Raw genomic sequence first — 72,089 nt, forward strand, 5'->3', positions numbered from 1 at the left:
CTTGAGGGATAATGCTATGAAATATATGTTCGTTTTTAGCATTATCAAATATTCCCACACTTGAGCGTTGCTTGTCCTCAAGCAATATAGTCTTGAAATAAAAATACAAGAATCACTTCTTTATTCTTCACACTTTGTACATCGGTGATTTCGATTTAGCGGTATGAACAATGATAGTAACGTTGTGGTTTACAGTCCCACATGACTATGAAAATTTAGATCCTTTAGGAAATTGGATCTTTATGAAAACATTTGATCTTTTGAAAATTCAATCTAGCTTTTACCCTAGATAAGTTTTTCGGAATAACCCTTCACCGGTGTTTGCGAAATTGTTTTTGTGGGTTTTGTGGGTTTCAGATTTGAAAATTTTAGTTTAAAACTTGCGGTTTTGTGTCACCCACTTGCTAACCTTGTATTGGGAAAGCAACACGTCCAGTATACTTGCTCCGCATATTATCTTTTGGTAAACTACCGTCCGGTTGTAAAGGAAAGCGTTGAACAAGCAACTGTTGAGGCAATGTCCCGTGACATGCTTTTGATTATGGTCTATATCGTGTCGGATGCAATTACTATCCTTTGTAGGAGCAATAGTAAAGATCACCCTATAGTTTTTCGGTCTGGCACAAGGTCCTGTCTTCGACCATGCTATGCAACCACCGTTCTTACGGTTGACACCCGATTTGGTTCAGGTGACCTAATGAATTCCAGTGAATTCTTAGGATTTTACGTTCAATGGTAACGAACGCATTGAAAATGGGTTTTCAGAAAATAAATCGGTTTGTAATTTGATCAAAATATTTTCTCGTTCAAGCTCGAGTTTAGATATCATCGAATTCCATGAGTTTGTAATTCTCAATCTTTAAGGTCAATCTCAAGGATTGAGTAATATCAGTCTTAAAAGCTGATTTTTGATCTTTAAAGAGATTATCCTTTCTGGGGATCTGATTCATTAGTCTTATAAGCTAATTTGCATGGTGCCCCCCATTGTACGTGACAGATCCTCTCATGGTTAGGATAAGTCTGACACTTGGCGACCCTGTTTGATGCTGAGGTCCGTGGATTTCTAGCTGATCTGTTTTTTGCCATGCGAACGTTTTGGCTTTTGAACTCTCTTTCGCGGCCTTTCCCTTATCTTTCTTTGGCGGCTTGAGATGATCTAATTTTCCTGCGCGTAGCGCTTCCAGCACTCGCTCCATTAAATTTTTACACTGATTGGTGTCATAGCCGTAATCGTCATGGAACTCGCAGTATTTTGTTTTATCTCGCTTGCCAAATTCTTTCAGCGGAGTTGGAACCGCAAAGGTTGCACATACTGGTTCGGTTGCCAAAATTTCTTTTGGTGTTTTAGACAAGCTTTTGAGCAGCGCATAATTCTGATTATTAATACCGCGCTGATTATTGTTTCGAAAACCATCGCTTGCTCGCCCTTTATCATTTCTTATAGGACCACCACTAGGGTATTTTCCGCGAGAGCTGTTACCACGATTTTGATCGCGCGAACGATCATCATCGTCTTTCCTTTCGTTGCGTGAGCTAGCTGTTGGAATATCATTATCTTCGCCACTCCACATATAATCATGGCATTCATTAAGCGCTTCAGCATAAGTTGTTGGCACTGTATGGAGCGGACGCCTTACCAGCGTTGGATGACGTTCTGTACTTATACCATGCATCAGCCCAGAAATCTGTTGTTCTGGCTTTAGGTCCGGTATGCGCAAGCACTCATTAGTATATCTCGTGAGAAATTCTCCCAAAGATTCCTTGGGTTTCTGTACAATATCGTGACATTCAATGTGAGTGCGTTTACGCGGCCTTTGATTTTGATACTGCAGCAAGAACTTCGTACGCAAATCCATGAATCCGGATATGCTACCTGCTGGAAGTTTATTGAACCATTCACGCGCAATGCCCTGCAACGTCATGGGAAATATCTGACATGCAACTGGATCAACCCACCCTTGGGTGCGCATCGCGCCTTCGAAATGCTGCAGGAAATCATCTGGGTTAGTCAAGCCATTGTAGGTACCTAACGTGTGAGGTATCTTTGGTGCTGATGGAAATGTATACGCGGTTATATGCGGAGGAAACTTGTCAAAAGTGGTTGGTAGCTCAAAGGGCATTTAACAGGATCCCCTTTGAGTCCTACGAAGAAACGCTTCATCATATCCTGAACAAAATCAGGTTGCGAAAATAAGTGGACCATGTCAGGAGGTGCCGCCTGCATAAATTGGCTTGCGAGATTCGCCTGCCCCTGAATATTTTGCCAAGGTTGCCCCGGCGTCTGCGGATATAGCCAAGGCTGCTGCGTTGGAAAAGAAGGAAGGTTTGACGGCACAGAGTATATGGGTAGCTGAAAAGGTGCCGAAACCTGTGGTGCAGATGCCTGCGAGACCTGAGGATATGCCGTTATAAGTTCAACCGTATGTGCAGTGCTTTGCTGTTATGCGGTTATCGGCGTCCAATGAGAATTGGCGTCTGGAATGACACCGAACCCCCAACTATTAAGTAATGCCTGCGCATCCGCAGGGGTTAGAAACTGTGAAATTGGGCGCGGCGGCTGCCAAGGCAGCAGTGGTGTAAAAGACGAATTTTGCTGACAACCGTGCGTCTGCAGAGGGATTGAAACCGTGGTGCTGTAAATAGGCACCTGGCCGCAACATACTACATGCGGGCCTATAGTTTCACCACTAGTGCCTGCAAAGATAACTCTTGGATCCACTGCAGAAAAATCTAGCCGCGTGGTTGTGACCGGCGAGTTTGCCCTTGGCGGTGTAATTCCATCCGGGAATATCGGTTTATACCTTTGGAAAGGTTCACCGAACACGGGTGAAGGGTAAGGCGTGTATCCCACCCCCGTAGTCATGGCTTGCGTTTGCTGATTACCAGACGGCGTGTTCTGGTTGTCCGTTTGAGTACGTTCCGATGATTCCCCGGAAGTCATGATTCTGTTAAAGAAACAAAAAATTCGAGAATTTTGTGAGTAATGAGCTTTATAATTCAAAACTTTAAAAGAAAAAACAATTAAACACGTCTTGAATTAGTCCAGCTCTCAATGAAAGCACCACTTGATCGTGCATATATTTCCCAAGAGGTTAATATGCATGTTCAATACGTTTAAAAGAGGTTTAAGGATCTTAGAACTTAGCTCTCCGGTTCGGCTACCGTGAATAACCCTGGCCGACATGATGATGTCGGCGGGGTGGCTAGGTGATTAAGTCCACATTCGATGACGGTCGTCGATCGAAGGCCCAAATAAGGCTGTAGGAAACCGTCGAGAGTGACTAACCTGTTAACCTTTGATAAACTATGATAATGAATACGTATTATAAGCCTACGTAAAGTGTGATGATCCTGGAATGATAATTAGGGTTAGTATATATAGGCAAACCCTAATTCTAGAACCGTCCAAGATTGTGATAATCCTTTCCATAACAAACTCCCCCGAATCTCGGTTGTAATTATGGAAAAGATATTAGGCTTGATGGCCAAGTAACCGTCATGCCAAGAACAAAGGCATTCAACACGCTTCCGCGTACCGCGTACCGCATATAAATTACATGCGTTCGCACGCTAGTGATTACCCGCATACATATAGAATGCGCATGCGGGTTGCGGTATCATTATTGTCCAACAATCTTAAATTTAGATTTATGGTTCTCACATAATTCCTCAATCTTTTTATAAGTAGCTTGTGTTGATTTCAAGAGCTTTTTAATTTGCGTTATATGCACAGAACATAAACTAATAGAAGCAGTCACAAATATTGTCAACCAGACTGCGGTATATATATAATATATATAATATATAATATAATTATAATATAAGTATATAACACAGATTGAAGCACTTTGAAATCAAGAGAAGCTGTACACTAGTCTGAAATTGGATTCATGAAGCAATTACAATAAGATAGTTGCATGAAACGATTGTTAAGATTTCTCATCAGTAACCATGGCACTTGTTAATAAATAAATCCCGTATTCACGTGTTTTTTTTATGTAGGTGGAAATAGATGGTCGTTTTTGAAGATTAATGTGCAAAGTACAACATATAACTATATGGCCAAATTCATTTGAGCCATCGGGGTCACACACATATACACCGAGACGTAAAATAAAATATATATATATATATATATATGATGTATATATATTACTCAAGTAACAAAATAGTAAATCTAAATTAATTCATTTACTATTCATATGAATAGTAAATGAAACGAAATTAATTAATTTATTATTCACATGAAACTAACATGATAGAAATTATTAATTATAAGTTACATAACATACCCCTAAAGTATTTGAGAAATACGACTTTTTAAAATATAGCATTGTATTTGAAAATGATCTTGATTTCTTTTGATTTGCTTTCTGCTATCAAACGAATCTTGATTTCTTTTGATTTACTTTATGCTACCAAACAAACGTGTATATATATATATATATATATATATATATATATATATATATATATATATATATATATATATATATATATATATATATTCGTTGGGTTATGAGATGAGTAAGATTTTTTAATAAAAAAATAATAATTGATGCTCCGTTTTTCTCTCTATAGCCGAAAAAAAAAGAAGAATAGTTTACCTTGCTTTCTGGGTTATCGTGACAACAAGTCACATGAGGCTAAAAGGATTAAAATCAAATAATTTGATTTTAGACGTTTGATAGAATAAATTGTTTGGTTGCTATCTTACTTGCACATGTCTAGAAACAATTGTATATATTTGATATATGTAATTGATTTGATCAGACATAGGGTTCATGTGTAGTTTTATTACGAAAAAGAAAGCTACCATTAACTTATTCCTTTTATTAACCCGACGTAACATTCACTTGCGGTTTAACAAAACTGTTAACCATAATGATTGTGCGTATTTTAATAAATATTAATAGTTAATTATTTATTAAATCAATACTTGAACGGGACTAGCACATTCGATTGACGTTGCTTAAAGTGTAGTGTGGACTATCCAAAGAGACGGTCATATTTTTGATCGTAGGTTTCTCTCCGTCTCATCAGTTTCTTCAAGAAAGGTATATCGTTAACTCACTTTGTATTTATATTATTGACAATTATTATTGGTGTAATTAGATCATTAGGAAAGATTAATCGTGTGCATGTTTAATTAAATAAATGATTATTTAATCTTGTAAAAGGTTTATATAATAATAATAGATTATTTTAACTATCCGCTGCGTTAATCTGATTTAAAAGTACACACGATTTTCCAACAGTGGTATCCAAGCCGCTTTTACACCATCTTAATTGTCGCGTGACTATTCTTTAGATTTAGCTTTGTGGTGTATTGGTGAAAGTCGAAACATTTTTGGTTTTTAAAGTCAACGCGGTTGATTTAGACTTAACCTAATGACGCACAAATATGATTGAAAGAATATCACTAATTTAAATTGTAGATTTAATTATTATGGCTTGAATATTTATTATAATTGTTGATTGTTGTATTCCATGGTTGTACACATGCATTGTAACCATGGACAAGCCATATGTAGATTTTAATAATGTAGTTATTAAAATTGTGATTGCACACATAGCCCATAATGCCCCGACCTATGTATGATTGTTGTGATTGTTGATTACGGCAATATTATGTCATGTTGATTATTTATTTTATTAGAAAGGCCATTTTGAAGCCAAAGTTGTATTATATTTATTTTTCAATTTCATAGTATTTATTTATGTTTATTCTAAATTGTAAAAATATTAGATTAGTTGTATTTTTCAATTTTTAATAAATGTAATAAGATGGAGATTGAAGATATAGATGCAACGTGAAGTTTGACTTAGAAGATGGCGAACAGAACAAGTTGACAACGATGGCGTTTGTCAGGTTTCACTTGATTATTGAAATAAGTGGGAGCTACGATATTACCCTTAGTTTGATCTCTTGATCCCATGTCGGCTCATGGGATCAAGTATAGGATTTTTTGGGCTAGGCTATGTGTGTGTAATGCATGATTGTGTTTTATTTTACGCATTTATATTTAATTGTTGATTATAATATATACTAAATGTTTTTGATGAAAACATTAAATAAAACTCTAAACGAGTTTCAAAGATTAAAATTGATGATTTTAAAATAATATAAACTCTAACGAGTTTAATGTTAAATGATTTTGAAAGTCAAACAATATATATGGACGACATCTTTTAAAACTATTTTAAAACGATACACGTTTGTGTATTTGTTATTTTTTATATCCTATAAATTAAATAACAATTTAGATCACAAATATAATCGACATATACAATTGGATAAAATGTTTTTTAACTAATAATGTAGCGAATCTTGTGTGCATGCATTACTCGTTGACACAAACTTTTTTCAAAATACCCGTCAAATTTAAGTCATGCCATCCAATGAGCTTGCAAACACTCCTCGTTATTTTTCTGATCTAGTGAGACTAGGCTGAATTATAGCCACGAGGTGGATTTTTCGATCTAGTGAGACTAGCGTGAATTTCCACTGTTTCCAAATTGGACGAGTTAATCGTATTCACGGTGAGACCTGAGTTCGAGGCAATGATGGGACAAACATGCCATTAGATAATAGTGGTTTGTTGGACTACATATATCTCTAGGTCCCATAAAGATCTAAGAGTTGTACTTGTAATACAATTGGTACCCGCTACCTACCAATAGACTTCATAACTGCTAGCTGATCAACAGATGTGGCTATGGAACCTCTATGTGGATCTTACGCTTTCGTAAATTAATTGTTTTTTAAAAATATTATAAAAACTTGGGTAGTTAATTTATTAAAGCTCGATATCAAAAATACTAAATTGAATCTTATATCTGTTGTAGATGTCAAATAATCAAAACGTAAACCAAAACACACTTCCTTCTTTGTTTGAGAAGGATAAACTCAATGTTCAAACTTCCTAGACTGGCACTGCAACCTGAGAATTGTTCTCAAGCATAATTGGAAGTTGAATGAAGTTTAGAACCCATATCCTTTCTTCCTGTTGTGGCAGTTGCTGCTACTCAGCAAAATGATTATCGAATGTTGTTCGATGATCAGGAAGAAATAGGATTGAAGGGTGAAAAATAATAAGCCGAATACATTGTGGAAGGAAAATGATAAATCATTTGCTAAGAAAAATATTCCACCTTCCAAGAAGGAAAGCCCAACAAAAGACGCCGAATGTTTCCATTGTGGAAAGGTTGGCAATTGGAGAAGGAAGTTGTCTTATCTTCCAATCTGAGCTGAGAAAAGGCAATGCTGGTGAGACTAGAAAATCAGGTATATTCCATATATAGTTATATATTTCTTCTAGTGATTCCTAGATCTTTGTTAACTGGTTGTGGCCTTCACACCTGTAACAATATGAAGGGAATGAGAAGAAGTAATAGACTGAAGAAAGACACACTGGATTTGCAAGTAGGCAAGGGGGATCAAGCTTTTGTTAAAGCTATTAGTACCTCTGAACTTACTTCTCTAAGTGGTCTTATTGTTTTGTTGGAACAATAGCATTATGCTCTCAATACTGCGAGCGACATAGTTTGAAAGATGTTAGTATTGAACTTGCATTTACACACTTAGGTATTTCAGTTTCTAAGGATAATATTTTTATCTTAATACCTATCCACGTGATGGTATTTTTGAAATTGATATGCATAGTGTAATTTCAAATGAGAATTCTGTGTATACCTACATCGCCAAAGTCTTTAAGCAAGACTTGAATAAGACCTATCTATGACATTGTCATATTGGTCATATAAACAAACAATGCATTTCAAAACTCCAATCTAATGGACTTTTGGAATCAATTGACTCTGAGTCATTTGATGTATGCGAGTCATGTTTATGTGAAAAGATGACAAATGCTTCTTTCTCCGATTTAGGTAAAAGAGCTAAAGATCTTTTAGGACTAATACATACTATTGTATGTAGCCCTTTAAGAACAATGTATAGATTTAGTTAATTTTACTTCATTACATTTACTGATGAGTACAGTAGCTATGATCACTGTTGTAAACGGCGTCCGTTGCGTCCGTTTTAACGCCCGTTGCGGCGTTTTGGTGACTAAAACGTTTCGACCCCGTCCCGTTTTCTTATAAGCCGGTCAACGGTCAAAAGTCAGGTAAAATGCAGGAAAAATTGGGTCAACGTCGATCAAAAGTCAGAAATTCTGTTAAAATTAGTCATAAGTCGGTCAAATTAATCAAAATTGACTTAGTTTAGTATTCCATTTTGTATTATATTAACGCTAATAGCAATTATAGGTACAAACTTGTCAACGAAGGTTTTTTAGCTCTATAATATGTGTAAATATATATTTATATATATATATAAGTCAACATTAGTCAACATCCGTTTCGACCCCGTCTCGGCCCCGTTTTTTCCGTTGCGAAGTTTTGAGGTCGCTACCGTTTCGGCCCCGTCTCGCGTCTTTTTCAACCTTGGCTATGATTATGTTCACTTGCTGAAACATAAATATAAAGCTATTTTAACATTCAAAAGTATTCCAAAATGAAGTAAATAATCAGCTTGGAAAGACCATTAAAGCACTTCGCTCCGATGGAGTAAGTGAGTTTATGAGTCAAGAGTTTTTGGACCACCTAAAGAATTGTGGGATTGTCTCATAGTTCACTCTACCTTACACACCACAACACGATGGTGTGTCTGAGTAAGAGGAATCGAACTTTACTTGATATAGTTTGATTTATGTTGAGTCTGATTTCTCTACTACCGTCTTTTAGGGATATGCATGAGAGTCTGCTGCAGGCATACTCAATGTGATTCCAACTATGAAGGTAGAAAAGACACCATATGATTTATGGCATGGGAATAATCTCAAGTTGTCTTATCTAAAAGTCTGGGGTTGTAAAGCGTATGTGAAGCATGACACTTCAAATAAATTAGAACCCAGAACTATCTAATGTTACTTTGTACGATACATAAAGAAAACAATGGGTTACTACTTTTACTACCAAGCTAAAAACAACGTGTTTTCTGCTCGGTCTGCTGAATTCCTGGAAAGAGATCTTCTCTTACAAGAAGTCAGTGAGAGTAAAGTAGATCTTGAAGAAATTCAAGTACTTTAAAGTAACATACCTTCGGTAAGCACTAGCAATCCACACGTTGAAACTGAGTGCACTGTTGGTGAGCCAGAACGTGTTACACCTGCACTTTATAGATCCAGTAGAACTCATCGACTTATGAGGTTTAATTATCTGATTAATTCAGATAAACCTCAACTAAGGGATTATGATGAACCCTCTAGCTGCGTGAGGCCATATCAGATCCTGAATCTGAAAATAACTAGATTCTATTAATACAGATATGCAGTCCATGAAGGATAATCAAGTATGAGACTTGATTGATCTTCTACCCAATTGTAAGACAATGAGGTAAAAATGGGTCTTCAAAGGAAGACTGATATGGACGGTAATGTAAACACTTTTAAAGCTCGATTGGTGACAAAAGGTTATGATGAAAGTTTTTCACCAGTCGCGAGCCTTAAAACAATTAGGATACTTATTGCCATGGTTATTTTTTATGATAATAAAATATGGCTAATGGATGTCAAAACCGCTTTCCTAAATGGAGACCTAAGCGAGGACGTATATATGGTTCAACCGAAAAGGTTTATGAATCCTAAGCATCCTAATAAAGTATGCAAGCTTCTAAAATCCATTTATGGATTAAAGCAAGCATCTAGGAGCTAGAATTTTAAGTTTAATGAGAAAATCAAAGTGTTTAATTTTTCTCAAAACCAAGATAAGCCCTGAGTTTACATTAGAGCTAGTGGGAGCAAAGTAGTCTTCTTGATCTTATATGTTGATGACATATTACTTATTAGAAATAAAATTCCAACTTGCAAGATGTCAAGTCTTGGCTTGGAAAATGTATTTCCATAAAGGATCTTGATGAAGCTACTTATATTATTGGAATGAGGATCTATACAATAGATCCAATTGGCTTATTGATTTGAATCAAAGTACATACATTATCTTGCAGAGATTTAGCATGCAAAACTCCAAGCATGGAGCTTTGCCAATGCAAAAGGGCATAACCTTGAGAAAGTCTCAAAAGTCCTATCACAGCAGATGAGATGAGACAAATGAAATGTATCACATATGATTCGGCTATATGATCCATTATGTATGCCATGATATGTACTATACTCGATGTTTCGTTAGTTTTGAGTTTGACGAGTCATTGTCAACATAATCCAGGTGAAGTACATTGGATTGTTGTTAAGAATATTCTTTAGTATTTGCAGAGTACTAATGGTATGTTCTTGGTTTACAGTGGTTTGGAAGAAGAGTTAAGTATTAAGTTTTATACTGATTCTAGTTTCCAAACTAATCAAGATGATTCTCGATCCAGTCACGTTGTTTCTTTGTCATGATGGGCAAGACAGTTGATTGGAAGAGCTCTAGGCAGAGCACTATTGAACAATCTACAACAAAAGCAGAATACATTGTTGACCGAGAAGTTGCTCAGAAAGCTGTCTGGATAAGAAAGTTTGTTGTTATACTCAGATTAGTACACAACATTTAATCTTCTATAATATGTACTGTGATAGTTCGAGTGTTAATATACTTTTGAAAGAATCATATGTACATAAAATTATCTGGCACATTCTTCAAAAGTTTGACTACATTCATTAAGTCATTAAGAGGAATGATATTAGTATTCTTAAAGGTTCATACAAATGATAATGTGGCTGACCCGTTCACGAAGCCCATGATGCACAACAAGCATGATGATCATGCTAGTAGTATTGGACTTCGTTATGCTGCTGATCTTTTTCATTTGTAATTTAATATTTGGATATTTTTGGAACATTAAGCAGTTTATATTAATGAATTGATATATAGTTGGTATGATCGTTTTCATTTATATCACTGTGTTCTACATTAGCATGTTTAATCCATGAATAATTGTTGATTATTCAAAATCTCCATAATCGGTCATGTTATGGGAATAACATGAATTAAGATTAATGTGAAATTTTGCTTATATTCATTGATGATGAATAGTTAACTTGTTGAGACCAAAATTCATATGTATTTATTGATGATGAATATTGGAATGACCCAACCATGAGATGTCACTACATGGATCGTAGTCAGTAGTGAATCTTTTAGTGATTATGTCTTTGTGTCCTTAGACTTGAGATGCACGCCCGTCTTGATGAGTGTAGCATTGTATTTGGATATGGTTAAACGCTGTCCTGAATAAGGCTGTTATAAAGGCCATTATTGGGTATAATGTAAAGCTCGTGATAGACACGTGTATGCAATATAGGATTTGTTCCTCTAAAATGTTTGGAGTTAGATATTTTTTGAGCTCCTCGATGAATGAATAAGATATTTGTGTGGCCGCACTCAGATGTAATTAAGATGATACTTAATTAATTTGGTGATCTAATTCAGTTCTAAGATCGAGAAACAAAATTGTTAAACAAATGAGAATGACCGATGATCCATATCTCAAGTTTAACTAAAGTATCTGAAACAAAAGGACGAATGACATTTAACACTTACCATAAACAGTTTCGAGAAACTGCCCTCACGTAAATTTGGGAACAATGACTTGTTGCTAGACGCTTACTGTAGTGACCCGAACTTTTCCATGTTTATATATATATTAAATGAAATTGTTATTTACATGATTAAGTGTTTCCATCATGTTAAGCAATCAAACTTGTTAAGACTTGATTAATTGAAATAGGTTTCATATAGACAATTGACCACCCAAGTTGAACGGTGATTCACGAACGTTAAAACTTGTAAAAACTATATGATGACATATATATATGGATATATATATATAGTTAACATGATATTATGATAAGTAAACATATCATTAAGTATATTAACAATGAACTACATATGTAAAAACAAGACTACTAACTTAATGATTTTGAAACGAGACATATATGTAACGATTATCGTTGTAACGACATTTAATGTATATATATCATATTAAGAGATATTTATACATCATAATATCATGATAATATAATAATTTAAAATCTCATTTGATATTATAAACATTGGGTTAACAACACTTAACAAGATCGTTAACCTAAAGGTTTCAAAAAAACACTTACATGTAACGACTAACGATGACTTAACGACTCAGTTAAAATGTATATACATGTAGTGTTTTAATATGTATTCATACACTTTTGAAAGACTTCAATACACTTATCAAAATACTTCTACTTAATAAAAATGCTTACAATTACATCCTCGTTCAGTTTCATCAACAATTCTACTCGTATGCACTCGTATTCGTACTCGTACAATACACAGCTTTTAGATGTATGTACTATTGGTATATACACTCCAATGATCACCTCTTAGAAGCCCATGTGAGTCACCTAACACATGTGGGAACCATCATTTGGCAACTAGCATGAAATATCTCATAAAATTACAAAAATATGAGTAATCATTCATGACTTATTTACATGAAAACAAAATTACATATCCTTTATATCTAATCCATACACCAACGACCAAAAACACCTACAAACACTTTCATTCTTCAATTTTCTTCATCTAATTGATCTCTCTCAAGTTCTATCTTCAAGTTCTAAGTGTTCTTCATAAATTTCAAAAGTTCTAGTTTCATAAAATCAAGGATACTTCCAAGATTGCAAGTTTACTTCCAAGTTTTCTAAATCCATTCCAAGTAATCATCCAAGATTATGAAACCTTTGTTACTTACAGTAGGTTATCTTTCTAATACAAGGTAATAATCATATTCAAACTTTAATTCAATTTCTATAACTATAACAATCTTATTTGGAGTGGAAATCTTACTTGAAATTGTTTTCGTGTCATGATTCTGCTTCAAGAACTTTCAAGCCATCCAAAGATCCTTTGAAGCTAGATCCATTTTTCTCATTTCCAGTAGGTTTATCCAAGGAACTTGAGTTAGTAATGATGTTCATAACATCATTCGATTCATACATAAAAAGTTGTCTTATTCAACGTTATAAACTTGTAATCACTAGAACATAGTTTAGTTAATTCTAAACTTGTTCGCAAATAAAGTTAATCCTTCTAACTAGACTTTTAAAATCAACTAAACACATGTTCTATATCTATATGATATGCTAACTTAATGATTTAAAACCCGAAAACACGATAAACACCATAAAACTGGATATACGCCGTCGTAGTAAAACCGGGGGCTGTTTTGGTTGGGATAATTAAAAGCTAAGAAGAACTTTGATTTAAAAGCTATACTTCTGGAAAAATGATTTTTCTTATTAACATGAAACTATATCCAAAAATCATGGTTAAACTCAAAGTGAAAGTATGTTTTTCAAAATGGTCATCAAGATGTCGTTCTTTCGACGGAAATGACTACCTTTTTCAAAAACGACTTGTAACTTGTATTTTCGACTACAAACTTATACTTTTTCTATTTAGATTCATAAATTTAAGTTCAATACGAAACCTTGGCCACTGGAATCACTCAAAACGGATTAGAAACGAAGAAATGGCGAGTAAAACAAGATTGATAAAAACTACTCATTTTACCTACGTGAAAGTTAGTAATAAATCTATTCCAACCATAACCTAATCAACTTATATTGTATATTATGTAATCTTGAGATACCATAGACACGTATACAATGTTTCGACCTATCATGTCGACCCATCTATATATATATTGCGGAACAACCATAGACACTCTATATGTGAATGTTGGAGTTAGCTATACAGGGTTGAGGTTGATTCCAAAATATATATATAGTTTGAGTTGTGATCAATACTGAGATACGTATACACTGGGTCGTGGATTGATTCAAGATAATATTTATCGATTTATTTCTGTACATCTAACTGTGGACAACTAGTTGTAGGTTACTAACGAGGACAGCTGACTTAATAAACTTAAAACATCAAAATGTATTAAAAGTATTGTAAATATATTTTGAACATACTTTGATATATATGTATATATTGTTATAGGTTCGTGAATCAACCAGTGGCCAAGTCTTACTTCCCGACGAAGTAAAAATCTGTGAAAGTGAGTTATAGTCCCACTTTTAAAATCTAATATTTTTGGGATGAGAATACATGCAGGTTTTATAAATGATTTACAAAATAGACACAAGTACGTGAAACTACATTCTATGGATGAATTATCGAAATCGAATATGCCCCTTTTTATTAAGTCTGGTAATCTAAGAATTAGGGAACAGACACCCTAATTGACGCGAATCCTAAAGATAGATCTATTGGGCCTAACAAACCCCATCCAAAATACCGGATGCTTTAGTACTTCGAAATTTATATCATATCCGAAGGGTGTCCCGGAATGATGGGGATATTCTTAAATATGCATCTTGTTAATGTCGGTTACCAGGTGTTCACCATATGAATGATTTTTATCTCTATGTATGGGATGTATATTGAAATATGAAATCTTGTGGTCTATTGTTACGATTTGATATATATAGGTTAAACCTATAACTCACAAACATTTTTTTGACGTTTAAAGCATGTTTATTCTCAGGTGAATATTAAGAGCTTTCGCTGTTGCATACTAAAATAAGGACAAGATTTGGAGTCCATGTTTGTATGATATTATGTAAAAACTACATTCAAGAAACATATGTCGATGTAATATATTTCTATTGTAAACCATTATGTAATGGTCGTGTGTAAACAGTATATTTTACATTATCATTATTTGATAATCTACGTAATGTTTTGAAACCTTTATTGATAAAATAAAGGTTATGGTTGTTTTAAAAATGAATGCAGTCTTTGAAAAACGTCTCATATAGAGGTCAAAACCTCGCAACGAAATCAATTAATATGGAACGTTTATAATCAATATGAACGGGACATTTCAGTTGGTATCCGAGCGTTGGTCTTAGAGAACCAGAATTTTGCATTAGTGTGTCTTATCGAGTTTGTTAGGATGTATTAGTGAGTCTGGACTTCGACGGTGTTTACTTGAAAAATGATTGCTTAACAAATTTTGTTGGAAACTATATATTTTTAACATGTGAATATTATGTGATATATTAATCTCTTAACATGTTTGATATTGTGTGATAGATGTCTACCTCTAGCACAAATCCCATTGACTCACCTAATAATAACGAAGAGTCGAATATATATTGGACTGGTTCACAATTTCCCGAAGAGGAACCGGAAGAAGAATCAGAACCGGAAGAAGAATCAGAACCGGAAGAGGAGGAACCGGAGGAGGAAATAGAACCGGTGGGGGAAATAATAAAACGGTTAAGTAAAAGAAAATCCTCAACTAACCGACCAAGGTTAATTATGGTCAATGGTGTTTCCGCCAAGGAAGCAAAATATTGGGAGGATTACCAATTCTCCGATGAATCGGATTCCGACGAGAATTCCGATGATGTTATAGAAATTACCCCAACTGAATTTAAAAAGGCAAAAGAAAATAATAAGGGAAAGGGCATAAAAATAGAGAAATCTAAATCCAACCCCGATGAACTTTATATGTATCGTCAACCCCCGAAGTCCTTAAGTTGTAACAATGACCCGGGAACCTCTAAACCACCAGGTTTTTCTAAACCGTTGTGGAAAACGACAGCTAGTATTAGGGGAACATCATATATCCCTAGAAACTTGGCAAAACGAACCAAAACCGAAGAAGAAGAAACGAGCGAGTCGGAATAAGATAGTTGTATTCGTATGGTGTAATATATGTAATATAGTGTGCTTATGCTTTATGATATTTGTAAAAATTGCTTGCGTTAATAAGTATTTTTTTTTTATGAATCTAACTCTTGTCTATTTTATAGTATAAAAACACAAAATGGGTAGACAACCCAATATTTTAAGAGACCTACCCGGAGACATGATTGATGAAATCTTGTCTAGAGTCGGTCAGAATTCTTCGGCACAACTATTTACGGCGAAATCAGTTTGTAAGACATTCGAAGAACGTTCCAAGAATGCCTTGGTTTATAAGAGACTTTCGTTTGAAAGATGAGGGATATCGCATTGGGAAACCCATAAGTTACGATGTGTTTACTTTGACGCATATATTGCGGGGAACCCAAGTGCTATTTTACGCAACGGGTTAAGAAATTATTTTGACTCAATGTATCCGAACATAGGACTTCATGATTTAGAAAAAGCGGCTAACATGCAACATAAAGAAGCATGTTATGCTTACGGGTTAGTAATGTTCGCTTCTCACCAAAGTGAGAACAAGAACATCGGGCTACAACTATTAAACAAAACATTTCCACAAGTAACGGAGTCAGTAGTTGGGGTGAGAAATAAGGTTTTTAGATTGTTACGGGACTGTTGGACATTACGTAACCCTCGTCCATTTGACGACGTTACAACACGCTGTCTTATCAACGGCCATAACGGTTATGTTCCACAAGACCAAGGATGGGAAGTAGTCCTAGTAAAACCAGAATGCATGACTTGTTTCTGGACGTATGAATTACGTTTCTTTATTGCCTTTGCTGAACGACTTGTGTACTAGCTAGAATTATCTTCACAACTATCTTGTATCAAAGTTATTGTGTGCTATATTTCATGCTTTATGTAAAATAAGCGGTATTGTAAGTTTGTAAAATATTGTATAAAAGTTTGAACGCGAAATATTATTATAATCAGTTTTTCATATAGAATTGTAGTAGTTGAATTGTATATTAGCTACTAAGTATGAACTTAACGGGTAGGTACTACCCGAATTTAAACTTATAAAACGCTAATATGAAGAAAAAGCTTTTATAAATGAGTTCATATTATGCTACGAAATACTATTAACTACTCTTAATATTCTGTATGATTAACTTGTTCCATTTGACTATTTTGAAGGAAATGGCACCGACTACTCGACACACCGTGAATATGAATGAAGAGGAATTCCGTAATTTTCTAGCTTCAAACATAGCCGCAGTACAGGCTGCGCTACATACCAACAATAACCTTGGATCTAGCAGTACAGGAAATCGTGTAGGATGCACCTACAAAGAATTCACTGCCTGCAAACCTTTGGAATTTGATGGAACCGAAGGACCGATCGGATTGAAATGGTGGACCGAGAAGGTCGAATCGGTGTTGGCCATAAGTAAGTGTACTGAAGAGGACAAAGTGAAGTACGCTATGCACACCTTCACAGGTTCTGCGTTAACATGGTGGAATACCTATCTAGAGCAAGTGGGACAAGATGATGCTTACGCAGTACCGTGGTTAGCATTCAAGCACTTGATGAACGAGAAGTACCGTCCCAGAACCGAGGTCAATGAGCTAAAGACAGAACTTAGAGGGTTACGAACCCAAGGATTTTATATTACCACGTACGAAAGACGATTCATAGAATTATGCCTATTGTGTCCGGGAGCGTTCGAAGATGGGGAAGAGAAGATCGACGCGTTTGTGAAAGGATTACCGGAAAGAATCCAAGAAGATATAAGTTCACACGAGCCCGCCTCCATACAACAGGCATGTAGAATGGCTCACAAACTAGTGAACCAGATTGAAGAAAGAATTAAAGAACAGACTGCTGAAGAGGCCAATGTGAAGCAAGTCAAAAGAAAGTGGGAGGAAAACGGTGATAAGAATCACCAATACAACAACAACAGCAATTACAACAATAATCGCAATAATTATCCCAACAATCGCAACATCAATCGCAACTACAACAAACGGCCCAACAACAACAACAACAACAACAACAACAACAACAACAACAACAACTACAACAATCATCCCAACAACAATAACAACCGCAACAACAACAACAATCAGAAGCAGCTATGCCAAAGGTGTGAAAAGTATCACTCGGAGTTCTGCACCAAATTTTGCAACAAGTGTAAAATAAATGGTCATAGCACGGCGAAGTGTGAGGTCTACGGACCAGGGGTTAACAGAACGAAAGGAACAAATGGTGTCGGAACGAGTAATGGCGGAGCAAGTAGTGTCGGAGCAAGTTATGCCAATGTAGTTTGTTATAAATGTGAAAAACCGGGCCACATTATTAGAAATTGCCCGAACCAGGAGAACACGAATGGACAAGGCCGCGGAAGAGTTTTCAATATTAATGCGGCAGAGGCACAGGAAGACCCGGAGCTTGTTACGGGTACGTTTCTTATTGACAATAAATCTGCTTACATTTTATTTGATTCGGGTGCGGATAGAAGCTATATGAGTAGAGATTTTTGTGCTAAATTAAGTTGTCCATTGACGTCGTTGGATAGTAAATTTTTACTCGAATTAGCAAACGGTAAATTAATTTCAGCAGATAATATATGCCGGAATCGAGAAATTAAACTGGGTAGCGAAATATTTAAGATTGACTTGATACCAGTAGAGTTAGGGAGTTTTGATGTGATAATCGGTATGAACTGGTTGAAAGAAGTGAAAGCAGAGATCGTTTGTTACAAAAATGCAATTCGCATTATACGAGAAAAAGGAAAGCCCTTAATGGTGTACGGAGAAAAGGGCAACACGAAGCTACATCTTATTAGTAATTTGAAGGCACAAAAACTAATAAGAAAAGGTTGCTATGCTATTCTAGCACACGTCGAAAAAGTACAAACTGAAGAAAAGAGCATCAATGATGTTCCCGTCGCAAAAGAATTTCCCGATGTATTTCCGAAAGAATTACCGGAATTACCCCCACATCGATCCGTTGAATTTCAAATAGATCTTGTACCAGGAGCTGCACCAATAGCTCGTGCTCCTTACAGACTCGCACCCAGCGAGATGAAAGAACTGCAAAGCCAATTACAAGAACTTTTAGAGCGTGGTTTCATTCGACCAAGCACATCACCGTGGGGAGCTCCTGTTTTGTTTGTCAAGAAGAAAGATGGTACATTCAGGTTGTGTATCGACTACCGAGAGTTGAACAAACTTACCATCAAGAACCGCTACCCACTACCGAGAATCGACGACTTATTTGATCAACTACAAGGCTCGTCTGTTTATTCAAAGATTGACTTACGTTCCGGGTATCATCAAATGCGGTTGAAAGAAGATGATATTCCAAAGACTGCTTTCAGAACACGTTACGGTCATTACGAGTTTATGGTCATGCCATTTGGTTTAACTAATGCACCAGCTGTGTTCATGGACCTTATGAACCGAGTGTGTGGACCATACCTTGACAAGTTTGTCATTGTTTTCATTGATGACATACTTATTTACTCAAAGAATGACCAAGAACACGGTGAACATTTGAGAAAGGTGTTAGAAGTATTGAGGAAGGAAGAATTGTACGCTAAGTTTTCAAAGTGTGCATTTTGGTTGGAAGAAGTTCAATTCCTCAGTCACATAGTGAACAAAGAAGGTATTAAGGTGGATCCGGCAAAGATAGAAACTGTTGAAAAGTGGGAAACCCCGAAAACTCCGAAACACATACGCCAGTTTTTAGGACTAGCTGGTTACTACAGAAGGTTCATCCAAAACTTTTTCAGAATAGCAAAACCCTTGACTGCATTAACGCATAAAGGGAAGAAATTTGAATGGAAGGATGAACAAGAGAAAGCGTTCCAGTTATTGAAGAAAAAGCTAACTACGGCACCTATATTGTCATTGCCTGAAGGGAATGATGATTTTGTGATTTATTGTGACGCATCAAAACAAGGTCTCGGTTGTGTATTAATGCAACGAACGAAGGTGATTGCTTATGCGTCTAGACAATTGAAGATTCACGAAGACAATTGAAGATTCACGAACAAAATTATACGACGCATGATTTGGAATTAGGCGCGGTTGTTTTTGCATTAAAGACTTGGAGGCACTACTTATATGGGGTCAAAAGTATTATATATACCGACCACAAAAGTCTTCAACACATATTTAATCAGAAACAACTGAATATGAGGCAGCGTAGGTGGATTGAATTGTTGAATGATTATAACTTTGAGATTCGTTACCACCCGGGGAAGGCAAATGTGGTAGCCGACGCCTTGAGCAGGAAGGACAGAGAACCCATTCGAGTAAAATCTATGAATATAATGATTCACAATAACCTTACTACTCAAATAAAGGAGGCGCAACAAGGAGTTTTAAAAGAAAGAAATTTAAAGGATGAAATACCCAAAGGATCGGAGAAGCATCTTAATATTCGGGAAGACGGAACCCGGTATAGGGCTGAAAGGATTTGGGTACCAAAATTTGGAGATATGAGAGAAATGGTACTTAGAGAAGCTCATAAAACCAGATACTCAATACATCCTGGAACGGGAAAGATGTACAAGGATCTCAAGAAACATTTTTGGTGGCCGGGTATGAAAGCCGATGTTGCTAAATACGTAGGGGAATGTTTGACGTGTTCTAAGGTCAAAGCGGAGCATCAGAAACCATCAGGTCTACTTCAACAACCCGAAATCCCAGAATGGAAATGGGAAAACATTACCATGGATTTCATCACTAAATTGCCAAGGACTGCAAGTGGTTTTGATACTATTTGGGTAATAGTTGATCGTCTCACCAAATCAGCACACTTCCTGCCAATAAGAGAAGATGACAAGATGGAGAAGTTAGCACGACTGTATTTGAAGGAAGTCGTCTCCAGACATGGAATACCAATCTCTATTATCTCTGATAGGGATGGCAGATTTATTTCAAGATTCTGGCAGACATTACAGCAAGCATTAGGAACTCGTCTAGACATGAGTACTGCGTATCATCCACAAACTGATGGGCAGAGCGAAAGGACGATACAAACGCTTGAAGACATGCTACGAGCATGTGTTATTGATTTTGGAAATAGTTGGGATCGACATCTACCGTTAGCATAATTTTCCTACAACAACAGCTACCATTCAAGCATTGAGATGGCGTCGTTTGAAGCACTTTATGGTAGAAAGTGCAGGTCTGCGATTTGTTGGAGTGAAGTGGGGGATAGACAGATTACGGGTCCGGAGATAATACAAGAAACTACCGAGAAGATCATCCAAATTCAACAACGGTTGAAAACCGCCCAAAGTCAACAAAAGAGCTACGCTGACATTAAAAGAAAAGATATAGAATTTGAAATTGGAGAGATGGTCATGCTTAAAGTTGCACCTTGGAAAGGCGTTGTTCGATTTGGTAAACGAGGGAAATTAAATCCAAGGTATATTGGACCATTCAAGATTATTGATCGTGTCGGACCAGTAACTTACCGACTTGAATTACCTCAACAACTCGCGGCTGTACATAACACTTTCCACGTTTCGAATTTGAAGAAATGTTTTACTAAAGAAGATCTCACTATTCCATTAGATGAAATCCAAATCAACGAAAAACTTCAATTCATCGAAGAACCCGTCGAAATAATGGATCGTGAGGTTAAAAGACTTAAGCAAAACAAGATACCAATTGTTAAGGTTCGATGGAATGCTCGTAGAGGACTCGAGTTCACCTGGGAACGAGAAGATCAGATGAAGAAGAAATACCCGCATTTATTTCTAGAAGATACGTCAACACCTCCAACTGCTTAAAATTTCGGGACGAAATTTATTTAACGGGTAGGTACTGTAGTGACCCGAACTTTTCCATGTTTATATATATATTAAATGAAATTGTTATTTACATGATTAAGTGTTTCCAACATGTTAAGCAATCAAACTTGTTAAGACTTGATTAATTGAAATTGGTTTCATATAGACAATTGACCACCCAAGTTGAACGGTGATTCACGAACGTTAAAACTTGTAAAAACTATATGATGACATATATATATGGATATATATATATATATATATATAGTTAACATGATGTTATGATAAGTAAACATATCATTAAGTATATTAACAATGAACTACATATGTAAAAACAAGACTACTAACTTAATGATTTTGAAACGAGACATATATGTAACGATTATCGTTGTAACGACATTTAATGTATATCTATCATATTAAGAGATATTTATACATCATAATATCATGATAATATAATAATTTAAAATCTCATTTGATATTATAAACATTGGGTTAACAACACTTAACAAGATCGTTAACCTAAAGGTTTCAAAACAACACTTACATGTAACGACTAACTATGACTTAACGACTCAGTTAAAATGTATATACATGTAGTGTTTTAATATGTATTCATGCACTTTTGAAAGACTTCAAGACACTTATCAATATACTTCTACTTAACAAAAATGCTTACAATTACATCCTCGTTCATTTTCATCAACAATTCTACTCGTATGCACCCGTATTCGTACTCGTACAATACACAGCTTTTAGATGTATGTACTATTGGTATATACACTCCAATGATCAGCTCTTAGCAGCCCATGTGAGTCACCTAACACATGTGGGAACTATCATTTGGTAACTAGCATGAAATATCTCATAAAATTACAAAAATATGAGTAATCATTCATGACTTATTTACATGAAAAACTAAATTACATATCCTTTATATCTAATCCATACACCAACGACCAAAAACACCTACAAACACTTTCATTCTTCAATTTTCTTCATCTAATTGATCTCTCTCAAGTTCTATCTTCAAGTTCTAAGTGTTCTTCATAAATTCCAAAAGTTCTAGTTTCATAAAATCAATGATACTTCCAAAATTGCAAGTTTACTTCCAAGTTTTCTAAATCCATTCCAAGTAATCATCCAAGATCAAGAAACCTTTGTTACTTACAGTAGGTTATCTTTCTAATACAAGGTAATAATCATATTCAAACTTTAATTCAATTTCTATAACTATAACAATCTTATTTCGAGTGGAAATCTTACTTGAAATTGTTTTCGTGTCATGATTCTGCTTCAAGAACTTTCAAGCCATCCAAGGATCCTTTGAAGCTAGATCCATTTGTCTCATTTCCAGTAGGTTTATCCAAGGAACTTGAGGTAGTAATGATGTTCATAACATCATTCAATTCATACATAAAAAGTTGTCTTATTCAACGTTATAAACTTGTAATCACTAGAACATAGTTTAGTTAATTCTAAACTTGTTCGCAAATAAAGTTAATACTTCTAAATAGACTTTTAAAATCAACTAAACACATGTTCTATATCTATATGATATGCTAACTTAATGTTTTAAAACCCGGAAACACGATAAACACCATAAAACTGGATATACGCCCTCGTAGTAAAACCGGGGGCTGTTTTGGTTGGGATAATTAAAAGCTAAGAAGAACTTTGATTTAAAAGCTATACTTCTGGAAAAATTATTTTTCTTATGAACATGAAATATATCCAAAAATCATGGTTAAACTCAAAGTGAAAGTTTGTTTTTCAAAATGGTCATCAAGATGTCGTTCTTTCGACGGAAATGACTACCTTTTTAAAAAACGACTTGTAACTTGTATTTCTGACTACAAACTTATACTTTTTCTATTTAGATTCATAAAGTTAAGTTCAATACGAAACCGTGGCCACTGGAATCACTCAAAACGGATTAGAAACGAAGAAATGGCGAGTAAAACAAGATTGATAAAAACTACTCATTTTACCTACGTGAAAGTTAGTAATAAATCTATTCCAACCATAACCTAATCAACTTATATTGTATATTATGTAATCTTGAGATACCATAGACACGTATACAATGTTTCGACCTATCATGTCGACCCATCTATATATATATTGCGGAACAACCATAGACACTCTATATGTGAATGTTGGAGTTAGCTATACAGGATTGAGGTTGATTCCAAAATATATATATAGTTTGAGTTGTGATCAATACTGAGATACGTATACACTGGGTCGTGGATTGATTCAAGATAATATTTATCGATTTATTTCTGTACATCTAACTGTGGACAACTAGTTGTAGGTTACTAACGAGGACAGCTGACTTAATAAACTTAAAACATCAAAATGTATTAAAAGTATTGTAAATATATTTTGAACATACTTTGATATATATGTATATATTGTTATAGGTTCGTGAATCAACCAGTGGCCAAGTCTTACTTCCCGACGAAGTAAAAATCTGTGAAAGTGAGTTATAGTCCCACTTTTAAAATCTAATATTTTTGGGATGAGAATACATGCAGGTTTTATAAATGATTTACAAAATAGACACAAGTACGTGAAACTACATTCTATGGTTGAATTATCGAAATCGAATATGCCCATTTTTATTAAGTCTGGTAATCTAAGAATTAGGGAACAGACACCCTAAATGACGCGAATCCTAAAGATAGATCTATTGGGCCTAACAAACCCCATCCAAAGTACCGGATGCTTTAGTACTTCGAAATTTATATCATATCCGAAGGGTGTCCCGGAATGATGGGGATATTCTTAAATATGCATCTTGTTAATGTCGGTTACCAGGTGTTCACCATATGAATGATTTTTATCTCTATGTATGGGATGTATATTGAAATATGAAATCTTGTGGTCTATTGTTACAATTTGATATATATAGGTTAAACCTATAACTCACCAACATTTTTGTTGACGTTTAAAGCATGTTTATTCTCAGGTGAATATTAAGAGCTTCCGCTGTTGCATACTAAAATAAGGACAAGATTTGGAGTCCATGTTTGTATGATATTATGTAAAAACTGCATTCAAGAAACATATGTCGATGTAATATATTTCTATTGTAAACCATTATGTAATGGTCGTGTGTAAACAGTATATTTTAGATTATCATTATTTGATAATCTACGTAATGTTTTGAAACCTTTATTGATAAAATAAAGGTTATGGTTGTTTTAAAAATGAATGCAGTCTTTGAAAAACGTCTCATATAGAGGTCAAAACCTCGCAACGAAATCAATTAATATGGAATGTTTATAATCAATATGAACGGGACATTTCACTTACCATTGTTTGTATAGTTACTTAGTGGTGTGTCATGCACAAGTGAGAGTCTAAAGATTAATGTGCAAGGTACAACATATAACTATATGACCAAATTCATTTGAGCCTTCGGGGTCACACACATATACACCGAGACGTAATATATATATATATATATATATATATATATATATATATATATATATATATATATATATATATATATATATATATATATTACTCAAGTAACAAAATAGTAAATATAAATTAATTTATTTACTATTCATATGAATAGTAAATGAAACGAAATTAATTAATTTACTATTCACATGAAAGCAACATGATAGAAATTATTAATTATAAGTTACATAACATACCCCTAAAGTATTTGAGAAATACGACTTTTTAAAATATAGCATTGTATTTGAAAATGATCTTGATTTCTTTTGATTTGCTTTTTGCTATCAAATAAACAAACGAATCTTGATTTCTTTTGATTTACTTTATGCTACCAAACAAACGGGGTATATCATATATATATATATATATATATATATATATATATATATATATATATATATATATGTTCGTTGGGTTATGAGATGAGTAAGATTTTTTAATAAAAAAATAATAATTGATGCTCCGTTTTTCTCTCTATAGCCGCAAACAAAAAAAGAATAGTTTACCTTGCTTTCTGGGTTATCGTGACAACAAGTCACATGAGGCTAAAAGGATTAAAATCAAATTATTTGATTTTAGACGTTTGATAGAATAAATTGTTTGGTTGCTATCTTACTTGCACATGTCTAGAAACAATTGTATATATTTGATATATGTAATTGATTTGATCAGACATAGGGTTCATGTGTAGTTTTATTACGAATAAGAAAGCTACCATTAACTTATTCCTTTTATTAACCCGACGTAACATTCACTTGCGGTTTAACAAAACTGTTAACCATAATGATTGTGCGTATTTTAATAAATATTAATAGTTAATCATTTATTAAATCAATACTTGAACGGGACTAGCACATTCGATTGACGTTGTTTGAAGTGTAGTGTGGACTATCCAAAGAGACGATCATATTTTTGATCGTAGGTTTCTCTTCGTCTCATCAGTTTCTTCAAGAAAGGTATATCGTTAACTCACTTTGTATTTATATTATTGACAATTATTATTGGTGTAATTGGATCATTGAGAAAAATTAATCGTGTGCATGTTTAATTAAATAAATGATTATTTAATCTTGTAAAAGGTTTATATAATAATAATAGATTATTTTAACTATCCGCTGCGTTAATCTGATTTAAAAGTACACACGATTTTCCAACAGTTTTGGGCCTTTTTGTAAAGGAAACTACCAAACGTCATGTGCCTATTAGTATATTTATTATATCTTATATCTTATATATACTAATAAATTATTTCCCTTTTATACTATTAGTTTTATACTATTAGGCAGTTGTTTTGTTGCCAATTGGTTTTGAGATATTAGAGTGAAAACATGTATAGATGGCCCATTCTCAAGATATATACATCACTCACTAGCAACTAGCTAAGCTTGTGACCACAAGCAGTTTACTCAAAAGTAAGAGGGTTAAAGTCATAAATAGACTATATACTTTCATTTTTGTTCCAATGTAGGCTATATACTCTAAAAACTACCAATGTAGACTATATACTCTTAAAAGTTATATCGATGTACACAAATTTTACCGGTTACCTGCTGAACCGGTAAAGTTAATTATTTAACATTGTTTTGCATTTTATATGGTTACAAATAAGTCATATACTTTTAGTTTTGTTCCGATGTAGGCTATATACTTTCAGTTTTGTTCTGATGTATCACCAACGTCATTCTCCACGTAGGATGCCACACCATCCTTGAGTTGTTTATCCGGTTAATAAGTTTTGTCCGTTCATATCAGTACACTTTCTGAAAGTACATAGCCTACATTGATATTTTTTGGAATATATATCCTACATTGGTATTTTTTGGAATATATAGCCTACATCAGTGTTGCAAAAGTCGGCCGACTTGGCCGATGCATTGTTCGACGCGTCGTTTTTTAGACATGGTCGATGGGTCGTTGCTAAAAAGTCGAAAGGTAAAAAGTCGGCAAAAGTCGGTAAAATTCGGAAAAAGTCGGTCAAAGTAGGTATTTTTTTTTTTAATATTGTTAATAATTGTTAATTGTTCATGTTTATAGTAAATATAGTTTATATTTTAAGATTTGATTTATATAACATTATATATAAATATATATTTAATAAAACTATTTTAAAAAGTCAATGTTAGTCAACGCCCGTTGCGTCCCCATTGTGTCGACGTTGTGTCCGACGCGTCGTTTTTTATGCATGGCCGATGCGTCCCCGACTCGCGTCTTTTACAACCTTGGCCTACATTGAGACAAAAATGAAAGTATATAACCAATTTATGGCTTTAACCCAAAGTAAAATTCAATATATAATCTGTTGCTCAAAATTTGTGGAAAATAAGAACACTGATAGAATAAAATTGATCTTCTCATTTGATATGGTTACGTACAAATCGTGCTACTTCAATGTAGAGCAACACATAACAAGGATTACAATATGATTTTTTTACGATCTTGTTTAAACATGCTTTGCACGTTAGATAAAGTGTGTTTGAATCGAAAACATTAACACTTAATGATCCAAACTGCCCTTCCTACAAATCTACTTGCATACAAAATTAACCAAGTGATTGAATCCCATTAAAAGAAACTCTACCAAAGCCCAAATGATCAACTCTATACAATTCTAACCAAACCCTTACAGCTTCAAATCTTGCACTATATTTATTGTTATCCATTTCTTCATCATCTTCTACAATGGCAGTTACTTTTCCTAAATCCCCATTTTCACACTGTTCTTTTCTTGGAATTACATTTGTACCCTTTACAATTTTCAGCTTTTTTTTCTTACTCAAACATTTTCTTCCCATCATCCATGGAAGTTTAAGAAATGTGAGTGTAAAAAAGTTGACAACAGCACATGGGCAACAACATACTGCTACACAATCAGCAATTACTCTGGCCGTACAAGATTTACATGACTTGCCGGAACATTTCACTCCTCTGGCGTCTTCAACTGGATTCCGGCAGGATCTTTTTGTGATTCCGGTGGTGGGTTCTGATGGGTATGATTGTATCTCTCGACCCATTTGAAAAGTTGAATTCTTGATTGTGGTTGTGATTTATAGTTTAGCCTAAAGAATAGGACAATTAGTTGACAGCATTTTGTTAATTTTTGTGTTGGAATTTTGAGAACTATGAAGGTCGGGAAGAGGGTTTTATGCAACCTTTTCATATACTTTTTGCTTATTCCATTTTTTATTTTTATTTTCAAAGAAAAGTTTTAATTTTGGGCATGCAAAAATCTCGATTCTTGGATTTTCCAAAGGAGTAGCAAAGTCTATCTATTTTAATTGCACTATTTGCATATGATGTCACTATATTATTATTAAGTCACATTACATCTTAAAGGTAAAAATGAAATACACTAAACTTTAGATGGTGTAAAAAAAGTCACAGATGCATTTTTCTTTTATCTAAAACAACTGATTCAATGTAGAAAAATGGACTTACATATTTCAACAACTTAAACAAAGAAAAGAGATTTTATCTTATAAGATATAACTAAAGTTCAATAAAACATAGTATCTGAAAATAGTTACGGAGTATATGATTACAAAACCATATTAAATATCAAGTAAATCTTTATATTATACAGAGTAAATTTTAGTAAACAATATCACAATCACAATTAGATTGTTTAATTTTATGATTTTGTAGGTATTTGAAGGACATTAACACTCTCAAATGCTAATTATGATCTATCAATACCAGGTAAATTAAATGAGCTGATCATATGCCACATATAGAAATGCTAACAATATTGAAATTAATCAACCCTTCTATATGCGGTCCATATACATTTCAAATTAATCACATTATATTCCGATAAAGATTTTTTTTTTTTTATTTTTTTTTTTTTATATTCCGATAAAGATTAGAATTAAGGTTAAGATCAAGATTATTAAAGAATGTTAATTACCTCATAGATCACCATTTCTATAGCAAAATCACAAATGTATACGTGTGTGTCCTTAAATTCGATGGATCTTGCTTTCGAGTCGAGGGGAGGATCATGTAATTCGATTACTTGATGAATACAAAGGGGAAGAAGAGTTCAAATGGATAGTGTGAATAAATCAGTATAGGATGATATGAATATGTATATGTATGTCTCTATATTTCCTCTCCAAAACGTGGAATGCAATAATGGAGATGTATTTTAACTTGAATATTAAAGATATATTATTGTGATTTAAATAGGGTTATCATACTAGAAAGAGATATTGATACTTAATAGTATAATATGGGAACATCATTAAACATATAAATAAGGAAAATATCAATAAAAACAGATCTACAATGTCACATTATTTGAGCTACTTATAAAAATGAATTATTATGTTTGACCCACAATGTATTTACTTACTAATATCGGTTTGTCAAATTGATCATTTTATATAATATTTTAGAAATAGAATAAAATACAAAAAATAACTTTTAAAAATACTATCATCTAAATAATGATTACGTCTAAAAACATCATTAACTTCGCTAGTTATAAAACAAAACCGTGAAAATGAAATAGACTAAGAGCCTGTTTACTTTTCAGTTAATGATCTGTTTCCATTCAACTCTTAATTAGTGAATAAAATTGTTGTTTCTTTGTCATTTAATCTGTCACTTAATCTGAAAAATCGATCTGTTTTTAGGAGACACACACTCTTTCCATTAAAAATCAAATGAAAACATGACTTAATATAGAAATAAGTAAACAGTCAATGATCTTCAATCATTAAGTTGGTATTAGTAAAGGCTAAAGATTTGAATTAGATTTAGAAGACGTGATTTATTTCAAGTGTTTGCGCCTTTCTGCGGATGGACCAAACCGTTGTGGACCGTACAATTTTGGGTCTTAACGATACATATTCAGGCCTATGAAAAGCCCATTAGAAATATATAAATACCTACGCAAACGAGTCTTTTTTATTGGGCTGCAGCAAAATCTTCTCTTTTTATTATCAGCTCATTAATTAGAATTATATTTTGAATTTTATATGATTATTTTGGCGAAGATGAATAATTGGTTATATATTAATCTTTAGTAAACAAAAAATGACTCCGTAGTCGTTTTCATGGTTTCTGTGAAGGATGTATTATTATAAATACAAGATATTAATTATTAATGATTAATGATTATCAATAATATAGTAAACTTAAAGTATTGTTGATACTCTCAAACTTTAAAGATAAAGATAGATGTTCAACTTAAGAATGAGTAAAGCCGATTCTCTGATGGTCCCACCCATTCATAAATTCTAGTATGTTTTCAGTGCAAATGTTAGTATATAACCCTTAAACTCGCCAACTTAAATAAAATTAATAATAAGCAAAAGGTGAAAATTAGTTTGAGAATTATTATATTTGTAAACTTAAGAATGAGTAAAAGTGACTTTGGTGGCCTCACCCATTCATAAATTCTGTTACTCACTATGTCTCATTTAAAGTGATCAAGAATGGGCCAATAGCCTAGTCGCGAATGACTCACTCTACCTTAAGGGAGGTGAGGGTTCGATTCCCACTAGGTGAGGATTTTCCAAATAATTGGATCAAAAACCATTCTTAACGGGTCCAAATGATCCCTTGGTCCCACGCATGCGAAGATTGAAACAATGACAATGCATGTTCGTTTATCGGGCCTAACATGCTGTGGGGAAATGAGTGATGGTGTTTCGCTAGGCTCCAGTGGGCTACCGGGGACCGCTGGATGGGTTGACAAAAGTCAACACAGGGCTAACATGTCCCTGTCGATACACATATTTTGAAACAAAAAATTTAAAGTTATCACATTTTTATTTTTGAATGTCCTATATCAAGTGTTCACTTTGAATTTTAATTAATGAGAAGAGGTTATTCTAGAGAGCTCTTGTTAATGGAGAATGGAGTTAGTATAATTTCTTAAAACTGTGTACAAAAAGTAAGTGAGTACTTGTAATGAGACAGATAGAGTATGTTTTTAGTGCAAATGTTAGTATATAATCCTTAAACTCAACCAGCTTACAAAAAATTGGTAAAGTGAGTACTTGTAATGAGACAGATAGAGTATGTTTTTAGTGCAAATGTTAGTATATAATCCTTAAACTCAACCAGCTTACAAAAAATTGGTAATAATAATCAAATGGTGAATAGTAGTCTGAGAATTAGTATATAGGTTAATATGGGATCTCCAAGGTTGGCTTGAGTAATATTGGTGTGAGTGTTTGAGTACATTATTGTTCCAAATCAAAGGAACATGCAAAAAGGATATTTCTTGTCAAGTTTTGTTAGGACCTTTTTAATTTTCATTTCATGATCTGTTTCTGTACAACGTTAATTCAATAAGTAAAATTGTTGTTTCTTTGCCACTTTCTGCACTTAATCTTAAAAATTGATCTATTTTTAAGAGACATAGAATCAGAAACTTCTTCTCATTGAGAGATAAATAGAAACGGAGTCAAATTCAGAGAGAAAAAAAAAAGAAGTAAACAGGCCCTTAGTTTAAGTTAGTTTAGGACTTGTGACGTAAATGTTTATTCGCAAACAATTTAAAAATGTTAATAATGGTGTACCTTATGGCCTACACGCATAAAATGAAAGATGTGGAGCTCTGAGTTACGGACGTTTTGGCTTTTGAATCACCTCAATCGGAGTTCGTATGAGAAAGTTATGCCCAAATTAGTAAAGACATGCAAGTTATTGGGCTTTCCCATTAATTAAGCCCAAGAAGCTTCTCACTAGCCCAAACTTTGCCTATAAATAGAAGAGTTCCCCACCTCATTTGACACAAGAAAAGAGGAGCAGCCATTTCACTTTCTCTCTCACACACTTTCTCTCCACTCTCCACTCTCCACTCTCCATGACTTCGGGTCCCAATTTCTAGGCATCATACTACTCTTTCTCTAGACTTTCTCTCTCATACACGCTTTCTCTCTCTAGACTTCATTTGTCATCCGCCCAGCTCCAAGGCATGACTTCTTCCTCCCAGCTCCAAGGCATGACTTCTTCCGCCCAGCTCCAAGGCATGACTTCTTCCGCCCAGCTCCAAGGCATGACTTCATCCGCCCAGCTCCAAGTATACAGGCAGAACATATGTAAGCCCTATTTTAAGATTGACTTAAGCTACGCCATGGTTTTAGACCATGATCCGCGTCTGCAGGGATTCGTCCCGAGGGTAAACGTCAATCGGCAAACTACTCCTCACATGGTTCATTCTACTTTGCACTAGTACGTATATACCTACTCTCTAGTAGAGAAAATACGTACTATCATATGGCGCCATCCGATTCTATGACTAGAAGCAAAAAAGTTAGAATATACAATATAGTTCTCCGTCATCCGGACTACAAAAATTGTTACATTCTGACTTATAAAAATTACTCCGTCATCTGTGATAACTGCAACAATCATCTATAGTCCGACTTCAAATCTTCATGATTCATTACCACGTGGGACACAAACAAAGAATTTGCTATTCATTATACGGATTGCAACAATTTCTACCTAGTGTCTTACACAGCTCACAAATATTAACATTTCATATCCGTGGGACCGGTAACAAAAATTTGGTGCGGATTATTCAATGAAAATATTTCTCCAATATTCGTCATCCGTTTTTCGTTAAGAGGAAATTAAAGAAAAGCAAGTGGTGCTATACCTAAAATAAAGTACAAGCATCAAAACATTTCCGTTCGTCATCCGGATTGCAATAGTTGCTACAAATGAATTACAATCAATTTGAGCATTGAAGTTTATCCCTCAAATTTATAAACACTGAAGCATATCACGTGACAAAACGTGGGAACCACAAAATCACCATATATTAAACATATGATTTGGTCGGCATTAAGATAAGCTATCAACATAAAAGATATGGAGTAATAAATATATACCTACTCCTTTTTGTCAGAAAGTTAAACATGTGAACATTAGGCGGCGTGGAATACAAATATATTCTTCTTTTACCTTTTTCTTACAAGTATGTCACAGCTGTGCACCCCGGATAACAACACAAATTATGACTGGTCGCTGATAATTTTCGTAATCCGTTCTCCGATAAGTCGTACATCACTAGCTATAAAACCCGTTCTCTGGACATCAACTCAAGACACCGTCATCCGGCCACCAATTACCATGATTACTACCATGTACAGGTAAACAAGATGATGTTGAAAGAAACGCATGCAAATCTGATAGATGAAGACTTGGAAACTACGTGGTCCGACTTCCGTCATGAACTACGATGACAGTTTTGCAAGTGAAAATTTGTGAACCGCCATCCTCTTACTAACACAAACAAAAGAGATGATCAACAAGTTATTGATTATGACTTCCGTTCAGAAGACGTGTTTGAGATTGCAAGCAAAATAAAATTTCCACATTAGAAGTATACATACATATGGGGGATAATTATTTTGTCAGGGTCTACTTACCTTCACCAAAACTCCACACTTTCGCTTTCCGTCTTCTGCAACCATTAACACCGAGATCATAACTCCGTATTTCGTACATGGTGTAACACCCCAGCTTAACATGACCACAATATTGTCCGCTTTGCCCGCAGGCGCACGGCTTTTTCTTGGCGATCACACACGAGAAGCACTTTCCCAGGAGGTCACCCATCCTGGTAGTGCTCTCGCCCGAGCACGCTTAACCACAATGTACTCGCACTTCTACTCAGCCTGTGATCCCAAAACGCGTTGTGTCATTTAAGCGTGAGTATTACCTTATAATCCCATGATCACTCATGTTCGTGGGCGATGTGGGATTTGCCTAGGGTGTTACATTCACCCCCCTTAGGGACTCATCGTCCTCGATGAGGTTTGCCCCACCACCCCCAACGGCACATGAGTGGCTCTGATACCATTCTGTAACACCCCAGTTTAACATGACCACAATATTATCCGCTTTGCCCGCAGGCGCACGGCTTTTTCTTGACGATCACACACGAGAAGCACTTTCTCAGGAGGTCACCCATCCTGGTAGTGCTCTCGCCCGAGCACGCTTAACCACAATGTACTCGCACTTCTACTCAGCCTGTGATCCCAAAACGCTTTGTGTCATTTAAGCGTGAGTATTACCTTATAATTCCATGATCACTCATGTTCGTGGGCGATGTGGGATTTGCCTAGGGTGTTACATTCACCCCCCCTTAGGGACTCATCGTCCTCGATGAGGTTTGCCCCACCACCCCCAACGGCACATGAGTGGCTCTGATACCATTCTGTAACACCCCAGCTTAACATGATCACAATATTGTCCGCTTTGCCCGCAGGCGCACGGCTTTTTCTTGGCGATCACACACGAGAAGCACTTTTCCAGGAGGTCACCCATCCTGGTAGTGCTCTCGCCCGAGCACGCTTAACCACAATGTACTCGCACTTCTACTCGGCCTGTGATCCCAAAACGCGTTGTGTCATTTAAGCGTGAGTATTACCTTATAATCCCATGATCACTCATGTTCGTGGGCGATGTGGGATTTGCCTAGGGTGTTACACATGGCGGCCTATTGTTGATAATTCATCAACGGGTTCATGTATATTTGTTCAAATAACTGGCTACTTCCGGGCATCCGTTCTCTGCAAAATGTTTATCAGAAAGTTTAACGACCATTACCAACTCTATCCGCTCTCCGTTCTCCGTCGTCACCTCTCCGTTTTAATATCCGATGCCGATTTGTTAAGAAAACGTTATTCCTTTAAGAAGTCGGAAACCTCATAAATACAAATATATTGAAGATTTCAATGCCGTCTCACCGTCATCAGATTCTATTTTCATCAGACATCTAGTGCAGAGGTGTAAACTAAGAAGAAATGTTTCAAGATGTTCAAGCAGAGTAGCAAAGGCAACGAATAATAAAAAATTAATGAAAGTATGTGTGAAGTATATCAACATCCGACAAGCATTATATAGCAAGAGTCCGACAACCGATGATGAAGCTGTATCTCATAATATTCATATGGAGTACATGATAAGTCACATCAAGAACATTAGGCTATAGAAATAGGGGTCAGCATATATAATGAAGTATACGAAATATTTCAATCTCCGTACGATGCAGAGTTAAAGGATTTAGTACTTCAAGGATAAAGGATAAAATATCACAATTCTTTAAGCACAAGGTACAAGCAGTTAATGTGTGGATATCATGGAAATGTCTAAAGATTATATGATTCGTGCTGCATTTGGGATCTAAAAGCTTAACATTACGTTAAATTTAAGAGCAAGGAGATATTGTGAAAACATATAATGATAAGTCATTTTATGGCGTGGGTCAATCCAAAGTTGCTAAATATTCCGTCATTCGTCATCAAACCTCTGAAATTTGGTCATCTATTGAAAGTAACTTCAGACTCCAATCAAACGGAAACCGGAATAACATATGTATCACTTCACCACCAGCAAGAACATTTCGTTGTCCGGATGAATAAAATAAGTTCATTGTGATGGGGTAACAAGTATTGGGATGAATATCACCAAAATAATTTCCTTGAATATATCATAGAAACATAATGAGGCACCGTTATGTGCTCTGGAATCTATTATCTTCAAAGTTGAAAGGAAAACATATACGGAATATTAAAGAGTTCATATTTTTTACTGGTCTTCTGCTCACAAAAATCTGCCATAAAATCTGCTTACCGCCTTCCGTCTTCCGTGTGGAATGAGCAAATATTACATAACACACACAATTGCACATTTCTATATGGTGGATACCACACTCAACGGTCACCTTTTGTTATCCGGATAAACAGATAATATATGGAGATTGGAGCCACGTTATGCACAACATTAATCACGTTCACATTTATAGATCTAATACTTTATTCTTTCTAAAGAAGCAGTAAATACAAAAACAACTTATAGATGGAATACGTGGACGCCTTCAATATTACTAAGCAATTGATGTGGTTGGCAATCACCTTGGAAAAACAAGTTCCCAAAAACATAAAAAGATAAAGACAGAGATCATTTTTATCCCCGATATATTTTTAATCCCGGACTCCGACGGTATATACAAGAAGACATCTGATTAAGGCAAATGTCAACACTTCAAATTTGAGAAGAAGACTAGATACCAATGACGCTAGTCAGATAAATACATGAGAAAGCACAACAGCAACCTGATTATGGCTATAAAATTACGGTTTTGGACTTGATTAATACAACGATCCAGTCTCTTATTGGTTTCAATTTAAAGAAAAAGAAGAAGAGGGCATTCAAACTGACAGCGCATAACGCTCGGCATAAAGATATACTTAAGATTCAACACCGTCTTCCGGCTACCGACATATCTACTTATCTGAGTAAATCGAATTCATTTCATTTCTGGGTTTATTTTATAGTCATCAACATTTTATGACGTCATCAATATGATTCAAACAAATGTCCCATACATCAAGCTTCGAACAACATGGGAGATAAATTACATGGATCTAGGGCATAAAAATTCATTTTGAAGAAACTCAGTTCTCCGACTATATTAGTTCATCAATAACTATTATAGAAGGTATACCGTCGTATAGTACGTGTTCTGTGGTTGAATCTCATGATCTACGATAATACGTAAATAGATGTTGCAATAAAAAGCATAATAATAACATGGTCTGTCTTCAGCAAAGCGACATACACCACGATCCATATTCCGTATAAAGCTTCAGCCTCAAAAACTTTTCTGTTAATAGTTTCTGTTTAACTTCATCCGTGAATCGCCATCTGTCTAACAATTATTAGTTCAAAAGAAGAATTGGATACAACACTCATTCTCGTCACGTTTCAAATCGATAATATCGACGTAAAAGTGGAAAATATGCAGCTGGAAGGTCAATAGAAGCAAAGAATCATATTGAAGAAAAGAAAAAGAAAAAAAAGTCATGTGAAGATGGCCTTATGGTACAGAAGACGACAAAGTATTTCATCGACAAACGTTAGTGGACCAATATTTCAAACAAGATTAATAGAAAAGGAGTGTACAAGTGTTTATACTTGGAGTACATCTACACATATGACACACATTATTTAAGTGATGGACAAAGTTGGTGGAACATCTTTGCAAACAAGTCAGAATGGTGTATACAATTTTATCCATAAAATGCATCTACATGACGAGCATTACAATTATCTAAGCGGAAGGTGAATTGCGTAAAAGGTGTGCTACGTTTATAATGGATGGAATGAATTTGTTAGTACACCCATTCATCATTCACAAAGGGTACATATGGAATTACAAAGAGCTTGACATGTGTCTATATTTATCAACCATATGCAACATGACTCATCATCTCAAGTACAAGGTACAATCTTAAAACTTCAAGCACTATTTATCAAAAGGATATTTTTATTATTAATATCATTTGAGTGAAGACGCATTATAAGTCCATGGTCACATTCGTTGATCCATGGCTCATCATTATATATTCATGGCCGCATTTGCGTAAGCCCATCGCATCATATGCAAGATATTTGCTAAAGATTCAAGATTAAGACCATGATGGAAAAGATCATATCGAATAGTAAAGGCAAATGATAATGGATTATATATGCTCTCAACGCCAACCAGAGAAGAACTGAGAAGACTTTGAAAGCCAACAAACTTAAAGAAATTTTATGCGTAGTACTGTATGTTCAGATAGCCCGATCAACTATCCAGAACATGAGATACGGTCGTAAACGTAATAATTTCTTTAAAAGTAAGAAAAAAAACAATTATTCTTACGGCAAAATATTCATATTTTTTATCCGGCCAAGGATTTTTTAGCCCAGGTGTCACATAGCTGTGTGTCATCCCTGCCCTCATAAGAGATATCTAGTCTCGGTGGCAGAAGTTCAATCGTAAACAAAAGGTTGAAAAGGCAACGGCTTAACCACCGTCACATAACCGGCAAAGTGATCGTAGTTTAGAACCTACGGAATGTCGACGATAAACAAAATTACAAGAACTAGTTCTTTCGACTTAAAGTCGAGCAAATAAAGCTTTGTCAATAATTCAAAGTACTACTTTTTAAGCCGCACAATGCATAAGCGCAAATACACAATGAACGAGAGCATCGTGGAAATGTTAATATATACCCGTTCAGAGTTTTCCGGCTAAAACAAGCAATCTAAGACATCAATCAGGCCGTTCTCCGTTATGCGTAAGCCCTGAAGGCAGCTTTCTATGCTTAAGCCCTTATACAAATTGCGTGAGCATCACATATGCTACGTCCGTAAAAAGCAAAAGTTTAATCACATAATCTTCGCATGAAGTCAAACAATTATAACATGACAAATATATACATGGCAAGATTTTCAAACATTCTAAAACAGGCTCCATAATCAAAATCGAGTTATTTGGAGAATCATTAGAAAACATGTCATTTCAGTGGCAGATAATAGCAACTATATGTTCCTAAGGCAGGGAGGCACTTTGTGATGACCCGAAAATTTTTGACTTATTTAAACCAATTCTCTATACGATTTATTATTTTAACACGCTAAACAAAGTCTGTTAGATTGAGTCTCAAAATTTTAGAACTGTTTCATATATACAATTACCTTTGATTACTTTCGACGATTCATGAACAATTATATGTATGTACATATATATGTACAAGTAAAAACGACTTCCCTACAGTAAAACCCTATTTGCTACAGTAAAACACTATTTGTTACAGTGAAACCGTATTTTGCTACAGTGCTACAGTGAAAACGACTTTGCTACAGTAAACACTATTTGCTACAGTAAACACTATTTGTTGCTGTAAAACACTATGAGCCTAGGTCTGCTGGTTCTGAGAGATCACAAGCTGGTACTGATTCTACTGATATTGATCAGCAACCTTCTGTTGCTGCTCACTCATCTGAACCAGCTGATGATCAAGATGCTGTGTGTTCTACAACCAGCTCACCTGTTCATAACACCAAATGGACAAGGGAGCATCCGATTGAGCAGATTATTTGCTACAGTAAAACACTATTTGCTACAGTAACACTATTTGATGTCGACGAACTAGCAAACAAAAACAGAAAAGGCGGCCATGCGATCGCATGGCAAAAACACTGAAAACTCATGCGATCGCATGAGCTACAGTAAACGGAAAAGTAATATAAATACGCCTGTTTTGCTCGACGAATTATCACATATTTTTCTTCAGTAATAAAAATTTATATTTAAATTATAATTTTAATTTTAATTTTAAGTTTAATAATAATAAAGTATATTCGAGGGTGTTTTAATTCGGGTTTTAAACCACTTTAAGCTAAGGAAATATTGGGTATTGTTCGGGGTATTGTTCTTGAATCCAAGGCCAACCATACAGTCGTCTACCATCATTACGTCTACGCAATTTGCCTACAATATTGAGTCTCAATATTGAACTGTGAGTTTATAGTCTCCCTTTTTAAATACTTTAAATATTTTTGGGCTGAGAATATATGCAATTTATTTTAAACGCGATAAGACACAAGTACATACTAAATTCTACACTGAGTTAAACCGAAAATCCCTTAGCTTTGGTAACTAGTAGCTGCCAGTACATAGGATATGGACTGGTGGGCGCGAATAATTGTATATGGATCCATAGGGCTTGACATCCCCGTCCGAGCTAGAGCACTAGCCTTTTAACGGACGTATGTTATTTGAGTTTAAGACACGTTGGTTTGCGTGTATTAAAACGAATGGGGTAATTATCACTATAGCGTTAAGTTTAGTTACCAGGGTGCTCTGTTACGTAGAATCTATTGATAAACTTTTGATGAAATCTTGTGGTCTATCTTTATATATGTTTATGACTCGAGCAATTAAACCTATAACTCACCAACATTCGTGTTGACTTTTTAGCATGTTTTATTCTCAGGTCCTTAGAATGCTTCCGCTGTGATGTGCTTGTTGCCTGCATGGAGTCTCTTATGCTTTGTACAAAGTTTATTGCATTCAAAATAAAACTGCGTTGTGTAATAAATAATTGGACTGTGATGTCAACCTGTAAATTAAAGACTTATGTATTTCGGGGTTTTGCTTATACCTAAGCACTCGCCCACATGTTTATAACTTTCTATGTTTAGAAAGTCACTTATTTTAATGAATGCAATATTTTATCAAAACGTATCATATAGAGGTCAAAACCTCACTGTGGAATCAATGATTAACGTGCCGCGTCAATAGCGATTTTGACGGGTCGTTACAGTTGGTATCCGAGCTTGAGGTCATAGGGAACCAGAAATTACATTATTGTGTTTAACTGGTAATTGTTAGGATGCATTAGTGAGTCTGGACTATGACCATATCTGTTTTTCCTGATTTTTGCTTATTATTTGGTCAAAAACATTATATGTGATATATTTATATGCTAACGTAATTGTTGTTTCAATTATGTGATAGATGACTTCTTCTAATCCTATCATTTTGTACGACTCGGAATCGGACACTGAATCTATTCTATCCACAACTGAAAAGGGCGTTCCAATACCTATTAAAGAAGAAATTGTGTTAGCCGGGGAATCTCAACTCCCGGTAAACCCATAGGAGGTTCCAGCTCCACCCAGCTTTAGTTTTCCGGAGCCACAGTATCGTTGGCATGGACCCATGATCCCTGGAGTAAAAGAGGATCGTCCATTTCTAAACAAATATGGACATTGGTCCAGATATACCGCCGACGGGCGGGTTGTGCCGATTACGCCTGGCAGATTTCGGTTCATGACCACCGGTACATATTCTTGCAGTTCGTCATCATATTCTCCTACACATGACTCAGACAGTTCGTCATCAGACGAGATCAGTAAGGAGGAGGATTTCGCTAATGAAATAAAAGAGATCACTAAGGAGAAATTCCAACTTGCTATAGATAATAAAAACAACCACAATAATAAAATGTCCTTAATTATTAAAAAAGAACAGGACCATTCGATCCGTAACCACCCTTATTGTATTAAACCCACTGAGGCAACGGGTACCTCAAAACCCCAACTAAAAATAAAATACACTGCCAGAATGTCTGTCGGACCATGTGCACACAAACAATTGGCAGAGAGAACCAAATGGGAAGAAGTTTCTGATAGTTCTGAATGAACGACCTCGCAACCATAAATCTTCCATGCGCTATTTTATTGCTTATGTGTGCTACTCTATCTTGTTATGTAAAATAAGCATATGTAAAATATCAGTATTGTATGGTATTGTATTATTTTGGTTTATTAATAATAAATGCATGGAATGATTATTTGTATTATTACTACTTCTTATTATTATTATTATTACATAATAATGTAGTAACTCGCTATAATTTTTTATAGTGGAATATTATTAGGATTTTAGTAGTTAATTCCTTGTACTAGCTATTATGTATGAACTTAACGGGTAGGTAATACCCTAGAAATAATTATAAAATGCTAATAAGAAGAAAAGGCTTTTATAATAATTGGTTCATATTATTAATATGCTACGATTAACTATTGACAACTCATTTTACCTATAATATTCTATATGATTAAATTATATCTGTTGTGTTTATTGAAGAAACATGTCTCAAATGTCGGATGCTGAGTTTGAGCAACTAGTCGAGAAACGTGTGAATGAAAGAATTGCTGCAACCGAAGCAGCAAAAGCAACAGCCGAAGCAGCAGCCAAAGCAGCAGCCGTAAACACAAACTCACGAAACGGATGCTCATACAAAACTTTTCAAGGATGCAAACCACAGACGTTTAGTGGAACCGAGGGACCAGTCGGTCTAACCCGATGGTTTGAAAAGATGGAGTCCGTTTTCAAAATCAGTAATTGTGCGAACGGAGACAAGTCAAAGTATGCTTCGTGCACGTTGCAAGATGGTGCACTTACTTGGTGGAACAATTATGCTAAAGCAGAAGGAATAGATACGGCATATGATATCTCTTGGGAAGAACTGAAAAAGATGCTAATCGAGGAGTACTGTCCTCGAAACGAGATCAGAAAAATAGAATCTGAGTTACGTAATCTGAAGGTTATCGGCGCGAATCTCAATAACTATGAAAAGCGTTTCATGGAACTAGCCTTGTTGTGTCCCGAATTGGTGCCAAACGAGAAACGAAAGATAGAAATGTATATTGATGGTTTATCGATCAATATCAAAGGAAATGTTACATCGTCCAAACCAAATACGATGCAGGAAGCCATGACAATGGCACACCAACTCATGGACCAGATCACAGAGAGTTCGATTAAGGCACCAATTACCGAAGTCAAGACAACTGAAGGAAAGAGGAAATGGGAAGACTATAAGGGCAAAAGTACTCACCTGAAGAAACAAGAAACTTTTAAAGGTAAACAAGATGGGGCAACTGCAAGTCCAAACTATAAGGGACCCCATCCGTTCTGCAAAAGATGTTACACACATCATGCAGGTTATTGTCAAGTGGTCTGTGATAAGTGCAACAAGAAAGGACATGTGGCGAAAGATTGTTATGCCACCGTTTCTGAAGTAAAGACAAAACTGACCGATGTCAAGAAATGTTTTGGATACGGGAAGTCTGGTCACTTTATAAATCAATGCCCTGATAAGGAGAAGAACAAAGAACCCGCACGTGGGAGGGCATTTAATGTTAGTGCCAGTAAAGCACGTGAGGATCCTAATCTTGTCACGGGTACGTTTACCGTTAATAATCAACTAGCTTCTATTATGTTTGATACGGGTGCTGATAGAAGTTATATGTGTAAAGACTTTAGTTTTAAACTAAAATGTGCATCATTACCTCTAGACGATAAACATACTATTGAATTAGCTAATGGTAAACTGATAAAAGCCGATAAAATTTGCCATGGTTGCGAAATGAATCTCGCTGGTGAAACCTTCAAAATCGATTTGATACCCGTAGAATTAGGAAGTTTTGACGTAATCGTTGGCATGGACTGGATGTCCAAAACAAGAGCGGAAGTTGTTTGCGCTGAGAAAGCAATTCGCATCCCTCGTAAGGATGAAACGTCATTAATGATTTATGGGGAGAAGAGCAACTCAAAGCTGAACTTTATCAGCTGTATGAAGGCCCAGAAACTTATAAGAAAAGGTTGTTATGCTATTTTGGCACATGTAAAGAAGATCGATACTGAAGAAAGAAGCATTAATGACATGCCGGTTGTAAGAGAATATCCCGGAGTATTTCCAGAAGAATTACCAGGGCTACCTCCACACAGATGTGTAGAATTCCAGATTGATCTCATACCAGGAGCTGCACCTGTAGCCCGATCTCCATATAGACTTGCGCCTTCAGAAATGCAAGAATTACAAGACCAGTTGCAAGAATTATCGGACCGTGGATTTATTCGTCCTAGTTTTTCACCTTGGGGTGCTCCTATTCTGTTCGTCAAGAAGAAGGATGGATCTATGAGAATGTGCATAGATTACCGAGAATTAAACAAATTAACGATCAAGAATCGGTACCCATTACCGAGGATTGATGATTTGTTTGATCAATTGCAAGGATCAAGTGTTTATTCCAAGATTGATCTACGCTCCGGATATCATCAGCTGAGAGTGAAGGAAGAAGATGTTCCTAAAACCGCGTTCAGAACCCGTTACGGTCACTATGAATTTCTAGTCATGCCTTTTGGATTGACTAATGCTCCAGCAGTATTCATGGATCTAATGAATCGCATCTGTAGACCGTATTTAGACAAATTTGTCATTGTTTTTATCGACGACATATTGATTTACTCGAAGAACAAGGAAGAACATGAGCAACACTTAAGACTGGTACTAGAGATACTCAAGAAAGAAGAATTGTACGCAAAATTTTCGAAGTGTGATTTCTGGTTACAAGAAGTACAATTTTTGGGACATGTTGTCAGTAAACATGGAATTAAAGTTGACCCTGCCAAGATCGAAGCCATTAGTAAATGGGAAACACCGAAGACTCCAACACAAATCCGCCAATTCTTAGGTCTTGCTGGTTACTACCGAAGATTCATTCAAGATTTCTCTAGAATCGCCAAACCCTTAACTTCATTGACTCAAAAGGGAAAGAAGTATGATTGGTCCACGGAACAGGAATCCTCATTCCAGTTGTTAAAGAAGAAGTTAACGTCTGCTCCCATTTTGTCATTACCAGAAGGAAATGATGATTTCGTGATCTATTGTGACGCTTCGCGCCAAGGTTTAGGATGTGTATTAATGCAACGCACAAAAGTTATCGCATATGCCTCATGACAACTAAAAATTCATGAAAAGAACTATACAACACACGATTTGGAACTTGGAGCTGTAGTTTTTGCACTCAAAATATGGAGACACTATCTATATGGCACCAAGTGTACAGTGTACACTGACCATAAGAGTCTTCAGCATATTTTTGATCAAAAACAACTCAATATGAGACAACGTCGCTGGGTAGAGTTGTTAAACGATTACGATTGTGAAATCCGTTACCACCCCGGAAAGGCTAATGTTGTAGCTGATGCCCTAAGTCGAAAAGAAAGAGTAAAACCTCTTAGGGTCCGAGCTTTGAATATTACAATTCGTACCGATCTCACAAAGCAAATTCAAGCAGCACAGTTAGAAGCTTTAAAAGAAGAAAATGAAAAAGGCGAAATGAGCAGAGGGTTAGAAAAACAGCTTGAGGTAAAAGCCGATGGAACCCTGTATTTTGCTGATAGGATATGGGTACCAAAATATGGTAATCTAAGGCAACTAGTACTAGATGAAGCACACAAAACGAGGTACTCAATTCACCCAGGAAACGGGAAAATGTACCACGATCTCAAGAAGTTTTATTGGTGGCCTAATATGAAGACAGAAATTGCTACTTATGTAAGCAAATGTTTGACGTGTGCAAAGGTCAAAGCTGAGCACCAAAAGCCGTCAGGATTACTGCAACAACCAGAAATTCCGCAGTGGAAATGGGAAAGAATAACTATGGATTTCATTACGAAATTGCCAAGGACTGCAAGTAGTCATGATACTATTTGGGTGATAGTTGATCGTCTAACTAAATCAGCTCACTTTCTACCAATAAAGGAGACAGACAGTATGGAGAAATTAGCACGCCTATATTTGAAGGAAGTAGTTTCCAGGCATGGTGTACCCATCTCTATCATATCTGATCGCGACACCCGATTCACATCACGTTTCTGGCAGTCATTACAAAAAGCATTGGGAACTCGATTAGATATGAGCACCGCTTATCACCCACAGACAGATGGTCAAAGTGAAAGAACAATACAAACATTGAAAGACATGTTACGGGCATGCGTGATTGACTTTGGAACCAGTTGGGATCGACACTTACCGTTGGCAGAATTTTCATACAATAACAGCTATCATACGAGCATCAACGCAGCGCCATTTGAAGCACTTTACGGTAGAAAGTGCAGATCTCCTATATGTTGGAGTGAAGTAGGAGAAAGACAACTTACTGGACCAGAAATTATTCACGAAACCACCGAAAAGATCATTCAAATACAACAGCGATTGAAAATGGCCATGAGTCGCCAAAAGAGTTATGCTGATGTAAGAAGAAAACCGCTAGAATTTCAAGTGGGCGACAAAGTCATGTTGAAAGTGTCACCCTGAAAAGGCGTTGTACGATTCGGTAAACGAGGAAAGCTAAGTCCTAGGTACGTAGGACCCTTTGAAATCACCGAAAGAATTGGAACAGTTGCTTATCGATTAAAGCTACCGCAAGAACTTAGTAGTGTTCACAACACATTTCACGTGTCAAATTTGAAGAAATGTTTAGCTGAAGAGGATGTCGTAATTCCTCTTGACGAAATACGAATCAATGATAAACTCCATTTTATCGAAGAACCTGTTGAAATCATGGACCGTGAGGTCAAACAATTAAAACAAAGCAAAATACCGATAGTTAGGGTTCATTGGAACGCAAGACGAGGACCCGAGTTTACTTGGGAACGTGAAGATCAGATGAAGCAAAAGTATCCACATTTGTTCACTGATATCGCTCATGAAACAGGTACTACTCAAAATTTCGGGACGAAATTTTCTTTAAGGGGGAGGTACTGTGATGACCCGAAAATTTTTGACTTATTTAAACCAATTCTCTATACGATTTATTATTTTAACACGCTAAACAAAGTCTGTTAGATTGAGTCTCAAAATTTTAGAACTGTTTCATATATACAATTACCTTTGATTACTCTCGACGATTCATGAACAATTATATGTATGTATATATAGATGTACAAGTAAAAACGACTTTCCTACAGTAAAACCCTATTTGCTACAGTAAAACACTATTTGCTACAGTGAAACCGTATTTTGCTACAGTGCTACAGTAAACACTATTTGCTACAGTAAACACTATTTGCTACATTAAACACTATTTGTTGCTGTAAAACACTATGAGCCTAGGTCTGCTGGTTCTGAGAGATCACAAGCTGGTACTGATTCTACTGATATTGATCAGCAACCTTCTGTTGCTGCTCACTCATCTGAACCAGCTGATGATCAAGATGCTGTGTGTTCTACAACCAGCTCACCTGTTCATAACACCAAATGGACAAGGGAGCATCCGATTGAGCAGATTATTTGCTACAGTAAAACACTATTTGCTACAGTAACACTATTTGATGTCGACGAACTAGCAAACAAAAACAGAAAAGGCGGCCATGCGATCGCATGGCAAAAACACTGAAAACTCATGCGATCGCATGAGCTATAGTAAACGGAAAAGTAATATAAATACGCCTGTTTTGCTCGACGAATTATCACATATTTTTCTTCAGTAATAAAAATGTATATTTAAATTATAATTATAATTTTAAATTTAAGTTTAATAATAATAAAGTATATTCGAGGGTGTTTTAATTCGGGTTTTAAACCACTTTAAGCTAAGGAAATATTGGGTATTGTTCGGGGTATTGTTCTTGAATCCAAGGCCAACCATACAGTCGTCTACCATCATTACGTCTACGCAATTTGCCTACAATATTGAGTCTCAATATTGAACTGTGAGTTTATAGTCTCCCTTTTTAAATACTTTAAATATTTTTGGGCTGAGAATATATGCAATTTATTTTAAACGCGATAAGACACAAGTACATACTAAATTCTACACTGAGTTAAACCGAAAATCCCTTAGCTTTGGTAACTAGTAGCTGCCAGTACATAGGATATGGACTGGTGGGCGCGAATAATTGTATATGGATCCATAGGGCTTGACATCCCCGTCCGAGCTAGAGCACTAGCCTTTTAACGGACGTATGTTATTTGAGTTTAAGACACGTTGGTTTGCGTGTATTAAAACGAATGGGGTAATTATAACTATAGCGTTAAGTTTAGTTACCAGGGTGCTCTGTTACGTAGAATCTATTGATAAACTTTTGATGAAATCTTGTGGTCTATCTTTATATATGTTTATGACTCGAGCAATTAAACCTATAACTCACCAACATTCGTGTTGACTTTTTAGCATGTTTTATTCTCAGGTCCTTAGAATGCTTCCGCTGTGATGTGCTTGTTGCCTGCATGGAGTCTCTCATGCTTTGTACAAAGTTTATTGCATTCAAAATAAAACTGCGTTGTGTAATAAATAATTGGACTGTGATGTCAACCTGTAAATTAAAGACTTATGTATTTCGGGGTTTTGCTTATACCTAAGCACTCGCCCACATGTTTATAACTTTCTATGTTTAGAAAGTCACTTATTTTAATGAATGCAATATTTTATCAAAACGTATCATATAGAGGTCAAAACCTCACTGTGGAATCAATGATTAACGTGCCGCGTCAATAGCGATTTTGACGGGTCGTTACACACTTGATTTCTTTTTTATAGTTTAATGACTTCATTTTTTGGCAAAACTAAAGTCATCAAACTGGGGGAACTTAATGGTGTACCTTATGGTCTACACGCATAAAATAAAAGATGTGGAGCTCTGAGTTACGGACGTTTTGGCTTTTGAATCACCTCAATCAGAGTTCGTATGAGAAAGTTATGCCCAAATTAGTGAAGACATGCAAGTTATTGGGTTTTCCCATTAATTAAGCCCAAGAAGCTTCCCACTAGCCCAAACTTTGCCTATAAATAGAAGAGCTCCCTACCTCATTTGACACAAGAAAAGAGGAGCAGCCATTTCACTTTCTCTCTCACACACTTTCTCTCCACTCTCCACTCTCCACTCTCCATGACTTCGAGTCCCAATTTCTAGGCACCATACTACTCTTTCTCTAGACTTTCTCTCTCATACACGCTTTCTCTCTCTAGACTTCATTTGTCATCCGCCCAGCTCTAAGGCATGACTTCTTCCTCCCAGCTCCAAGGCATGACTTCTTCCTCCCAGCTCCAAGGCATGACTTCTTCCGCCTAGCTCCAAGGCATGACTTCTTACTCCCAGTTCCAAGGCATGACTTCATCCGCCCAGCTCCAAGTATACAGGCAGAACATATGTAAGCCATATTTTAAGATTGACTTAAGCCACGCCATGGTTTTAGACCATGATCCGCGTCTGCAGGGATTCGTCCCGAGGGTAAACGTCAATCGACAAACTACTCCTCACATGGTTCATTCTACTTTGCACTAGTACGTATATACCTACTCTCCAGTAGAGAAAATACGTACTATCAGTTAACAATGCCACCAGTGGCGGATCTTAAACTATACTACTGAGAGGGCGAAAATGTTCCAACGTAAATCAAAACGCATAAAACATACATATAAAAAGCTCATACATGTACATGTACATGTACCATGAAGTTGTGGTTTGGTCCAACGGTTGGTGTTCTGCCTTCCTTAGGGGAGGTCAGGAGTTCGACCCCCCGTTTGCTACATATTAAAAACACAATTTCATCACTGCCATGAAGTATCCACCCATGGCATCTTTCCCATATCGTTTGGGGGGTAAAGGGAAGGGGGTTTTACTTGGCCGTGCCCTTGGATCGGTTTCAAGGTTTCCTCCCGGGCAGCGATGAGGGCGGGGTTAATATCGCCGCATCAGCATAGTCGAAAAGGAGATGATCGCGACGGTTGGTTTAGTGCCCCTCGGGTGGTCCCAATCGATGTCCAAAAAAAACATGTACATGTACCATATAAGGGTTATTTCTAATTTATTGGAAGGGCTAATATATAAAATTTATATTTTTTAAACCTATTTAATATTAAACTTCTAGTAATTATACAAAAGGCTGGAGGGGCTAGCACCCTGCCATGCCTCCCTTGATAGTCCGCCTCTGAATGCCACACATTCCTCAATGGGTTATCATCGTGAGGCGTTTAGGTGGATTCCTTAATAGTATGTTTTATCGTAAATTAAAGCAGAGACTAATGTGGATAATTTTTTTTCATCAGTCTAAGGCCCCGTTTGACTCACGGAATTTAATGGGATTCTGGCGGAATTGAAATTGAATTTAGACACGATGCGTGTCTAGATTCAATGCCAGTTTCGCCGAAATCTCATTGATTTCCGTGAACTAAATGAGGCAGGTTTAATGGTTAATTGCATCTAGCTTGAGATCCAAATGCAAGTCATCTCATGTTATGTACTAACATTTCATTTCCTACAACTCAAGTTACTTTATTTTTTAAGAAAAGAAAAAAAAAAAATAAGGAAACAATTGTTTAGGTTAATTACCTTGATACCCCTGTTAACTTTCATTCAACTCATCAGAAGCCTACAGACCATCGTCAAGTGTTCCCCTCCTTTACTTCCATGGATGGTGCTTCAACCTCTTCTTTCCCAGTTCGTTATAAGCAATTCTCACTCGATATAAAGGTTTATTTTCCATCTCAATTTCTTACAATTCTCAATTAATTTATGTTCTCTAATCACTCGTTGTTTTCGCCGGAATCCATCTTTTGAACTGACTGTCTGACTTCATGTCTAATTCAGCTCAATTATTTGATTTTCCTCATAGAACTCGTCAAGAATAAAACTTTTTTGTTTGTTTTCTCTTTTCTAATGCAATAAGGATGACATAATGTTTGTTGATCTTTGTTATTATCAAAATATGTTGAAAGTGGCGTATTTTTGCCCATGCCCACCACCTGTTTGTTAAAATGCGTCCTCTGATTTCGTTGCCTAGTAGCAAAACCTTTGTTATATGCATATTTCTGTTTCAAATGTTATATGAATATAACACTCAGTGGCTATTTTCAACACACTTTTTTAGTCAAAAACACTTGCAAAATATGCAGTCTGAGACACTCCCGCATTATCTCTTTTCAGCTAAGTGGGAATATCATAATCTCTATATTATGTGTGATATGTAAAAGTTATGCATATGTTACCATTGGAATGTAATCTCTGACAGTTGTATTTGCAGGGAAGTAAAATTGACGTAGTCATATGCAGCCATGATGATCAATTCATGGTGAGTTAGTGTTTCATTCGCCTTTTATTTCCATACACGTGCTTGGTGTGTTCATTTGCTAGTTTTGCTAACACTGGCAGGTTATTGCTACTCAAATCGGGACTTTGGGAACCATATTGCATGCTAGGTAATATAAATTTGGTTTTTAAAGTTGATTATGTTACTGGTTATTCTGTATTCAAAGTATTTACCTTTACTAAATAGAAGCAGACTATTATTCTTAAAAAGTTTTTCACATTGTTGTTTCTTATTTTAACAGAAAGGAAGAAGGGATGTTGAATAACCCTACATTTAATGTATCAGTGATATTTGGTAAACGAGATGAGGTGAGCTAGCTTATGAGTTATGAATCAGATATGAAGCTTTCTTTTATATCATATGCTCACTGAAATGTTTTACCCTGCAGCCAATGTTACTGGCATGTGCTCGACAGCTTATAGAACATATAAGGTCTGTTTTTGTACACCTTTCAATAACACTATTTACTGCTTAATCAGAAAACATGATATCAATATATAGTATAAGTATGTTGTTTAAGTAACACTTTGGAGTGTTATCTTCTGATTTGTTTTCAGCAATTCTGGGTCTACGAAACCACTGACACTCTCGCTTGGTCTCAAGGACCATTCAACGGTAGCTTCTGAATTCTGATTACAATCCTGATTGGTTTTATCGGAGATTGTTAAGATTAGTAATCACACTTTGTTGTCTGTTGCTTATTCAGGAAACTCTCAAAGGAATTGTTTCTGCTGTAATTGAGAACAGATTGTGGTAGATGATACTTACCTGCTGACAAGGATTTAAAGATGCTCGGTATTGATCTCTATGAATATCCATGGATAGACACTGTGTTTTTCTTGATTCTCTTGAAATGATTGTGTAATTCAATATGACAATGTTTAATGTGAATTTCTTGGATATAAAAACTATTAGCTGGATTACAGTAGCTCCTTGCAGAAATGTGTTCTCTTTTAGCAGGTTTCATTATGGCTATACTTCTGTTGTAGTGCTGTCCGCCTCCTCTCATTTTTATCTCCACAACTAATAATAAATGCGTTATCGCATTGTTATTGATTCCGGGAATACACAGTTAAATTACAAAGTGTTTATTTCTTTATATTTCAAGACATGCACTTAATAATCTAACATTTGTGGCTGCAAACAAGCTGACAACCGTTAGACAATTGCCATGATGCAAACTTTAGCACAGCTGGAGGAACATTTGAACCTGACTTGGAGTTCAAATAGCTTCCAACCTTGATTGTAAAGCTTCTAACAAAGTTATAATATTAGGTCTCTAGTCAAGTTTAAGTTCATATAACTTGATTAAATCCATTTTTGTATATTTAGTTACATAATTGTTATCATTAATCACACAACACAGAGTACTAGTTTTAAGCCCTTGTAAGCTTAAGCTCCAATTATTGTGTGTTTTGAGCTCATTTTTTGGAATTCGTACTTGGTAAAGTTTGACTTTAACAAGCTCGAATTGAGTTTGAGCTCAAGTAGCTAAATGAAAACTAGGCTAGTTTGCAACCCATAGTCATAGCTATGCAGCACCGAAATGAGTCATTGCCAAATCCCAGTTTCACATACAGAAAATGGATTGGATCGTTTCTCATTTCCACAGGAAACTTTAAGTTCAGTTTCGTTATCTATATGAAATATAAAAATATATAGAAACCAAAGCCATGACGAAACGAGAGAGAACAATGTGTCTTCAATCAACTATAAATTAAAACCTTCAAAAAAACAAACTAGTTTTGGTCAACAGTCACTCGCTTCTCTTGTAGAGGACTAGACACTCATCTTTGTCTGTAACTTATAGCATTTGGGGAAAATTCATCTTACTAAAATAATGTAAATTAAGAATTTCAACTCATAATTTTCCCCACTATTCACAGTAAATAAATGTCACTACTACTGGAACCGGCACAACCTTGATGCGCAACTTAATAAGTCGATAATATCTCACCAGCTGTTGTTCGTCATTATCTCCTCATCACGATCATCCTTTAATGCCATTTTCCTTCACCAAATCAATCAATTGTTTCTCCAACTACAACAACCAAAAGGAAAATTATATAAATATACAACTCAGGCTAGCATTTTGTCATTTTCAATGTGTATGCTATGAACATAAACTAAATTTTGTCGGTTGCCTTGAGTTAGACAAATGCAGATGGGGCTTAGAGAAAATCAATTAGTAAACGAGTAAACCTATATTTTTAATTCCATTCTAGAAATAGAAGGTGCATATTCTTGACACACATATTGGCGTCCTGATATCCTGACAAGAGGTCCGGTGTTCAAAATTATAATAAATGCACATCTTGGTGGTCGCGGCCAGGGAAAGGGTAGGAAACGTTCACGGGATCCAGTTAGGCGTAAAAACACTCGCCGTACTCGGGTAACCTGAATGGGTAAAACCTCCTCCGTTTACCCGTTAAAACGGAAGGCGCATAAGGGGTTGATGACAGTATGCCACACTGTATTTAGCATCGTCAGTACTTATATGTGCCAATATTCGAACCCCAAAATAGTACAACTCATTCAACTCCATCATTGAGTTGGACGTAGTTTAAAGGGGTTATCAGAAAGGTTTTTTAGGATAAAAATAATAGATTTAAGCAATTTATTTAACAAATTGAATTTGACTAGTCACCTTAACAAATATGAAATAACACTGAGCCTTGGGACAATATTATGATGGGGAGTGATATGTACACAACCATTTTTGTTACGTAAAGAACCAATCATGCTTTACAGTATTGTAAAGTACAACACTGTAAAGCATGATTCGTTGTGTACATAACAAAAATGGTTGTGATTGAGCCAGTTTAGATAATACCACAGATACTCTTCGGCCTTTTAATGTAATCTATGAATAGTTAGTTAATTATATTACAAAAACCATATACTATTTTTTTGAAACCAACTTTTGAGGCAATGAAATTATACAAAGGATGCCTTATGAACCATTCGACCTGTTTAACCCGTTTTCTTTAATTAATTTCTGTTTTAGTTTATCCACTCGCTACATTAGATAGAAATATAATCCAGTCATAAACAGATGAGGTATAAACAAACCTGAGCATTCCTCATCTTCTGTCTTTGCAATTGCTCAACCAAACTCCCAACGCTGCAAAGCAATATTTAATATATAAGTTGTACAAGTATACCATAACTGACGCTAAATGATCAAATAGGCGGTGAGATACACTAACCTTTGTTGTAACTGGATCACCTGAGAGTGCAGTTCTATCTCCCTCGGACTAGGAGGAATCTACAAGTTATAAACTAGTAGTTAACGGCCATTAATTGTAATTGTAATTGTAATTATAATGATGAATGATAAAATCAGATGATAGTAATATGCAGCAAACAATTTAGAAAAAAAAAAAAAAAAAACTATTAACGTGTTTAGAGCCATTACTTGTGTGAAACCGTTGTTTCCTAACTCCACATGGTCCATGGGATTTGCTGTATAGAGAAATACGCATCAGACATAAATACAGACATATATACAAGAACACGTCTTAATATAGTGATGACAAACCTGAAGATGAACTAGAAGTTTGGTCCACGAACTTGATTAATCGAAGTATTTCTTCCTGCACAGAGGAAAAAAAAGTAACATGTAGTCCAACGCAGAGAAAGTTTGCATGTCAAATAAAGTCAAATGATCACGTTCGTATTCGTACCCTTTGTGCCATGTTATGCTGAAAGATGGTTTGCAAAGATGGAATAAATGAAGCAGCAGATACACTTGAAGTTGGACCAAGTACAGGAACCTGAACAGAGACAGAAAGACAATAGTTACAACTCGTTTGATACGACGTAAGCATGTGAATGTATACAATTGTGTGTATAGGTTTATGTGTACAGTACATTCCAATTGTATGTACTAGTTTTGCAGAGAGCAAATGTAAATAATAATTGTGTACCTTGACACTTAAATCTTGTTCGGTAACTTTAAAACGACCCTTCTGTTTGACTACAGCTCCTTCTGTTATCTCTTCTACTACACAATGCCAAAGATTTTCATAAAAGGAAAAATAAATAAATAAATAAATAAATAAAGAGTTCAGTTTTTTATTTTTATTTTTTTGGTGAAAGACAATCAAGGATGGCTTACCAGATACAGAGTTGGACATACTATTCTTCCGAATATATTGTAATGGTCCACTGTGATTGAACTCTACCCGGAATCTCGATTGATTATAGTCCCTTCATATTTATTTTCGTAATAGCTTATAACACTTGACAAATTTATTGTGATCAAGATTAAAAAGGATAATATTTTACAAAAAGTTATGAGAACGGAATATAATTACCTTTCCCCATTGGCAGCTACCTTATTAAGAGATGAAGCATTATCCGGTAACAATGATCCGCTCTTATTTATTCTTGGCCCCGAAATAGTAGTTTTCTGGAAAGAATTTATCCTTCTTTGATCCCCACATTCATTTGTTTCAGTTTCTTGGTCCTTAGGTTTTAACGACAGCTTTACAGAATCTTTATCTTCAGGATTTAAATTTAACGGGGTTTCATCTCGTTCAGTTTGGCTAATAGTCGCCACATCTTCTTCAGAAATATCAAAACATCCCCTGTATTTAAAGCTCTCAATCAGATAATGTCAATGATACCAACACGAGTCTTATACATTTATTTCACCAACATATTATCAAACCAAAGAACTGTAATTTGGCTATAAATTGATGTGCAAAAACAGCCAGAACAAAAAAAAAAAAAAAAACATAATTTGTATAACTCAAACTATATGATCTTACTCAAGTGCTTGAAGAGGCTGAGGCTGAATAGGTAATGCAGCAAATGAATCCTCCAAGTTACAAATTTCATCAGATTTAGCATCTGAATGATTATTGTAAACCCCATTTTGTTGCTTTGCAATAATTGGGTCTTCTACATTTGAAACTTCGTCATAATCATTGATCTGCCATTAATATATAAATGTAAGGTTATAAAGTAGAACGCTAATTGTTATACTATCAAATTACATTTCCAAAATTAAACACATACAAGCATAGCCTGATTCTTCAAGTCCTCCAAGTTAAAATTCCAGGCGCTAATTCCGCGTATATACACTTGCTGCATATTGCAAGACGTCGAAATCAGTACAGCATGCAAATGATGAAATATTCTGCTGATAATTTTTTATCCATAAACATTATTACCTGTGACATTTGTTCCTCTACATATAATTCCTTGTTCTGTAAAAGAAGATCAGCTTCTTTGGCCTAAAACAACAAAAAAAAAACATGGAAAAATAGTAAATAACTGAATAATAGCAGAATTAAAGGTAATGATTAAAGTCAAAGATTCACATTATCATGGCACCTTTAATATCCTGAAACGATCGCCTAATGGAGAAAGACCATAAAGAATGGTACGTTCCAAATAATCAGCTGTTTTTGCATGTTTAAAAAACGGGTGCTTTATAAGCTTCTCAGCTGACGGACGTTTTTTCGGGTCTTTCACTAAGCAAGTAGCAACCATATCTTTAAAAGACTGAAAACAGCAAATGTTAATATCAATTTCTAGTGGATTCTAAACTTTAAATCTTTGGAGGATAACACAAACCTTCGAAAACTTTTTGTCCCTTTCATAATCGAGACCTGGTGGTGCATTTTGAAGAGTCATAAGCAAAACCTACAAGATGAGTTTAAATCCTTAAATATCTTCTATAATTCACTAAATCAACATGACGATCATATTTACTTACTTTCATTGGCGGATACTTTGAAAAAGGTGCATGCCCGTGCGCAAGTTCGAGCGCTGTGATTCCAAATGACCAAATGTCTGCTCTGTTTCCATTAAATAGAGTTTTAAAGAATAGATCTCTAAGTATTAATATTAACAAATAATAATTTACATTAAATAGAGAAATAAATTACGACATACTTGAAGTCATATCCATGCAGCTGTTGCATAACTTCAGGTGCCATCCTACGATAGACAATCAAACACGTAAAAAAAAAAACATAAAATTAAAACAATAATGTAACTATGCGCACTACAAAAAAAGATTATAGCCACACCAACAAGGAGTTCCCACAAACGTATTTCTTGAACGTTGCCGATCCCCGGCATCAAACAAGCATGCAGACACTCCAAAGTCTGCTAACTTTATAGAACCATTAAAATTGGCTAATATGTTTCCTGCCTGAACAAAACATCATTATCGCTCATCTTATTAGAAACTAAAATCACAATTTATTGATCATATGGAACTTTAAGGTTAATAAATGAGTTACCTTTACATCTCTATGAATATGCCCATGAGCATGAAGATAAACCAGCGCTTTAAGAACCTCCCGAAGCAATGTAGCAATAACGGGCTCTTCAAAACCATCCGGATAAGACGATTTCATTATGTGAAGACACGATCCACCAGCCATATACGGCATAACAACCCAAAGGTTGTGGCCCGTTGCGAAAGAGCAATATGCCGGTAACAAATTTGGATGATTAATCAAGCTCATCGTCTGTACTTCACGACGGATTCCATCCTAGATCAATTCAAATCAAATGTGAGAAACAAAACCCTAAAGCTAAACCTAAACCTAAACCTAGTAAGCAATTTAATGAATGATAAACCATGTGCGACTAACCATATCATTATTACACTTTTCCAAATCAAGAACCTTGATCGCAACTATCTCGTTTAATGGAACACAAAGTGCCCTGTACACAGAGGCACTCACTCCTTCACCAACTTCCTCATATAGCTTGTAATCGTTTGCATTTAATGGAAACTTCTTTTTTGATGCTTCCATACTTATACTTATTCAATGACTAAATAAAATAGTTTAACCTAAATTAATGAACTTCAAATAAATTTTACAACCCATTCTAACATAATAAGTAAATTCACTCTTTTATCATGTATAAAGCTTCATCACCAAGAGCTTTTTCGACGTTTGTCTAGCAACAATCGCAACTAGTACAACTTCAATTATAAACCTCACTATAATTTTCAAGCTTACTGAACAATATCAAAAGCTGAAATCACAACTCTGCAACATCAACAACAAAAGCTTGTCAACACAACAAATCGCAGACAAAATTAACATTTTACAAACAACTGTTTTATTAATTAACATTAACATTCATAATCAAACTAGGGCATTTATCAAACAAAGCCAAAAAAAATAAAAAATTAATGACCTTTTATTGTCATTTTATTGGTTTTCTCCCCCAAATTATTTACCTTTTTTATAAATTAAAAAAAAAAAAGAAGACTCAAAGCTACATTACTTTTATAATTCGCTATACACAATTACGTAATCAATTACATACAGCAGCTAAATCAGACATCAAACTTATAAAAATGACAGTTTTAATCTTGATTTCAAACTCGAAAATCAATTTCCTAAACAGCAGATTGAAGTTAAAATAACAATACAAAACATGGATTTCAATTAAATGAATAAAAAACTTCAATGTTTACTTGATTGAGATTGAGATATAAATCAACATTGAATTGAATTGAATTGAATTGAAAAAAAATAAGAATTTAGGGAAAACGATGAAAGCGTACGAACCTAGGGATTTGAAGACATACATGTTCCGTACGAGACAACTTGAGACAAAGGACTGAATATATTGACTAGCAGAAGACTGGAATTAAAATTAACATTGGGTACAAACTAGAAGGTAAACAAGGTCGGGTGAATTTATATTTATTTATTTTTATTAATTAAATTTTAAATTTCTACGAGTAATTTTTACTTAAGCTAATCCGTCATATGAATAGTGTGTTAAATGGTAATCAATCATGAAAACAGCTGTAGTCGTGTAGGAATTCGACATCGAATCTTTACTGTTTCTGTGCTTAAAAAACCTTAAATACATTTTAGATTGTTGCTATTAAAGGTGCTTTATAAATAAATATTGGCTTGAGAGATAAACATGTGACATAAAAAAACAAACTACTCCCTCCGTCCCTAAATTATTGTCCAGTATTCCATTTTGGGATGTCCCAAATTAATTGTCTACTTCCATAAATAGAAAGGAAAGGAGATATTTCATTGGTGGATCTGGAGAGAGAAGATATTTCATTGGTGGAGAAATAAAGTTAGTGGGATTTCCTAAAACTGTGTGTTTTTTGTCTGGGGACAATTAATCTGGGACGGAGGGAGTAACATTTACGGAGTATTTAATTATTTTATTATATTATTTATATTGGAAGATATGAGATGTTTATATAATTACTAATTTCATGAACGCATGTCTTTAACGCATGTCTTTCAAAAGCTACTTAACTAGCTTGTGTTATTAAAGATGTTTTTGAGACCGTAAGTGTGATGACCCGGAAAATTTTGACTTATTTAAACCAATTCTCTATATGATTTAATATTTTCGATAAGCAATGAATTTTGACAAGTTTTAAAACTTTTAAAAATAATTTTTTTATATATAACGGTTGACCACCCTGTTTGTCCAACGATTCACGAATGTCATAACATGTATTATATACATATTTTAATAAATATAAGAGTTTTCGATATATACGGAATCATGCGAATAATATTTATATACGAAATGATTAAAAATTTACTATTAAACGATGCTATTTCAAATTAAAATTTTTACGTATTAAGTCATTTTATTTTTATGATATAATTTTTGTAATTTTTTTTTAAGAAACGAAGTTAAATTAATAATGTACAATTTGTAAAGCACAACGTACAACGTGTAGCTTAAATAGTTGAATTTAAATTAATTCATTTACTATTCACATGAAAACGACATGATAGAAATTATTAATTATAAGTTACATAGAATACCCCTGAAGTATTTAATAAATACGACTTTTTAAAATTTTAATATTTGATTTACGTAATATTTAATATGTCGACGAGGTAACAAATAAATGCATGTGGGCTGGAAAAAGGAGCCATGCGATCGCATGGCCTCCCCTCACAATAACCATGCGATCGCATGGGATAAAAATCCTGGCCACATCTATATATTTCGACAGTCTTGGCTCGAGGGAAACACACACATAAAATTTATATTACTCCCTCTGTTATTTTATTATCATATTATTATTATTATTATTATTATTATTATTATTATTATTATTAAAGATTAATATTATTGTTAATCTTATTATCATTATTAGTATTATTACCATTTATACATAAAATACTACGACGAGGTTATGAGCATGTCACTTTCAAAATGGTTTTCAAGCGGGATAGAGCTAAGGAAATTATGGGTTATTGCCAAGGAGGTTATGGGTAATGTTCGGGGGTATATTTGTAAATCAAACCTAGTGTTTATCATCTCCGTTACATCTACGTACTTTCCTACAATATTGAATCTCAATACTGATACGTTGAGATCTACGATTATTTGGTAATTCGAGTTTTGGTCACATTTTGGTGAACAACTTTATATGCTGCTAAGGTGAGTTTCATATGATCCCTTTTACTCAATATATTTTTGGGCTGAGAATACATGCGACTGTTTATAAATACTGAAAATACTAGATTTACATGCGTGAGTTTCAATTGCTCCCTTTTTAATTGCTTTTGCAATCTATATTTTTGGGCTGAGAATACATGCACTTTATTTTAAACGCAATGGATACAAGTACATACTTAATTCTACACCGAGTTTGAACCGAAAATCCCTTAGCTTTGGTAACTAGTAACTGCCGGTTATAAGAACTGGTGGGCGCGAGTAGTTATATATGGATCCATAGGGCTTGATATCCCCGTCCGAGCTAGAGCACTAGCCTTTTAACGGACGTATGCTATTTGAGAAGCGTACACGTTGGTTTGCGTGTATTATTAAGATGATTATACAAAGGGTACAAATTATATATACGTTAAGTTTAGTTACCAGGGTGCTCAATTTCGTAGAATATTTTGATAAACGTTTCTGGATTGAACAACTGAAATCTTGTGATCCACCTTTATATACAGATTATGCGCAACATTAAAACTATGAACTCACCAACCTTTGTGTTGACACTTGTTAGCATGTTTATTCTCAGGTTTCCTAGAAGTCTTCCGCTGTTTGCTTAGATGTTAAACAAGCTATGTGCATGGAGTCTTACATGACATATTTTTCAAGGAGACGTTGCATTCACCAAATCATCATCATGTATCTTATTTTGACTGCATTGTCAACGGAAATACTGTTGTAAACTATTATTTATGGTGATTGTCTATATGTGGAAATCATCAGATGTCGAAAACCTTTGATTTAAATATTCATTTAAGGTGTGCCTTTTCAAAAGAATGCAATGTTTACAAAACGTATCATATAGAGGTCAAATACCTCGCAATGAAATCAATGAATGACGTGTTCATCCATATAGATTTGGAGCGATCGTCACAGTTGGTATCAGAGCGTTGGTCCTAGTGAACCAGGTCTTGCATGAGTGTGTCTAACTGATAGTTGTTAGGATGCATCAGTAAGTCTGGACTTCGACCGTGTCTGCATGTTAAAAGTTTTGCTTATCATTTCTTGTCGGAAATTACATGCTTATCATTCTTAAGTCTAGACACGTTTTACTGCATTGATTGCATGAATAGTGTATAGACAAAATTCATATCTTAGCGTATCTGTTACTATAAACTTTGACTGCCATCTTCCGAAAATTTCTCCGTAATTTACGGAATTTTGGTATTATATATACATATGTAAATTATGTATTCAAGAGTACCAAACTAAAATCTATAATCTAATTCATATCAAAAATTATCTCCCTAATTATACAAGATGGATCCCGTATCTAGTTCAAATTCCTTAAACTCTGACAGCTATTCCGATATGGATATTTACCTGAATTCCGAAGACAGTGTAACCGGAATGGATCAACCAATTAGCCATCATATATTCTGGATGAATTGGGGATGGGTTCGTAGCCTACTTAATTATTGGAGACAAGAAGAAGGCGATCCCTTCCATCCACCACATTGCCCTCTTGGCGAAGAACCTGAAGCACTTACCGGCGAACCTGTTCGTAATACCATTTTCTCTCTCATCTCCAGAATATCTCGTCATGATCATATACTCTCTCAAATTCTGGATCTTATTCATCCGCTCGTTCGAACCGCCAATCATCCAGGTGTAGTAGAAGAAGTCAACGAGCTTCGCGCTCGGGTAGTGGCTTTGGAGAATATGGTGCAAAGGTTACAAGCACCAGCAGAATCTCCGGTATCAACAGTACCACCGACAACAACACCAACAGTACCATTACCACCACAAACAACATCCGTATCGCAAACCTCAACTTCACAATCTGTTTCACGAGCATCAGCGTCATACGCACCGTAGTTACCAAGAAATACCAGCAACAATAACCGATGAAGTATTAACTCATTTCCCCTGAATAAATTTTATGTATATTTAATATATATGAATTTTGAAATCAAAATAAATCTTTTCGTACTAAGCTATTACGTGTGAATCTTAACTGGTAGGTACTACTCGGTTAGTTCATATTACTAATATGCAATGATGTACATCCTTCCTTAACAACTTAACCATTGTTAACTACAATCTCTGTTTCAACCCAATGAATTCCATTTCATAATAAACCAAGTGTATTAATCAATTACATAATTGATTTTACATTTTCAATTTCGATATACTCGAAACTTTCCAGAAAACATCATCTGTGTCTTGTAAGGTTCACAAAAATTCCACGAGCACCAACATCCTTCACCGAGGAATATCAATAAGAATAAATAATGAAGTGTTGATTTCATTAGTGAAAAACTCCGCAAAGATTATGTAATCTTTAATGTTTTAGAGATTAATTATTTCTAAGTCAAGCCGAAAATCAAATGAGCTTAATATGATATTAACTCATTAAATCCGTATTACATCTGAAGAAATATACATACATATATTTTCATAAGATTGTAATGAAAATTCTTTTGTACAAAATATTACTTGTGAAATCTTTAACGGGTAGGTAATTCCCAGGAAATATATAAGTTCACAATTAATATGTTATACTGTACATTCTTCAACTTTGATTCAAAAATTATTAACTATGCTCACAGCGATATACAATCGTTTCCATACAAATTCAATTACATACTCTGATATTGACGGATCAGAATCCAAGTCAAGATTTAATGGGTGACATCATTCTTAGATCTCTACATCTTTCAAAGTTATACTTTGACTTCAAAAATGTGAAAGATCCTTTAGCATTGTTATTACTGAAAATAATATTGCAATTCCTTTTCAAAGTATCCAGTATTATCAACCATTCAACCAGTCAACGACGACCTTTCAGACTTGTAATTTTGGCATATACGTTTTTGTTATCGGGGAATCTTTCATGTTCCACCACATTAGCAGTAAATTTACCAACAACTTCATTGATCTTTGACCTTCCGAAAAATCCTTATACTCATTGAAATCGTATCATGTACTCATCCACATCTTGTAACGGCAATTGCCATACCAACTATCAGGAATTAGCAATCAGTATTTTGAAATCTTGTAGGACGTCTACGCCAACAGTTATATGTGTACATATAACGTCTACCTCCTGGACTTACATACTTCGAATGTGAAGTTTCCGAAAAACACCCCAAACTACGAAACTAGTTCTCCGAATTTGGAAAAATGTTGATGAAGCAGCAAAAACTGTAAACGACCTTAACAGTCAAAATTTTGATGATAAAGAATAGTATGGTGGTAAAGCTGAGAAAAAGAGAAAGTTTGGAACTGGAAAACGGATTGAGCAAAGTATGAAAGAGGCTGTGGATAAATCACAAGGACGAAACCTGTCTTCAAAGAATCCAAATGATTCAGTATCTGCTGAAGCCATTAACGAATACCTTGCTTCCGAATCTAAACCCTTGCGGACAATATTCTTCATCATCCTCTGATATTAGAAATTCTAAGATATCATCGTATCTTTCATTATAAATATCCTCCATATTTCTGGAGATAATTTCATAATCATTCGTATCGGAAATCAATTTTCTCCTTGCGATATCTGTGTTACATCATAAAAGAAACTATTTTAGTTTCTAAATTCTAAAACTTTCAAGTTTAAAATATGAATATTTTGGAAGTGGTGTTGGGAGCTGAAGCATGAGTTAGTATAATATAATGACACTTGATCAACGTGATTATATTACAGTAAGTCATGCTGAGTTTCTAATGGAACGTGATAAAGGTTCACAGAACTCACCCTCATCATGAACCATGTTACATAACTCTTTCATTCTATATAATCTCTAAAAATATCAAGAAAATATTTTCTTAATGATTCGGTCTTTTTCGAGGTATTCTGGTAAGTTGACAAGTCAGATTGTGCTATTACCATTTCTTTCTTAGAACATTAGTTATGTTCATCTGAAACTTCATACCTACGAATTCTGGACCATTATTCGCTTGACTTAAGGTCGAGAAGAGAAAACGAAAGCATGAAGCTCCGAAATATAATGGAGAATATAAAGCCCGATAACAACCCTGAAATTACAAACCGTATATATCAATGCGTATAGCAATATAAAGACACGGGAGAATGAAAAACACTATAACCCCAAGGTAATGGTAGAAGAAAATAACTTCCTCTGGTGGTAGATGAAAAAGAAGAATGACAGATATAAAAGTTAGGAGTATATCAAGAATCAGAACAGGATTAAGCATTTCACAATCTTTTGGAAGTATGAAATAAGGAAGAAGATATATGAGTGGTGAAAATAATGAAACGGAAGTGGTTAATTTATAGCAAAATATCAGACATAGCAATCGAGACAGATTACACATTTAATCAAAGGAAATCCTAAGTTCCGCAATTACCGAAGAATTAAATCTTATTTAGATTATGAAGATTTTCTATTCTTTAAATTCCAGAAATCAATCGTTACTACGTCAAGAGATAAGACGCATCTCTATTCTCCATTTCACTATTTTACGATAACTTCCCTCATACGCTTCGAGTAATTGGATTGTTTTATCCATATTATTCAACGGTGATAGAAATTCTATTTATCAACTCATATTCGTCATAAAAACATTTTTATTGTTAACCATGACGACCTCACTCAAATTTCGGGACGAAATTTCTTTAACGGGGAGGTACTGTGATGACCCGGAAAATTTTGACTTATTTAAACCAATTCTCTATATGATTTAATATTTTCGACATGATAAGCAATGAATTTTGACAAGTTTTAAAACTTTTAAAAATAATTTTTTTATATATAACGGTTGACCACCCTGTTTGTCCAACGATTCACGAATGTCATAACATGTATTATATACATATTTTAATAAATATAAGAGTTTTCGATATATACGGAATCATGCGAATAATATTTATATACGAAATGATTAAAAATTTACTATTAAACGATGCTATTTCAAATTAAAATTTTTACGTATTAAGTCATTTTATTTTTATGATATAATTTTTGTAATTTTTTTTTAAGAAACGAAGTTAAATTAATAATGTATAATTTGTAAAGCACAACGTACAACGTGTAGCTTAAATAGTTGAATTTAAATTAATTCATTTACTATTCACATGAAAACGACATGATAGAAATTATTAATTATAAGTTACATAGAATACCCCTGAAGTATTTAATAAATACGACTTTTTAAAATTTTAATATTTGATTTACGTAATATTTAATATGTCGACGAGGTAACAAATAAATGCATGTGGGCTGGAAAAAGGAGCCATGCGATCGCATGGCCTCCCCTCACAATAACCATGCGATCGCATGGGATAAAAATCCTGGCCACATCTATATATTTCGACAGTCTTGGCTCGAGGGAAACACACACATAAAATTTATATTACTCCCTCTGTTATTTTATTATCATATTATTATTATTATTATTATTATTATTATTATTATTATTATTAAAGATTAATATTATTGTTAATCTTATTATCATTATTAGTATTATTACCATTTATACATAAAATACTACGACGAGGTTATGAGCATGTCACTTTCAAAATGGTTTTCAAGCGGGATAGAGCTAAGGAAATTATGGGTTATTGCCAAGGAGGTTATGGGTAATGTTCGGGGGTATATTTGTAAATCAAACCTAGTGTTTATCATCTCCGTTACATCTACGTACTTTCCTACAATATTGAATCTCAATACTGATACGTTGAGATCTACGATTATTTGGTAATTCGAGTTTTGGTCACATTTTGGTGAACAACTTTATATGCTGCTAAGGTGAGTTTCATATGATCCCTTTTACTCAATATATTTTTGGGCTGAGAATACATGCGACTGTTTATAAATACTGAAAATACTAGATTTATATGCGTGAGTTTCAATTGCTCCCTTTTTAATTGCTTTTGCAATCTATATTTTTGGGCTGAGAATACATGCACTTTATTTTAAACGCAATGGATACAAGTACATACTTAATTCTACACCGAGTTTGAACCGAAAATCCCTTAGCTTTGGTAACTAGTAACTGCCGGTTATAAGAACTGGTGGGCGCGAGTAGTTATATGATCCATAGGGCTTGATATCCCCGTCCGAGCTAGAGCACTAGCCTTTTAACGGACGTATGCTATTTGAGAAGCGTACACGTTGGTTTGCGTGTATTATTAAGATGATTATACAAAGGGTACAAATTATATATACGTTAAGTTTAGTTACCAGGGTGCTCAATTTCGTAGAATATTTTGATAAACGTTTCTGGATTGAACAACTGAAATCTTGTGATCCACCTTTATATACAGATTATGCGCAACATTAAAACTATGAACTCACCAACCTTTGTGTTGACACTTGTTAGCATGTTTATTCTCAGGTTTCCTAGAAGTCTTCTGCTGTTTGCTTAGATGTTAAACAAGCTATGTGCATGGAGTCTTACATGACATATTTTTCAAGGAGACGTTGCATTCACCAAATCATCATCATGTATCTTATTTTGACTGCATTGTCAACGGAAATACTGTTGTAAACTATTATTTATGGTGATTGTCTATATGTGGAAATCATCAGATGTCGAAAACCTTTGATTTAAATATTCATTTAAGGTGTGCCTTTTCAAAAGAATGCAATGTTTACAAAACGTATCATATAGAGGTCAAATACCTCGCAATGAAATCAATGAATGACGTGTTCATCCATATAGATTTGGAGCGATCGTCACAGTAAGTACGAGTGTGTAAAAAATCGTGCAAAAAATATAATTTGCAGTTTATATTGGTATGTAAATAGCGATACTAAAAAATATGAAAAGTATAAGAATTAGTTAAAAGTCCATGATGTTGACAAATTTTAAAAGTTCTTTTGAGTTTAAGAGTCTGTGGTGTTGACAAATTTTAAAATTCCTTTTAAGTTTAAGAGCCTGTGGTGTTGACGAATTTTAAAAGTTCTTTTAAGTTTAAGAGCCCGTGGTGTTGACAAATTTTAAAAGTGATTTTAGGTGGTGTTAGTAACTTAATGTCTACACTTTTTTCTCACCATTAATATTTTTTTTAATATATAAATTATATTTAAAGTACAATGAAACATGGAACGTAACATTATTTTAGAATTATTATATACAATTATATTTTGAATAAAAATATAATCCGCGAGTTTAATTTTAGAAAAGTTGTTAGTCATTTTAATAAAATAATGGTATTCAGAAGAGTCGTCATGTATATTAATATTATAATACTTATATTTGCGTGTTTATAAATATTATAAGGACTTAAACTGTAAATTCGAATCACTTCCATATTTATTTGCTAAAAAGAAATTCTCCGTTTGTGCGTACCATAAATATTTTTTTTAATATCATAGATATTAATTATTAATCTAAACAAATAATAATAATAATAATATAATAATAATAATAATAATAATAATAATAATAATAATAATGATAAGATTTAATAATTAAATGATTAATAACAATAATAATATGCAAAATGATTTATTAACATGTGTTTTCTGTTAGAGAAGTGAATATACTACTCTCTATGTGATAATTTAAGAATATTTCATTTTTTATTATTTACACTTGATATTCCAAAAGAAACAAACTAATAACCAAAATTATGGTATCTATAAATAACTATATACGAAAATATTTTACAACGGGCAGGCCATATTGCATGATTATATACAACGTACTTGGCCGGCTATTTTAGCAGACCAAATCAATATTACAATTTACATGTGTTATTATCAATAATGGTTAAATTCCCATATATTATAGCAACTAAACCAAATCCAGTGTTATTATGTTATATCATTATTATTATTATTATTATGTAGTTATATATATATATATATATATATATATATATATATATATATATATAAATATAATTACATAATAATAATACTAATAATAATGATAATGATATAACATAATAACAATATATATATATATATATATATATATATATATATATATATATATATATATATATATATATATATATATATATATATATATATATATATATATATATATATATATATATATATATATAACATCCTTAAATAAATTTTAATCATAATCAACAAATTTAATAATTTACATTGTACATATATATTTTTGCATATAGTAATGAATTATTTACATTAAATTACATATTGATAAAATTAATAAATACGAGTAATAATTAATGTAATATTTTTGTTTTTTTTTTTATCATTTGTGATTTGTGTGTGCCATCCTTGCGTATGGTTATTATAATCTTCTTTGTTTCAATTTTATAGGATGTCTTGAAGAGACTAATTAAATTAATAACAAAATTTCATAGTTACTTAATATTAAAATTATAATTTAAGCATGAAAACTAAACTAATTTATATAACAATAACAATAATATAGTCTTTATTTCTTTATACCTATGTATAAACGGGTCATTTTGAAATATACAAAACTAGCTTTTAAGAGCCTGTGCGTTGCACGGAGGACTCTAATCAAAACTAAGTATAAAATATGAATGAAGTTATTAACAAACATATTCTAACTAGGGTAATTGCAAGTGAATATATTTTTTTTTGAAAGGCAAGTTAATTTTATTAATTATGAAAAATTACACGAAATGAACTAGCAAGGAGCTAGAAGCAAAAAGCACGAAACTACATCCACGACTACACCCAACTAAAAACTCACAACAAAACGGACTGACATAAATAATAAAACACAAAAACGCGAGGACAAAAAATGACGCACACCACGACAGGTCGGGCAACTAAGTATCCGACTCCGAGGACGCACATGAAGAACAACAAGAGCAGCAATCATCATCATCCTCGTCCTCTATCGAATTTTTCATCACATTATCTATGAAAAATCGATCTTGCCATCGAAAGTTTTCCCGACGTTGACAACGCTTCATGTTACTCATTTTCCACACATGTTTAATGAAATGACTTTTAATTAGGGGATGGACTTTTTTCCTCTTGCCACGAAAACGAGCTACAGCAGTGGATGATTGACAGGCGATAACCTCGTTTGAGTCGACATAAATCTTCTCACCCGAAACGTTTCCATTCACTGCTGGAGGAGGGACTAGTCCGTTTGAATTACATCCCACCTTAGACTCATTAAACTGAATTGGCCCATTAAGCTCATGTTCAGGCCCAACACCAATTTGATTTTGAAACTGCATTGGGGCAACCGAATTATCCACTGGTTCCTTGGTACACCCAACTTCACGCGAGTTCTTGATACCTGCAACACTATTGCTAATCTCGATATCTTTCTCTTTCTCTTTCCTCGAAACCCGATCATCACCTGTCACCGGAAAAACGTTGGACACTAGATCCGGTGAGGAGACAGAATCCGAAAAACCGTCTGACGGAGAAGGAATGAATTCCCCTTCTTCAAGGTCAGCCACGATTTCTGGTGACCCAACACCATCTTCAACTTGCCCAATTGATACATCTTCGCTTGATTTAAAATTATTTCCTACACACGTCGCCGTCACATTAGAGTTTTGGTCCGTCATCGATTGAAAATCAACCTTTTCCCCCGTACCCGACGAATTCGAATCTCCCACGCTAGGGATGCCGTGGGGTTCCTTCGAGACGTTCCCACAATTAGCCATTACCGGAGAATCATTGACATTGATCAACGTCCATGAAACACGATCATTGTTGAAACTAAAAACGAGGTTGTGATTTCTCACCGACTCAGGTAGGTTAAACTCGAAGTTTTTACCTCCAATCTTAATTTCAATACGATTAGTTGCAGGCCATTTAAACGACTTGGAGTCGAGATTTGCAGATGAGGCAGTAGTGTTTGTGTTCCCCCATTTAACTGGGTTAGATTGGCCCCGGTTCTAAGGAGCCGGAGGAAAATCTTCTAATCCATCAATGTTCGGGATGGGTTCTTGATTTCTGCAGGGGGGAAGGTCGTCATTTTTCGTTTCACGAAATCTGTAATGTTGAAATTCTACCCCTTCACTGTTCTTCTCCAAAGCCTTATAGGCACGGATCCATCTATATAGAGTGAATATATAGAGTGTTTTTATTTGTATACATATATACATATATTTGTTGCAAGTTAAATGGAAATCATGAGACTATTAAAATAAATGAGCTACATCTATAAATTAATTTATATTATATTCTTTGATCTTGAAGGTCAATGAGTATGTAAAAATGTAAAAGTTTGTTAATTTTTCGAATGAAATAAGCATTAGAAATTGGGCCGATAAAAGTATTAAAAATGATTTACGAGGTTTCGTATTGTTGTCCATCCTAAAAAGGCTTCAAGTCCATTGCAAAAAATAGAAATAAAAGGACTCAAATATTTACGGGTTTGCATACAGGCCTGTGCTGTTTGGATTAAGAATTGGACTTCAATAATTCGTTATTATCCCAACCGTAAATAGATGTCGAAGTTTATTGAAGTTACTTCTAATTGTGAGGTGGATACTGGATGGCATACAAATAAATAAAAACAAACAGTTCATGTCAATATGCTTGTTTTTAAATTTAGCTGATAAACAACTTCACTCTGCACAACGTACAAGTCATTAAAGCGTGAAATGTGTCGTTTTCGATGAATAGTAAGTGAATAGGATGTCACTATGTGTTTTAGTATATAGAGATAATAAATATGATAAAACTTAAATAAATTAATAAACTATATTTTATAATCCTTAAATAGATTTCCCTTATGACAAAATATTTTATGATAAAACTTAGAAAAATTATAAAGATTTTCTCACAAGGAAGATGGACATTTGAAATATCTTATTTCTTATGTGATCCTAAAACAGATTTTCCTTCTAGAGGGTCTACTCTCACTTTTCTAAAGTGCAATTATAAATCGTGATACGATCAGTAGTGAATCTTGAAGATATTCTCCTGAGTTAAAATCATTACAACATAAACTTGAGCTATAATTTTTAAATAAGGAACCAATATATAACATTTTTTTTTTTTTTAAATCCATATATCTATATATGTCTATATATAAATATAATCAGATATGAAGATAAGGGTGACTTACTCGATAAACAAATATTATATTTATAATTTTTAATTAATAATAATGTAAAAGAAGCTAATTTTTATAGTGATAATGAGTTACTTGTATATTATAGGGTTAAAGCCAAAAATAGGCTACAAACTCACACAAATGTAAAGAAATCTTCCACAAACTCATTTCCGCCCCACTGTCGCCTATAAACTTTCAAAAAGTGTACCGATGTAAACAAAAACTTTCAAAAAGTGTACCAATGTAAACAAAAATGACTTGCTACCGGCTAAACTGGTTAAAATCAACACGTGTCGTTCGTGGATTGGATCTTAATTCTTAAATAAAAAAAAATTATCAGGTCAAAATTAGTATGTAACAGGTCAAAACTATAAAATGTTGATATTAGCACATTTTTTGAAAGTTTGTAGGCGACAGTAGGACGGAAATGAGTTTGTGGGCGACATCGGTACATTTGTGTAAGTTTGTAGCCTATTTTTGGCTTTAACCCTATATTATATAAGTTTTGGACAATTGGGCAAATTAATTTACAATTATTTTGACATAATAATACATTCGAGACTTGCTCATTGAGAGATGCTTATAATTATTTGGGTATAAAATATAATTGAGATTTGGGCTTTATTTGGACATTGGGGGAGGCTAAGCACCACTCAGTCCCCCCCTTTTCTCCGCCTCTGAATATAATACTCAAATGATACGCATATCAGCATGCCTATACGGAATACGCATCCAAGTCCTAACATGCGTATTAGATGCCAACCACGTACGCCAAGTGTAAAATCAAGGGTATAATCGCGCCCTTTATGCACCTATACCAATGGATGCGGTCTTTTATGACTTGGTCAAATAGTTTACCTTGCACGTTAAGCTAAACGATAAGACCAACTTTATTATGTTTCCTTAAATAACGCATGTAAATTTGTAAAAGAGATCACGATTATAAGGGGATTGAATCCTATTCAGAGGCGGATCCAATGTATTAGAGGGGGGGCGCCCGCCCCCGGTGAATTTCGAAATTTTAGTGCAAATTTTTTCGGTTTTTCGATGTTGCCCCCGGTGAAAATTTTTTTGCCCCAAACCCTTCATATTTTGCCCCAAAACTTCCATATTTTGCCCCAAAACCTTCGTACTTTGCCCAAAAACTTCCAATTCTTGCTCAAAAAACTCTATATTTTGCTTCAAAACCTCTATATTTTGCAAAAAAAAAAAAAAAAAAATTCTTACCATTTAAAAAAAAATTCGCCCCCGGTGAAAATTTTTCCTGGATCCGCCACTGATCTCAAATCCTAATCGTTAGCCTATAATCATACGACTCTAAAATCCTGAGAGGTATACGTTACATTCTACGTAACATAAAGCATACTCTCACGTACGAACTTCATACGTACGATCTTCATCATCGATTCAAGACTTTCAGGTGAGTTCATTGAACTATGAATCTGTAACGACCCGACTTTTTCGACTC

General features: G+C 34.6%; 3 protein-coding genes across 3 annotated transcripts; 1 reads left to right on the top strand and 2 right to left on the bottom strand.

Moving 5' to 3' along the window:
• Positions 1-27,481: 27,481 nt before the first annotated feature.
• LOC139900077 (uncharacterized) lies at positions 27,482-27,952 on the bottom strand. The gene has a single exon (XM_071882883.1). The coding sequence runs from the start codon at positions 27,950-27,952 to the stop codon at positions 27,482-27,484; it is 471 nt and encodes a 156-aa protein (XP_071738984.1).
• A 21,554-nt stretch (positions 27,953-49,506) lies between these two features.
• Positions 49,507-50,942, top strand: LOC139896449 (uncharacterized). The gene is made up of 7 exons (XM_071879093.1): positions 49,507-49,569; positions 50,120-50,167; positions 50,248-50,294; positions 50,427-50,493; positions 50,574-50,617; positions 50,743-50,800; positions 50,892-50,942. The coding sequence occupies exons 1-7, from the start codon at positions 49,507-49,509 to the stop codon at positions 50,940-50,942; spliced, it is 378 nt and encodes a 125-aa protein (XP_071735194.1).
• A 949-nt stretch (positions 50,943-51,891) lies between these two features.
• On the bottom strand, positions 51,892-57,038 carry LOC139900078 (serine/threonine-protein kinase BLUS1). Its single transcript, XM_071882884.1, has 18 exons — positions 56,803-57,038; positions 56,446-56,700; positions 56,230-56,354; positions 56,093-56,137; positions 55,914-55,995; positions 55,772-55,840; positions 55,529-55,699; positions 55,366-55,428; positions 55,211-55,279; positions 54,961-55,124; positions 54,861-54,878; positions 54,681-54,777; positions 53,872-53,961; positions 53,727-53,781; positions 53,604-53,650; positions 53,395-53,453; positions 53,258-53,309; positions 51,892-52,226 (listed from the first exon to the last, which is right to left on the bottom strand). The coding sequence occupies exons 1-18, from the start codon at positions 56,965-56,967 to the stop codon at positions 52,176-52,178; spliced, it is 1,677 nt and encodes a 558-aa protein (XP_071738985.1). The 5' UTR covers positions 56,968-57,038; the 3' UTR covers positions 51,892-52,175.
• Between the last annotated feature and the right edge of the window lie 15,051 nt (positions 57,039-72,089).

Source organism: Rutidosis leptorrhynchoides, chromosome 3, assembly GCF_046630445.1.
Source record: "Rutidosis leptorrhynchoides isolate AG116_Rl617_1_P2 chromosome 3, CSIRO_AGI_Rlap_v1, whole genome shotgun sequence".
Lineage (NCBI taxonomy): Eukaryota > Viridiplantae > Streptophyta > Magnoliopsida > Asterales > Asteraceae > Rutidosis > Rutidosis leptorrhynchoides.

Excerpts from the sequence above, each read along its gene's own strand:
- LOC139896449 (XM_071879093.1), top strand. The coding sequence starts at position 49,507 with ATGGATGGTGCTTCAACCTCTTCTTTCCCAGTTCGTTATAAGCAATTC. Across the intron at positions 50,618-50,742 it reads CAGCTTATAGAACATATAAG|CAATTCTGGGTCTACGAAAC; the intron begins GTCTGTTTTTGT and ends ATTTGTTTTCAG. Across the intron at positions 50,801-50,891 it reads GTCTCAAGGACCATTCAACG|GAAACTCTCAAAGGAATTGT; the intron begins GTAGCTTCTGAA and ends TTGCTTATTCAG.
- LOC139900078 (XM_071882884.1), bottom strand. The coding sequence starts at position 56,967 with ATGGAAGCATCAAAAAAGAAGTTTCCATTAAATGCAAACGATTACAAG. Across the intron at positions 56,701-56,802 it reads AAAAGTGTAATAATGATATG|GATGGAATCCGTCGTGAAGT; the intron begins GTTAGTCGCACA and ends GAATTGATCTAG. Across the intron at positions 52,227-53,257 it reads AGAAGATGAGGAATGCTCAG|TTGGAGAAACAATTGATTGA; the intron begins GTTTGTTTATAC and ends TGGTTGTTGTAG.
- LOC139900077 (XM_071882883.1), bottom strand. The coding sequence starts at position 27,952 with ATGGGTCGAGAGATACAATCATACCCATCAGAACCCACCACCGGAATC.